At 43.1% G+C, this 72,089-nt stretch overlaps 2 long non-coding RNA genes across 2 annotated transcripts; both read left to right on the top strand.

Moving 5' to 3' along the window:
• The first annotated feature begins 3,265 nt into the window (after positions 1 to 3,265).
• Positions 3,266 to 4,195, top strand: LOC143413567 (uncharacterized). The gene is made up of 3 exons (XR_013094172.1): positions 3,266 to 3,582; positions 3,663 to 3,795; positions 3,878 to 4,195. It is a non-coding gene; the product is annotated as an uncharacterized LOC143413567 (long non-coding RNA).
• A 34,056-nt stretch (positions 4,196 to 38,251) lies between these two features.
• Positions 38,252 to 44,405, top strand: LOC143413566 (uncharacterized). The gene is made up of 3 exons (XR_013094171.1): positions 38,252 to 38,368; positions 40,472 to 40,577; positions 44,205 to 44,405. It is a non-coding gene; the product is annotated as an uncharacterized LOC143413566 (long non-coding RNA).
• Positions 44,406 to 72,089: the final 27,684 nt, after the last annotated feature.

Below are 72,089 nucleotides of genomic sequence, written 5' to 3'. Positions count from 1 at the left end.
GAGAGGGAACGCCGATTTCGGGCTGGAGAATGCCTGTACTGTGGGAGGCCCGGTCACCGCATCGCTGTTTGCCCGGTCCGCTCAAACGACCCGGCCCACCGGTAAGTCCGGGGATACGGGTGGGCAGCACTCTAAGTACTACTAGACCCCGATTGTTACTGTCCGTTACTATCGTGACTTCTAATCAGACTTTTACATGCCCCGCGTTGGTGGACTCCAGGGCGGAACAGAACCTTATGGATGAGAAGCTGGCTAAGAGGTTAGCTGTGTCTCTTACTCCACTCGAACCGCCCATCCCTGCGTCTACATTAAACAATCAAGTGTTTGCATACATAACTCACCAAACCGCGCCTGTACGGTTAATCACATCAGGTAACCACCAAGAGCAGCTGTCTTTTTTCACTTTTCCCGCTCCTGACACCCCGCTTATCCTAGGCTACCCCTGGTTACAGAGACATAACCCACACATAGATTGGGCCGGAAAGAGTATCGCGAGCTGGAGTGTGTTTTGTCTAGCGAACTGCCTGAGGTCAGCCGTTCCCTCCGCCTCAACGGAACGGAGGCCCGCCCCGCCACCCGCGCCGGATCTCTCTTCCGTGCCCCCCGACTATCACGATCTCTGGCAGGTGTTCAGTAAAGGCGCTCTCACTCCCGCCTCACCATCCATATGACTGTGCTATTGATCTGCTCCCGGGTGCTTCGCTGCCCTCTAGCAGATTATACAACCTGTCTCGCCCCGAAAGAGAAACCATGGAGAATTACATCCAGGAGTCGCTAACTGCAGGACGTATTAGGCCGTCGTCCTCCCCCGTGGCTGCGGGTTTTTTCTTCATGGGAAAGAAAGACGGGACGCTCCGCCCGTGCATTGATTACAGGGGGCTGAGCGACGTCACCGTCAAAAACAAATATCCCCTCCCACTCATTAGTTCTGTTTTTAACTCACTCCAGGGAGCTACTGTCTTCACCAAACTGGATCTGCGGAACGCCTACCACCTGGTACGGATACGTGAGGGCGACGAGTGGAAGACCGCCTTCAATACCCCACTAGGGCATTTCGAATATCTGGTGATGCCGTTCGGGTTAACGAACGCCCCAGCGGTTTTTCAAGCCCTAGTCAACGACGTGTTATGGGATTTCCTGAACGTGTTTGTTTTTGTTTACCTGGATGATATTCTGATTTTTTCCAAGACGCTCGAGGACCATCGCATCCATGTGAGGAGCGTGCTACAACGGCTGCTCGAAAATAGACTGTACGTAAAAGCGGAAAAATGTGAGTTCCACGCCTCATCCATTTCCTTCTTGGGCTACATCCTCGCTGGTGGGCAGGTGAAGACCGACCCGGTGAAGATCAAAGCGATATTGGAATGGCCGGTTCCGGAGACACGGAAGAAGCTTCAGAGCTTCCTGGGGTTTGCGAATTTTTATCGCCGTTTCATTCGAAACTACAGCCAGGTGGCCGCGCCTCTCACCCAACTCACCTCACCCAAGGTGTCTTTCACATGGTCCCCTGAGGCCCACGCAGCCTTCGCTAAGTTGAAGCAATTATTCACGTCCACACCCATTCTAACCCATCCTGACTCTTCTAAACAGTTTGTTGTTGAGGTTGACGCGTCTGATGCGGGAGTTGGGGCGGTTCTCTCCCAGCGGTCTGGGCCCCTGAATAAACTCCGGCCGTGCGCCTTTTTCTCACGCCGACTCACCCCCGCGGAGAGGAATTACGACATCGGCGACAGGGAACTCCTAGCGGTAAAACTCGCATTGGAGGAATGGCGTCACTGGCTGGAGGGGGCCGAACAGCCCTTCATTATATGGACAGATCATAAAAACCTACTGTACCTTAGAACCGCCAAGAGGTTGAATCCCCGTCAAGCTCGCTGGTCCCTATTCTTCGCCCGCTTCAACTTCACACTCTCCTATCGTCCCGGGTCACGAAACGTCAAACCCGATGCGCTCTCCCGTCTGTATTCCCCCGACAGTGAGGCGCCCCCCCCCCCCCCCGCCACCATCCTACCAGCCACCTGCGTGGTGGGTGCTCTCACCTGGGAAATTGAGGAGACCATTTGCCGAGCGCTCCCGGGGACCCTGACCCAGGGACTGGACCGCCAGGACGGCGCTTCGTTCCCGCCGCCGCCCGGGGAGCAGTCATCCGCTGGATTCGCGTGCCACCCGGGCGTGAGCAGAACGGCGCGCCTCCTCAGCAGACACTTCTGGTGGAAATCGCTACTACAGGACGTGAGGGACTACGTGTCTGCCTGTGCCGTCTGCGCTCGTAATAAGTCATCCACGAAGCATCCCGTAGGTCAGCTCCACCCACTCACTACTCCCCACCGGCCCTGGTCTCACATCTCCCTCGACTTTGTTACCGGTCTCCCCACCTCTTCTGGAAAATGTGTCATCCTCACCGTTGTGGATCGGTTTTCTAAGGCCGCTCACTTCATCCCGCTAGCCAAGCTGCCCTCGGCTGCTGAGACTGCCCAAGCATTGATCACTGATGTTTTCAGGCTCCACGGAATTCCCCTGGACATTGTCTCCGATCGAGGTCCCCAGTTCACCTCACAAGTGTGGAGGACCTTCTGCTCCATTCTCGGCGCCAAGGTCAGTTTGAGTTCCGGTTTCCACCCGCAATCCAATGGGCAAACTGAACGTCTTAATCAGGAGCTGGAGACTATGCTGAGGTGCGTAGCCAGTCAAAACCCCTCCTCCTGGGTTACTTACCTGCCCTGGGTGGAGTACGCCCACAATACTCTCACCTCGTCTTCCACCGGCTTGTCTCCTTTCGAAGCGTCCCTCGGGTATCAGCCTCCGCTCTTCCCGGAAGAGGACCTGTCCCTCTCCGTCCCGTCGGCCTCTCATCACCTCCGGCGCTGCCAACGTGTGTGGCGCTGCACTCACCGCGCCCTCCTGCGCGCGAAGGAACGACAGGCGCACTACGCCGTGCCCCAGCCCCTGACTACCAGCCGGGACAGAAGGTTTGGTTGGCTGCTGGGAATATCCCGCTCCGGGGCACGTCCCGCAAACTGGCTCCCCGTTTCATCGGGCCGTACGAAGTGGACCGGGTCATCAACCCGGTGGCGGTCAGGCTCCGGCTTCCGGCCTCTCGGCGTGTACATCCCACGTTCCATGTATCTCAACTTAAGCTGGTCCGCCTCAGCCCCCTGTGCCCTCCTTCCGAGCCCCCTCCTCCCGCCCGGCTCATCGGCGGCCATCCGGCCTATGCGGTCCGGCGGATCCTGGATGCGCGCCGGCGCGGGCGCGGCTGGCAGTATCTCGTGGATTGGGAGGGGTACGGCCCCGAGGACCGCCTCTGGGTCCCGCGCTCCTTCGTTCTGGACCCTCGTCTCATCTCTGCTTTCCGTGCTTCTCTCCGCAGGCGGGGTCCCGGCCAGTCGCCTGGGGGCGACCCTTGAGGGGGGGGTACTGTCATGGTCCGCAGCCCGGCGTCCGGGGTGCTGTTGGGATGCCCACGCCCACGGGCGTGGCTGCTAACCCCACACCTGCACCCCATCCCAGGCGATCACCAGGTGGACTATTTAATCCTGCCCTACCTGCTGCTCCACGCCAGTCCGTAGTCGCCTCTCAGCGGTAACGTACACCTGCGGGAAAAACTCTTATGACAAACTCTCCATCGGAACTAACACTGTTTTTTTGCCCTGTGTACCCAGATCACAACTCGGCATTTTTTACGAGCCACCTGCCTGTCCACCTGTCCGCCTGAGATTCAGATCACCATCAGCCTCGCCGTCTCGACCCCTTTGGAGCTCCCCCCCCTCTGGTTCACTCAGCCCGGCTATCACCGTGAGACGCATACTCCACCTTCCCTCGTATGCTGCCTTTTTTTTCCGCACCCCAGTAATCTGTTTCTCTTTTTGTTTTACAGCCTCTCACAGCCCCGCTCTCGGCGTTCCCTGCGCGGTTCACCTTCCCAGTCCCTCGGTTTCTTCTGGTTCCATACGTTGTTTTTCCGGCTACCCTCACGGGACACCTTTAGTTGTAATAAAATGTACTTTCTTTATTCTCTCCTACCCTGGTGTGTGTGTTCTGCTACTGGGTCCAGCCTGCGCTCGGAACTTCGGTTCATGACAGGTTAAAGTTTTCTCTTCAGTTATTGTTCTTTCTGCTGCTTGGTTTGATGGATCTGAGAGCTTTTGTTTTTATTATTGTTATTATAATTATCATTAATATTTTACTCTCTAGAAGCTTTAAAATAGTGTTTGTGTTTGAAAAAATTGATTTAAGAATTGAACAGAAACATCTGTCCTTCTGAAAATCGCCCAAAGGCACGGAGACAAAGTCAAAGGATGCAACCTGTAACTTTCTCTTCCTTCATGTCAGGACCATCATCCATGATTTATATAAAATGCATATAGCAACAGTAGCACTTTAGTTTGGACTTTATGATTTCTGTAACTGGAAAATATTATTTTGTTTAAAGACAGAAGTGACCGCATAGTTGCAACATCAAAGGGAAATATTAATTAATTAGCATCAAGTATATTTGTTGCTTAAGCGTTTGCACTATAACTTAAGTAGGATTATAACTTTTAAGGAAGGAAAGATTTCAGATATTTAGTTCACTGCTTCAGTTATTTTATATGAAATTAAAACATTTACGTTGGTCAAATATGATGCTCTAAATCAAACAAAAGTTTGAAAATAAATGATGTATTTTTAAATGCTGCAACAAATGTTCACAAAAAGTAACTATAATTAAAACCAGTTAAACAAAATCAAATGTTTGAATCATGCTTAACCAAATGCCAGGCTGGAGAGCTGAACCTAAAGTATACATAGAAAGATTTCAACATGTGAGCAGTTTTTAATGTTTTTATCACATATAAATGTCACAGCAGTGGGTCCTGGCCCAATGCTTTGTGTTTTTGGTTTTCTTTGACTCTTGTTTTTCTTGGTTTTTGTTCTTCTTATTTATCAGGCTCTCAGTAATCTTAGTTCTCCCTCCCTCAGTGTTCATTTCAGCCTGTGTTTAGTTTCTGTTCCCGTGTCCCACGTTTCATCGTTTCATGTCGAGTCAGCCCTGTCTCTCTGTTTCCTGTGTCTCCCCAGTCAGCCCCGCCTCCCTCGGGCACTCATGTGTGATACAGAGTAAGAAACCTGACTACATTTGCTACACTCTCTTTAATTATGTCTGCCCATCTCTCTAATGTGAAGGTCAAAGGTCAACATCCCAGTGACATAAGAATAATCCCAAAGGGGCAAAGGCAGCGGTTAATTTAGCATATTTAGCATTAAGGGTACAGCAAGGATATACTTTTACTTATTGTGGCAGGGGTGTGGTCTCTGGCCTGCTGCAGTGGAGGCTGGTGGCGGGACGTTGGACGGCACAGGTGATGGAGCTCATGACTCTCCCCTTTATAGTGACGGAGGAGACTGGCGTGGGGGAAGCGTGTAGTGGAGGAAGCCGAGGAGAGAGCTGGTTTCTGGCTACAAAGACGGCGTCAAACCAGAAAAGATTGCTCGTGGTCAAATAATGTGTCAATCACCTGTGAATCAAACTGTGTGTGGCTCAGTTCATGTCACAGTGTTGTTTAGTATATCTTCACTTGTCTCACTCTCCTTCTGTTCTGTCCATCAGGACGATCCTCAGCGCTTACACAGATCCTCCATCGATGTTTTGGATCCAATCAGTGATCAGTTCTACGAGGAGGCCTGGATGTTCACCAGCGCTCGCTACACCTCCATCTACCAGAAGGTGAGTGTACTCCTTTGTACTCAGATTAACATTTTACTTCTTAAAATACATTTTCATATATGAGCTTTCTATTATTTCATGGGCCATTTAATCAATATTAAAATTACAAGCATATCAACAAAGGTGAAGCTGGTTTTTTCCACTTGCTGTCACACAGTCATGGAGGAATACAATAAATACATAATCAGTCATAGATCCTGAACAATGACATTAAAAGAAAGTCTGTGGCTCTAAAAACTAAACAGTATAAAGACATGCTCCAAGCTGCTGTTTCTCTCCTACTCCTCTAGGTTTTCCACTGTTGGCCATCCAGCGATGCTGGAGGGCTACCTGGCCAATGCTGGCCTACACAAAGAGGTCCCGGCTCAGAGGAGCTGAAGAAGATCCTTGCCTTCCTCGTCAGTTTCCTCTTCAGTTCCTATCCCAACAAAACCTTCTTGCACCTATTAGCTCCAAAGAGGCTATGGTGCCCGTGGAGGTCTGGACCTGAGGCCTGTGCTCATCACGTGGATAGAAAACACTCTGACACCATTCTGGAGGTCTGATGGGACTCTGACCAAAACACAGATGAAATAAAACTTGTGGCTGGAGCTTTTAAAATGACTTTTTCACCTCATAGATTAATGCTCATGATTGCATGTTAGCAAGACAGCATCTCCCCAAGGTGAAACTCTCAGGAGACATTTACTCTTAAACTGTAATCTGGTTGAGACTACTTGAGGAGATCTTAGTAGCGAGTATGTGGATTTAGTCTCTTCACCAACAGCAGACAGACCCAAGAAAGCAGACATGTTCTCAAAGAAAGCCGAGAGCAGAGATTGGAAAAAGCTAAAAAGAAAAAGCTGCAGCTTCAGACGACTATCTGCCTGTAAGGCTGAAAAAGTCCAGTTACGCTCTATTTTGGAAAAGCTCCCAGTTTTGGTGACCTGGACTTTTATTTCCCCTCTTCTGCTACAGATGTTGACTGTGACCTCAGAGGCCAACTGGACCACACAGCTGCAGCAGGAGTGAGGGAGAGGAGTCTTCATCCAGCTTCAAAGAAAACATCCAGGTAAAGTGACGTGGATCAGCGGATAAAGCCGTATCCACTTTCAAAGGAGATCCTCTGAGAGAGAGACTCTCTGAGCCATTTTAGCCTCAAATTATAGGACTTTATAGTACAGCAACACTTTTAAAGGACAAAAATAAGATAAACTGTGACTGTAATACAAACAAAGTATTGCATGTGTTTTTAAAACTGTTCCTCCGATGGGCAGGATATCACTATTAGACTGTCCCACCAGCCAACTTCAACAAGAGACCACAGCAGCATTCAGTGATCAGCACAGATGTTCCTCTAACACTCAGCATCTGATCCCTGTTGGTCTGTGTGCTTCTGCTTTTGCTCAGTTAGAAACCCTGCAGCAACCCGACCCAAAACTGTGTCTTCTTGTTGGCCTCAACGTTGAAGTGTCAAACGTCCAACATCTGGAAAGGAAACCACGCCAGTGTACTGTGATGTTTCACCAACATGTGGCAGACGCTGGTCCTGCCTTTCATGCTGACATCAGCAGAGAGCCCCGCCTACCTCAAAGCCTCCCCTGTCATGTATTGATCAGGATGATTATGAAGATGAGCGAGTGCAAATAAGACTGTAAAAGTCCACGAGCAGAATGTTTGGATGCTTTCTAATGATTCATGAATATCATGAGAGTGTTTGTGTGTTTTGTCTTTTCTTTGCTGACGTTTGTTACTAACAAAGACAATTTACGCTCTGTGTGTGTTTTCATCCTTACCAGCCGCACTCTAACTGCAATGAAGGAAACAAACTGTAGAAATGGTCGACTCAGTGACTTCATAAAATATTGAAGTGGTTCAGGTAGAGCCAGTTTTTAAATGACCATGAACACTGAGCGTATTGTATCTGTACAGCATGTTTCTCTATTAGACAGATTTGTAACAGAGGCCTTGCTCTCAGTAAGTTTGAAATCCTTTTCTGATTTCTTTTGTAATCTCTGATCTTTGTGTATCCTGCTCAGTTTGCATGCTGCCTGTAGGAGTTTCTGTCTTTGTATTTGAAGATAATTCATTGAATATACTCAGCTGCTTCCCTTTGGTGCCTCACACATCACTGAAGTTTTTCAGTGTCCAGTTATTTGTTTTTAATAGCTGTTTGAATTCTCTGTATGTTTGACCCTGTAGACTGTTTAATGGACTGCTCGTCTTCCTGTTTGTAACCACTGCCTGTTTAGGACTAAAGATTTGGATTTTTGACTTTAACACAGCCTCTGCGTGTCGTCCCTTTGTGTCCTCGTCCTCTGTGTCACAGATGTTTCCATGATAATAACACAGCTTTCCCACAGTGGCTTGCAGCAGCATTTATTCACAGCACATTTGAGAAAGGTTCAGATTAACTCGATGAGTTTATATTCAGAATGATTCTGACAGTGGGCCACTGTGAATTGTGATCTTTCATCAGGTCAATGTTTAAGTTCAGTATTTCAAAGCAGGAGCTATGAACAGTCATCATGTTGGCATTATTGATTGCAGTTATGTTGTTTGCAGTTATTTACATCAGACTTCTTCTCTGAGATAAGAGCACCATTTGTGGGAAAGATGACAGTATTTCCAGGCTGGATGCTGTTTGCAGGGAGAACTGAATGAAACTCTCCTGCACCTCAGCGCTGAGGTCCACACCTGTGAACACAGATGAGGTCAATCTGCTGCAGCACGTAGAGCTTTACTGATCAGCAGGTTCAAAGGATTCAGCAGAGCGTAGAGTCAGAGCTAAATGCCACATCACCATAGAGTTTGTTAACAACAGCTTTCTTTGCCCTTTGTCTCGATGGACTGAATCAGGGATACTCGTCATACTTCACCTCAACCACGTCACTGAGAGACCCCAGCCTGACACAGCAGCAGAGATGATGAAAGCAGAAACAGCAAACAGATGCTTCAGTTGTGTTTCTCTCTGTGTGTGCGCTCACGCCCACTTGTGTGTGTGAACTTTCCACGTACCTCAGCTTGTTTCTCCAACATGAGCCATCAGGGCTGAAAAACATCACTAACACATGAATTCTTTCTCTTTTTGTTATCACCTGTGATCATGTGTCTTATGTTTCTGTCATTTACCAGTTCTTGTATAGTTACGTGTAACTAGACTTCTGTGGGACGTAAATGATTGTTTTGTATGCAGATCTGTACAAAGGATGTAAACACTTGATTACAAAGGAGATCTCAGCTGTGTTGTTGTGGATGGACTTCAACGTATTTGTTAAAAAAGAGAATAAAGCAAAGTGTTTTAGCTGTTTGGGAGTTTTTGTTTGATTCCATTCAGTTTTATTTCTATGGAGTCAAATAATAAGAAAGGCTCTAGAACAGCCCTGAGTTTGTCCAGGTGACACTCCTCTGAAGAACAAAGACAAAGAGGAAGAAGGGGATTCGTTTTCAAGTCTTGTTTCTTTCAAAATAAAAGCTGAAATGTTTTGGAAGCATGATAATATTTCAGCCAGGATGCCGTCTCCAAGGAGACCTGCACCTCAGCGCTGAGCTCCACATCACGCCCTGTGAAAGCACAGATATAAATCTGCTGCAGTGAGAAGAACTTTACCCAACACAAGTGTAGAAGTAGACATTTGACTTTACCTACAACCTGTTAACAACAAAGCTTTCATTGCCTCTGCTGTTGATGTCATGTAGGACTAATCATACTTCACATCAGCCATGCACACGTCAGAGGATCTCCAGGCTTTCAGTCGTCGTCTGTTAGTCGTAACGTATCTCCTGTTAAAGAGTTAAATGTGCGTTATCCATCTCTGTCCTCTCACAGCTCGCCGTATACCAACTTCAGCTGTGGTAACCGTGGCTGTGCCCATCAACACACTGAAGCTGAGACGCCACCCGTCAAAATAAAAGTCTTAGTTCTGATATTTTGTAATGAGTTTGTAGATTTCCCACAGCTGATCGTAACAGCAGGCTGCCGGTTTGGAGAAGCCAGTTCAGGAATACTGGAACAGAAGCTAAACAAAGTCCTGCTGTGAACAGCAGCAATATGGATTTTACACATCCATCCATCTTTTCAGCTCAGGGTCGTGTGTGTGTTTGCACCATGTTTACAGAAACTGGAACGTGACTCCACTTGTGGACAAAATGAGCGTCGCCAAGAGTTTGAAGGCGTTTTGGAGACTAAACATGGTGTTTTAGTGTCAGGGGTACGATTAGGTTGTTAGGTTGTTAACCTCTGCTGCCACGCTGACGGCGTATGCGGCCAAACGGAAGAAGACAGTCTATATTCTTAGCAGCATGCACAGCGTGGTTCAGACTGATAACACTACCAAAAGGAAGCCAAACACTGTCACCCTTTACAACAAAACAAAGTGTGGCGTGGATGTGATGGACCAGATGGTTCGGGAGTACACTGTCCGCAGAGGAACACGGCGCTGGCCAGTTGCCGTGTTTTATAACATGATTGACATGGCAGCACTGAATGCACATGTGCTGTATCAAGCATGCACCGGGACGAAGGAAAGACGGGTGGACTTCCTGGTGGAGCTTGCAAGGGAGTTAGCTCACTCTCATGTAGCTGCGAAGAAGGCAAGAAAAGAACAGTTGCTTCGGACACAACCCTCCACACCTAGCCCTGGAAAAAGAGCCACGTGTCAGGTCAAACACAAATGCAAGAACAATCATGCCACTGTGCGATGTGTTCACTGCAAAAGATACACATGTGGTCAATGCAGACTACAGATACCATGGCAGTGCCAGGATTGTGAGTGATTGCTGAAAATGTTGAAATGTACTCACTCACTTTTTATTATTATTTGTACATATGTGTACAAATGGTTGGTTTTTTGTACTGTTTTCATCAATAAATCTCAGCAACAAAGGACATACACCCATGTGTGTTGATTTCTCCCTAAGATGGCAAACTGAAACACTCCAAGTTGGTGACTTTTGGAGATTTATTTCCCTGGATGATTGAGAATGCATCAAGATGAAACACAAAAGGAAGTTCACAGCTTTTAGCAGCTCCAGCACCCCCTCATTCACACACCCCCAGAATTCCCAGGTAACAACCTAATTTACATATGAATGACTAGTGAATTTAGCTTCCACTTGGCTGAAGCTAAAGCTTAGCTAAAAGCCATTTGGCTGCTCTCCGGGTTTTAAAGGTAGAAAGGTAGAAGCCTGGGACTCCTAGTGTTAAGAGCGATGGTAATGCGTGAAAAAACCACCTGGTCTCCTTACATACACCTCCCTCAGCCAGTCTTTCATCATTTCCTCATCCATCCAGCCCTTTTCATTTGCCTTAATGATGATTCCTGCTGGAAACTTCTCTTTAGGCAAAGTCTTTCGCTTAAAAATCACCATAGGCGTCAGTTTCTGTCCATTAGCATGGCAGCGAAGCACAACAGTCAAAGAAGACTTTTCATACCCCGTTGTGCGTATCGCTACCGTGCTGGTCCCCTTCTTCTCCACAGTGTGACTCACTGGGATGTCAAAAGTGAGCGGGACCTCGTCCATGTTTGTGATGTGGCTGGGCTGGATGTGTTTGTCGCCGATGTGTTTGCTGCAGTAGGAGCGGAAGATGGCCAGCTTTTCCTTATAATCCGCTGGAAGTTGCTGCGCTACCGTAGTCCTGGTCCGGATGGAAAAATGGCACCGTTTCATAAAACGAAAGCACCAAGACGGGCCTCCTCGGAAATGTTCAATGTTCATCTCTTCAGCTAGTGAAACTGCTTTTAGCCGAATGGTGACCGTCGAAACGCTTCTCCCGCTCGTTCTTTGCTCGATGATCCACCGCTCGAGTCTTTCCTCCAACTCGGGCCACCTCGCCTTATGTCCGCGGAAACTCAGCTGCATTTTCTTGACCTGCCGGAGCTTGTTTTCTAGCTTCCTCCATTTGCGAACCATCGATTCGTTAATCTTAAATTCTCTCGCTGCTGCTCGATTTCCATGTTCCTCCGCGTAGCTGATGGCCTTCAGTTTAAACTGTGCTTCGTAAGCGTGTCTCTTTGCCATTTTCAGGGTTGTTAAAACAACGATGTCCTGCATACCTGTTCTTTTATACAGGTATGTGCCATAAAGTCAACGCGCACACTTCACTCTTTAGCGTTCTCATGGTGTTCTCTACTACGTCCTCATTACAACACACAGGGCGCACTGCGTTATAGGGCGCGCCGTACTTTTTGAAGAAAATCTAAGACTTTTAAGTGCGCCTTATGGTCGTGAAAATACGGTATACATTTACATACAGTGACTTGTCTTTGTAACCAAAGGGGGTTGCAAGGGGAGGTGTCTTGTAAACTATTGTTTGATGTTTGTCAATAAAAGGCAGCGAGAGGAGGCCATCATTGGGGTCATTGTCGTGCTAGACACAGATGAGAGGCCTCCCTTGCGCAAGTAATCGATCGATCGACTGTCTTGTTTTCTTCATGATGAATAAGTCTCTAGAATTAGCGGGGCTTGTGGAAGCACAGACCCAACAGAAAACTTTAACCTTGTAGACTTCATTATGTTCCAGCTGCTCTACAGACGCTGTGACCTCGAACTTAAGCAGGTCGTAAAGTATGTGCAGCTCAATAACTTCATAATCAGACCCTGTGGTATTTAGGCAGCAGAACAACTAAGAATAACAACTACAAATAATGTTTTTAGGTTTCTGTTGTACTGCAAGGTTCTGTACAGGAGAACCAAACCAAGAGCAAATATTACGTCTCATTTACACCTGAGCACGAAGAGCCATCAACATTTAGCAAATTGAATCATCTTTGTTTAGATGCAAGAAGAATCATATAGAAATGAAAAAGTAGAAATAGAAATCCAGAGCAAAGATATCCTCTAATTCAGCGTAGCACATGTGCAGCTGCTGCGATTCACGTAAGCATTCGGCTCGTCGCTGTTGCAGATTTTTCTCTCGCTGTTCTGGCTCACAGCGCTGCAAACACAAAAATAAATATCCCCAAAGGTGTGAAAGGGAGCTAATTAGTAAGAGTATTGTTACTCTCCGCAGGAGTAGTCCAGCAGTAGAAACCAGTCCAATAACAAGGTGTGTAACATCTAGCAGGGTGACAGAAAAACCCAGGGTAACTTCTAAGGACCTCAACGTCTCTCTCACATTGTGTTTTTTAAACATGCTTCCATTTGTCACTTCAGTCTTTACTCTGAAATACAGGAAGAGAAATCATGGCTGAAACAATTTCTCATGAAACCAGGGGTGTGGTCCAACAGTCAGTTTGGTGAGGAAGGTTCCTAACTGAGAGAAGTGACCCAGAAGTATCTGTGTAGCAGCCACAATGAATCCAGACCATGAGCTTTATTAATTGATCAAAGTCTCTTCTTTCATCTTCTGTATCATTCAGTTTGCATTGGTAATGCCCATTATTGTAATGCTTTTTTAAGACCAGCAAAACTTTATTTCACTTTGGGTTAGCTGGGATAAGTGATGGATGGAGGGAATTTTACTTCAGCCACAGAAATCCTAAACAGGAAGGAGAAGCAGAGTTACAGTGGATCACTATCCAGCAGGGAAACAAGGTTTATTTCAATTTCTTGGCCATGAGTGAGATTTACTGAGTGGGCAAATTAGGGAGACGACACCATCAGATCCCGAGCCCTCCATGTGTTAATCAAGAGACGGCTGCTGTGCTACATCCATAAATAATGAATAAATTAGGAGCTAAAGCTGAAAGGACAGTTTATTTAAACCATCAGTGAAGATATTTAACATTTGAATTTTTTATTTAACATTTGCAAGATTCAATAACATAAAGAACCTGAACAAGAAAACATTTATGTGCATCAAAATACATTAAAACAAAAACTTTATAATAGGAAACAGTTTTCAACCAACTGATGAAAAGAAATCTAACCACTTGACATGAACTCTACAGTAGGACAGTTTTGAAAGCTTAAAATGGAACTAGGGGAAGAGTTTGATTCACAGCTGCCTCATCAGATTTTTACAGGAGATTCTATCTGAACTCTGTGGAGCCTGATCTCAAGCTTTTTGAGTCTGACACAGAAACCAGAGGATCTTTCTGTGTCTTCAGATTCACTGTGATCCAGTGATGGGAGTGATTTCAGCCCTGAGTGATCGCGCTGATGTTTGCACAGAGCAGACAATGAGGTGAATGTTTGGGCACATTGGTAACAGTGAAACAGTTTATTAGTAACGTGGGATCGTTTGTGTGCAGAGTATGAACTGAGATTCCTGAAGCTCTTGTCACACTGGTCACAGCTGTAGTTTCCTTCCATGTGTGCACGTTCATGAATGTTACGACTACCTGATTGTGAGAAGCTTCTCTCACAGTGTCTGCACTTGTGTGGTTTCTCTCCTGTGTGGACTCGTTTGTGTGATTTAAGGTCCCTTGCAGTGGTGAAGGATGACCCACACTGATCACAGAGGTGCTTTTTAACCCCACTGTGAATCAGTTCATGTCGTTTTAACTCACTTGATGTGGTGAAGCTTCTCCCACATTCTTTGCAGTATTTCAGTTTGTCTCCAGTGTGTCTACGTTGATGTACTTTTAGGGTCTTTTGCCGACTGAAAGTTTTTCCACAGAGGTCACAATGAAAGTCTTTCCCACCACCACAGTGATGACAGGGTTGAGAACTGGATCCATCTGTGTCGCTCTGCTTCTAAACAAAGACACAAAGACAGTGTAAGTCAGTCCTTCAACATTTGTATCCTGAACGTCGCCTGAAATAAAGAGCATCTCTGCAGACGTCCAACTACATTTGACTGTTTCAGTTAACACACTCAGTTTACTGGGCTGCAATAACTACAATACTACCACCATAATACTACAGTAATACTAAAATCATAACTGAAAGGAAAATCTGAATAATCACTCAGAGCTGCTTTTCCATGCAGTAGAATTGCTAACATGCTAACACAGTTTAATGAGCAGAGTTGTTCCAAACAGTCAGGCTAAAATGACAAGATAACAATATAAATACATACCTCACAGTAGCTGCACTTGTAGAGTCTCTTTCTGGTGTGGATCTGTTGGTGTCGTCTCAGGTGATGTGGAGATTTAAAAGTCTTCTCACACAGGTCACATTGATAAGGTCTCTCCTCAGTGTGGGTAAACATGTGTCGTTGTAAGTCTGCGTCTGTTGTAAAGTATTTGCCACACTGTTCACAGCAGTACACATCATGTCTGGTGTGAATGCGTAGGTGTTCATTTCGGTGCCCTCTCTGGCTGAAAGTTTTTCCACAGATGTCACAGCTGTATGGCTTAATTCCAGAGTGGGTAACTAGATGCCTCTGTAAGCTGCTACTGTGAGGAAAAGCTCTGCCACACTGATCACAGCTGTATGCCTTAATTCCAGAGTGGGTAACTAGATGACTCTGTAAGTGGCTACTTTGAGTAAAAGCTCTGCCACACTGATCACAGCTGTACGCTTTAACTCCACTGTGGATGAGTTGGTGTTTTTTTAGGGAAACCTTGAAGGAAAAAGACTTTCCACACAAGTCACAGCTGAACGGTCTCTCTCCAGTGTGGATGACCTGATGCTGTTTTAGTGAAGCCTTCAGAGTAAACTCCATCCCACACTCGTCACAGCTGTATGCCTTAATTCCAGAGTGGGTAACTAGATGACTCTGTAAGCTGCTACTTTGAGTAAAAGCTCTGCCACACTGATCACAGCTGTATGGCTTAATTCCAGAGTGGGTAACTAGATGCCTCTGTAAGCTGCTACTTTGAGTAAAAGCTCTGCCACACTGATCACAGCTGTATGGCTTAATTCCAGAGTGGGTAACTAGATGACTCTGTAAGTGGCTACTGCGAGTAAAAGCTCTGCCACACTGATCACAGCTGTATGGCTTAATTCCAGAGTGGGTAACTAGATGCCTCTGTAAGTTGCTACTGTGAGTAAAAGCTCTGCCACACTGATAACAGCTGTACGCTTTAACTCCACTGTGGATGAGTTGGTGTTTTTTTAGGGAATCCTTCATGGAAAAAGACTTTCCACACAGGTCACAGCTGAACGGTCTCTCTCCAGTGTGGATGACCTGATGCTGTTTTAGTGAAGCCTTCACAGTAAACTCCATCCCACACTCGTCACAGCTGTATGCCTTAATTCCAGAGTGGGTAACTAGATGACTCTGTAAGTGGCTACTTTGAGTAAAAGCTCTGCCACACTGATCACAGCTGTACGCTTTAACTCCACTGTGGATGAGTTGGTGTATTTTTAGGGAACCCTTCAAGGAAAAAGACTTTCCACACAAGTCACAGCTGAACGGTCTCTCTCCAGTGTGGATGACCTGATGCTGTTTTAGTTTAGCCCTCACAGTAAAACCCTTCCCACACTCGTCACAGGTGTGTTTTTTCTCTCCCTTTCTTCTGTGAGGTTTGTCGGCCTCCTGAGAGCGCTGACTTCTGGCTCCATGTTGGTCCTGCAGTGACAGAGATACAAACAGAGGCAGTGAGTGAAATGCAGTCGTGGAACAAACTCAACCTTCAAACTCCATTAACACTAGTTTTAAACCTGAAGGTGGAGCGTGGCACCAAACACCTTAAAGGTCTCTTATCCCCACCTGCTGGTAGTTCTAACACATTACATCCAACCTGCTGTTAAAGATAATTCATGACTGTTCAAACACTAAAATCATGCACACACACACACACACACACACACACACACACACACACACACACACTTTTATAATTTAGATTATTTTGTTGTTTCCTATTACATATTTCTATAATTTGTATAGATTTATACAGAATTATTCAGTGATAATAAATCCTATGTTTGTTTATTCTAAAGGAACCCCGTTAGCTTCCACAACAGATGTTGCTCGTCTTCCGTCAACAGTGTTGGGGAGTAACGGAATACATGTACCGCCGTTACGTATTTAAAATACAAAATATGAGTAACTGTATTCCATTACAGTTACCGATTAAAAAGGTGGTATTCAGAATACAGTTACATGGTTGAAATAAATTGATTACACTGTGGTACTTTCCTGTTTCATTTTGTCGCGGGTCAGGACTGTTTGGGTTTTGTTTGACAGCTGTTGTTCCAGGCGGCAGCGTTACGGTTGCCATGGTTACAGGGCAACGCTCTCTCTCTTTGCGACTGTGTGTTTCCTGGGTGAGAGAGCGCCTTTTCGTTGTTGTTGTTGTTGTGCTAAGCTAACAGGCAGAATGCTACAAGCATAGCTCTAAAGAATGTAGCATCATGGGCAGTGTAGTCCGTGCTGCAGGGAGAATGGACTGCCATACACGTTATGGGTCTGTGAGCGAGGAGGGAGAAAAAGGGGAGTGGAAAGGTACGAGTTGTCATTGAGGAAAAACGGGAGCTGGAGGCATGTAAATATAATAATAACCACTGCAGCCAAGAAGAGTGCCTGACGAGCCCAGCTGTAAGTAAGCTATTAAGACTCGACTGTAAACCGTGTTCGTGTTTTCCTCCGAAACAATAAGTTCTGTTGGAGCAGCCTTTCAACGCCTCTCTCTGTCTCTCGCAAGAAAAGTTGACCCACACAACAAAGTAAAGCTATTTTTCGGCTACGAGCCGACAGGGACCCCGCCGTATTAGTCAGAGGTCCCTTTACTACAGTTCGGAGTCGCGGACCTTCAGTAATAGTAATAAATCACACAGCAATAGTACATTCACGTTGTTGTAAAAAGCATGATAATATATTAAGTAATCCAAAGTATTCAGAATACGTTACTGTCATTGAGTAACGTAACGGAATACATTTTGGGGCATGTAATCTGTATTCTGTAATGGAATACATTTTAAAAGTAACCTTCCCAACACTGTCCGTCAAATACTCACATAAAATATTACACAATAAAGTGGATTCAAGATATCCACATAATTTCACTCTTACATCCACAGTGAGGTTTCACAATTGTTCAAATATAAGCAATCAATAATAATAATAATAATAATAATAATAATAATAATAATAATAATATCAATAACATTGAGGCACATTACACAAATTTCAAAAACAAATCATGTCTTACAATATTTACAACAACTAAAAGCTCTGTAAATCGGCTTTTAAGTGTTCATTGAAGTTTTGAATAATTCTCTAATTTTTTAAGGCAACTTATTCCACTTAAAAGTTGCTCTAAATGTAACAGTTTTACAAAACGTTACTTTTAACTCGAGCATTTACTAAATTGCAGCTTGTTGAAAACTGTGTAATATGATGATGTATTTCATCTGGATACTGCAGCTGAGCAGAATAAATGTGGTGTGTTTAACAGAATTGCTTTCTTTAGAACTACAAGTAAGCCATAGAATATTTTAGCCTGTACAGGAAGCCAAGAAAGGTTATTATGCATTTTATCAATATTAGTATAGTATGAACATCTTCACACTAATCTGGACGCCTTATTCTGGACTAACTGAAGTCTGTTAAGATCTGTCTTATTAGCTGCTGACCAAATGATTGAACAATACTCCAGATGAGACATTACTAGTGCATTAATGACATCTTTCATAATGAAGAAGTGATACACAAAGAGCATTTCATAGCCATAGCTATGCCTTGTCGGCAGAGTTATGTGACATTAGTGATGTTTGTACTTTCAGCGTTAACTTGGTTTTAAAGCCTTTAAAATATACGCCGTTCAATAGTCGACCTTCATCTGACAGAGAATGTGATGATTTTGTGGATAATTAAAGTCAGTCATATATCCACAAACACAACAAGCTGAAAGTCAGTGATGCTGCTCGGTTTGCAGTCCTGAACATCACGGCACAAGCAGGATCCACTGCACTGTTAATGTTAGCTGTGTTATATTGCTGCCTCTGTTCGGCGCACTTTAACGTGTGTTTGAACGAGCTGACGGTTCACTCGTTAAGCTGAAAGAAAGATGCTTTAATCACAGCAGTCACACATGTGTCCACTGCACCATCTGGAACTCTTCTTGTTTACACTCGTAATAACACAAACACTAAATCCTGCTTCTCTGGTGCTGTTGTGTAGCAGTGTGTACACCTGAGACTGTCACCTGTCTGTCTGTCCTGCACTCTCTCTCTGTTTCTTTCTCTCTGATTGTGGAATAAAAGTATGAACATGTGTTTATAAGTTACACTTGTGTCTGAATCCTGCAGCTTATCACACATTTGATTTCCATGTGTGACGACTGCAAGTGTCCAGAGTGAGGACAGACTGAGGGACCCACTGCTGCACATCATCTGTGAGGCTTTGCAGCCCTGATGATCCACCAGGACAAACTCAGCAGTGTGTGAGGAAGAGGAGGAGGAAGAGCCAGCAGCAGCTGACAGATGGAGAGAATAGACAGACTGTTCCCTGTTTGTGAAGGACTGCTAGGAAAGTTTAACATAACTGTCTGTGCTGAATCAGTCTTATTAGGTAATGTTCAAATAATGTGATCATCCCAGTGTCTTCAGTGTGGGAGAAAGTACTCAGGGCCTTCAAGTTACACACTATGAAAGGCAGCAACAAGTTTAATGTTCAGAAACCTAAAGTCTGTATCAGCAGCAGGATGGAGCTAAAAATAAATGTTGGTTTCAGTTCTATGAAGCTTTGAGTATTTTGGATCAGTAGCTGCTGTGTTTGTTGCATCATATTGCTGTAACTGTTTATATGCTTTATATATTCTGAGCTAAGTTGATCTATAGTGTTACATCATATTCTATAAGGATGTTATGTGTTTGTAGACTTTCTGCCCAGTTTGACCCATTTAGCAGAAGTCAGCCTGTTTAAGGCTCTGATATCTATTCTGTGTGACTTACAGCAGTTATGACATGGTCTGATTTTCTCACCCAATAAAGGAATATTTCATATATCAGTCTACTCTTCATTCTATCAGACACAGTTATCACATGTTACGTTTCGGTGTTGTCAGTGTGTTGTTTTTGGCGTGACTGTTATGTGTTTCCTGCTTTACTTTGAAAGTCTGTGTTATCTTAGTGTGTTCAGTTTACTTTTCCTTGTCTCGTCAGGTCTAATTTGCCCCAGCTGTGTTTCCCTCCTGTGGTCCATCCCCTGATTGCTCCTTCTATGTATTTAAGCCTTGTGTTTCAGTGTGTCATGGTCGCGATCTTCCCCGTGTTGTAAATAGTTTGGTGTTTTGTTGTAAATAAATAGTTTGTTGTAAATAGATTTGTCGATACTTTCATTTCGGGATTTTGGTGGTGAGCTTTAGTGGGGTTTTTTTGTGTGTTTTTTTTTCTTCTTTATTTTTACTTTTTTCGTGTTGCACTCCGGTTGCCTAGGCCGGGGTGTAACATCACAGCTCGTACATTTGCTTTTTACACATGTATGTAAGCACTGAGCCAAATTTAGTAATGCCAACAATATAATAACTATAATATTGAACATATTATATTTACATTACCACAGTGAGATTACTTTAGTCTCATGAACAACATCAGCTAATTGTTATTTACAGCTAATCTTAAACGACTGTTCAGCACAGAAATGAAGCCCAACAATCATGTTTCACAGTCCTGTGGTCTCAGCCTCAGATACTCATCAAATCACACAGAGCTCATGTAGAAACAAATGAACTAAATATGTTCTCCTTCATTTCTGTCAAACAAAGCTGTATGAAACGTTTCCAGCTGTTAGTATCATGGTTGCTAGGCAACCTGGGCAGCGCGACGGAGGCTAGACGTCCCATTTCACGAGCCTACGAGCCTCGCACTTCGGCCTTAGCGGTCTTTGAGTACGCGGCCCTTGAGGACTTTAAAGCTGCAGAACCTGAATCGGGATACAGCCATGATGATCTCCAGCCTCGTGCTCGCCAACATTCTCACCTGAGTTAAGAAGACGATCACTGAAATGGTCTCAGCAGGTCCTTTGATGACAGCAATGAAATGCAGTGGTAAGGCTTTTTGGGGATTAAGTTCGTTTTCATGGCAAAGAAGGACGATGCAGTTCATCTGATCACTCCTCATAACATTGTGGAGTGCAGGCAAAATGCTATTATAAAAACGTAAGCAGCAACTTCTCCAGGTTCCAATATTTATGCAATTCTCAAACCTTTTGGCCACGACTGTATAACCTCTTCTGAAGTTTAGTGGATATTATACATGGTTATGCTCAGGATGTGTCGGCCAGTTTCCACTGGAAACGCCTTTTGGTTAAACTGTCAGCGAGGAATTTGCATTTGCACTGTTACATTTTTATATAACTTTAATGCACATAAACAACAGCTGCTTGTTTCAGTGAAAATACATTGATGGCTTTTTAATAAAGTTGTGCAGCTGTAAAGTATTTTGTCTGGTGTCAATTCTATCGTCAGCTACATCGTTATGGCAAATGTTCAAATGTATATGGTGATAAATATCTTTGGTCATATGGTCGTGCTCTGTCTGTCACCTTCTGTGTTGAGCTCATTGTTTCCTCTGTAGTGGCTGAGCTGAGTCCAAGTAGCTGAAAATGTTCCTCTGCTGCTCCGTCAGACTCTCCTCCTCCTGCTGATCAGCTGGGACACAAAACAGATCTTTGTTAGGCTCCACACTGCACTGAAGAGTCAAAGTGTCTCATATGTTCATCTGACAAGTAAAAGAACACATTTTTGTTTCCCGAGGTGGGCAACTTGTTGGAAACAAACACAAAAGGTTTGAGCACTGATACCTGCCATTGCTGGCATTGAAAGATGCAACGCCAGCAATGTGGATTGTCAAGACTCAAACCAATCATCAAGCAAAGACAACAGGGATCATTTGTTTCTGTTTATTTAGCATTCACAGCATTTGTAGTTGCCTTCTGTGCAGGGGAAGTCCACGCACACTGTGTGGTACCGCCATCCGCAGAAGGTGCATTCAACCTCTGTAAGAGAAACGAGATCGTCTGAGACTGAAATGATATTCACTAAAGAAGTGGTGATTTGTAAAACTTCACATTTTGATCCGGGACGTACTCTGCATGAAAACAAGCGCTCACTCTTCCTGCTCAACAAATGACAAGGGCGGAGCCTTATACCACGTGATACAGAAGCTGTGCCGTGTGATGCTAAAATTAGCAGGGAAACAACAACGGAGAGCACGTCAGGGATGACGAGAAAGTGACAGGAGAAAATCCGTCCCGGTCAACCACCCAAACATCAATAACGGGAACCTTATACAGCGCTTCCCTATACACGTCGAACTCCCGCAGGCACAAAGACATTACGGAGGCTATCACTTATCACCTGACCAAAGATATGGCTCCATTAACACTGTGCAAAACGAGGGATTTAGGAAAACGATCAACACCCTAGACAAACGCTACACAGTGCCGTCCTGCAAATATTTTTCTATTGTTGCACTACCTGCTCTGTACACGCAGCGTCGAGCAACGGTGGAGACGGAATTTCAAGCAGGACAACATTTTGCTGCAACAACAAAACATGAGACATTTGTTGTTTTATGTTTATTTATTGTTATGAGAGAATCATGATCTCAATTCTAAGCCAAAAAATCATGATTCTCATTTTATGCAAAATCGTGCAGCCCTAACATTAACACAAAACTATTGTTTCACCAGAGAAACACACATGAAGAGAGAGAGAGAGAGACAATAACAGCTACCAAACAGTCGTCATAATTCGTCACACAATGAGAAAAGGACAAATCAACAAGTAACAATGACTAATTAATATTAAAATCTGTAACATAATGTATTGTTTGGAGTTTAGTCTGATTGGTTCAGGATGAGCTGCCATTATCCAATCACACGTCTGCTTACCTGCATCTTTTCTCTTTTTTCTAACCTGAGCACCTGATGGCTTTGAACTTTTGTTGTCCATCTTCCATTGGTTTGAATTTTGCGCTCCAGTACAAACACAAATCCCCAACCCGAGGATCAGCACAATTAACCTAACAGACCTACACCTTAGTTCACAGATTCACTTTGTCTAAGGTTGATTTCTGGGATTTCACACAACCCAGGATTCAGATCGTGAATCCATGATGGGCTTGGATTTACATCATTATAAATGAAATGTGCTCTACTTGGAAGCAGCCGGCCCCGCCCCTTTTGACGGGTTGTGTGAGACTTTAAATCATCAAACTGTAAATTATAAATTTAAATTGTTATTGATCCTTTACCCCGAGTCCTAAAGTGTAGATTTATTTTCTTACTCTTCTTATATTTATTGTTTGTTTACTTGCACCGCTGTAACTGCAGCCTCGTCGTCTCGTCTCTCTATATGCTGGACTGTCTGTAGCGGAGATGACAATAAAGTTTACTTTGACTTCAGCAGCGCGCAGGCGCACCGAGGGCTCTCGCGCTCACTTTATAGAATTTAGAAAAAACATGGGTGCAGATTATAAGTCTGTATCATAATATCTGTTTGTTGTTTTTATTTTGTTTTGCGAGTTGGTTATTAGATGCCGCTCCAGCCAGCCAGAGACTCCCCGCCGCCCCGCCCTCTCCTCCCTGTGCCGCCAGCAGCAGGCGCACCTCGCAAACGGAGGGCGCCCTTACTCCCAGCAAATGGCTGATAGAAAACCGATCGGTGCCTACGAATTTCCCAATATGCGCTGGCATGACGTCGGGGAAGCATGGGTACGACCGATTCTTTTATTTTTTTCTTGCCCGTGATGCCCCCCCCACCACGATGCATTCTATTGGTTTGCACACTTACACACACCCAGCTGTGGTTTCCTGTTTTTCTGGACTCTGGAGAGCCCCGCCTTTAACGCTCTTCTCTCACAGAGAGCAACAGAAAACTTGGAAAAACTCCAGATTGACTGAACTCAGTTCAAAGTTACCTTGACACCTTTAGATGTGAGACGTAGTGATGGTCCGCTTGAAGCTGACGCTCCGGTGCGTGTGTCAGAAAGATCAACGCGCTGCTTCAGAAGCACCGTGTCGAGGCTTGATTCGTTTGGCCAGAGTCACGTGATCAGTGACGTCTGAAGCTTCGTTTAGAACGTACCTTTTTTAAAATCGAACTTTATTGAAACACAATGAGTGTACAACATACAAACAGATGAAGTTTACAAAAGAACAGAACATGAACATACAGAACCAGGAGTAAAAAAAAATATGATATGAGTAGGCGAAAAAAATCAACATATTGTAACGTGCAGTGGAGATGAAGCCAGCCGCGGAGGTGTGCAGGTGGATAGCAAATGAGCAACAGCTTCTGACTTTCCAAAAAGTACTCATTTATTTACAATATCAAAAATAAAAGTGCTACCTCTACCACACATTACTAAAGAGCACACTAGTCCGCGTACACACGGGAGCATCCATTACAGGAGGAGTGCGAAGAAGAACAAAAAGGGGGTGACACCAGTCGTGAGACAGGAGGCGCCGCCATGTGGTGATACACTGCATTACAATAGCAACTGTTACAATATAAATATTGTTCTGAGAGGCTTTTTGTTGGTTGAGTCTGAAATTGATTGTATGTACAATTCATATCCTTATAAAAAGGCAGAAATATGGTGTTTTATTAATAAACTTACATTTATGGATATAAAATAGCTAAAAGTATTAACATGCCTCAGAGAAATCACTAATAACACTAAGGGCTGGACGGATTTGATTTGCATTCTTCAAGAAGAGTGTGGTGTCATCAGCTAGCTGGCTGATGATGAGCTCCTTATCAGCTGTGCTGATTCCTTGTATAACAGGTCAAATCTCGGGGTGGAGTCTTAATCATTTTAATTGAGCTATTGCCATTCGTGTACAAGGTTTTGATAGCTTTACAGAAAAATGCCAAATTTTTCCAAAGAGTGGAAAATAAATTGATGTTCAATTGTATCAAAAGCCTTTAAAAAATCCAGGAGGAGAATGAAGCTATAGTCAGATACCAAATCAGAGTAATCAAGTAGATCTAAAACCAGTCTCATGTTCTTAGAAAGGTGTCTGTTTCTCATAAAGCCTGATTGTGTCTCATCGATAATTGTGTCCAAGAACTCTTTCATTCTGTTAGCAAGTACTAAAGCTATAATCTCATAGTCATCATTGAGCAGACAGATGGGTCTCCAATTATCAATAAGAAGTAAGTCTTTGTTTGGCTTTGGAATAAGTGTTATGAGACCCTGAGTAAGAGTAGGAGGGAGGATGTTATTCTCTACACTTCCTATGAAAAGCTGCAGTAAGAACGGAGCCAGGAGATTAGAAAATGATTCATAAAACTCTGCAGTCAAACCATCTGTGCCGGGAGATTTGTTGGCCTTAAGTGCAGAAATAGGATTACAAACGTCCTCCACAGTCAGAGGGCTGTCACAGTGACTTCTATCTTCCACAACAATAGTTTTTAGGTTTTTAATATTATTGAGAAACAGCGTTGAGACATATATATATATATATTCTACTTTTCTAAATGATTGACTATTTCAATGGAGAACCTAAATGACACGGACCCGTGTTTGTTATTACATATCTCTATTTTGAATGTGACAAGTCTATCATTGCCTGTTATTCATAGGTATTCACAGAGTTTTTGGCCTTTTTTTCCTCTATAACAGTTAATTGACTCTTTACAGTGGCCTGCTATGGTTCATAATAACATGTTCAGTCATGAGTGAAATCAAAGCTTTTCTTCACTTTAGCATTTAACATTCCCAACAATATAATGTGATACCTTAATTAAAACACAGCTAATAAAACACAATTTTCTTAATGCAAACATCAGTGACTCAACATTAGCAACCAAAGGGTTCAGTCTGCAGCTCACACTCATGTGAAGCTACAGCCTCCCCCTTTAGTCTCTGTCATTCTTCTGCTCCTGCAACAACAAAGCAAGACAAAACCTCCACCCTTCTTCTACAGGCTGGGTGAATTGTTGTGGACATTCACTAATCCTAAAGTCGGCACCGTTTTTGTCTCAGTATCAAGTCAGTTAAACTTTTAGTCGTCAGTCCGTCACAGTCCAGTCGCATGCATACATCCACACACATTCATACCAGATATTGCTGATAATGGAGTCTCACGCGCAGCCTATTCGAGCCTCCATCACCAGCAAGATGACGTCATCATTTTAAAGGAAAACAGCTCCTTGTTTTTGGACTGGATTGACTCGCTGCAATCCTTTTAGGCTCAGGACTTCTCATGTGATCAATGTCACATATAAGTGAATTTCTCCCAAGCCCATTATAATCATGGAGAAAAACACTTTGCCACTGTTTCCAGTAAGAATATTTTATAGCGCTTTAAAGTTCAATCTCTCAGGCCTGGATTAAAGAGCTGATTTGTTAAATCGGGAACTCACAAAATACCAAAATATCACCACCGGTGGATCACACCTCTCAGATGTTCTTATCTCAGTGCACTGTAACAAAAGCACAAACAAACGCAACCAATAAAATACTAATAAAGTAACAAATACTGGGGCCCATTGCAAACATGTCCAAGCATAAAACCATCTTTCTCTCTCTTAGAGAAAGAAAACAATCCAAACCTCACTGATAAAATCAACCTAGTGTCAAGCAAAACCCAAAAATCAACCAAAACTTCACCAGAAAGTTTTCCTCCCTCCCGGGACAATATTGTGCAGGAATACAGGCACCGTAACTCCTTTTGCACTGACAAAAACATGTTGGATTGACTTGATTCAATAGTGGACACTGGTTGCACACAAAGGTTTTGCTTTGGCAGAAACTTAAACAACTGAGTTAAATCAACACAACCTTTTCATATTCAGTAAACCTGCATGTTGTGTTCATAAAACACGATTGAAACATGTTCAGATGGAGTAAGTTGAGCTCCTGGAACATTTTAATCCTTCAACTGAAATTGAATGGGTCTACAACAACTACCATCCTCCTATCTCTATCCTGGTTGCAGCAGGGCTGGGAAATAACCCTGAAGTGATAGGTTACCAGGCAGGGTACACCCTGGACAGCTCACCAGTCTATCAGATAGAAACACACAGCCGTTTACATTCATGGATAATTTAGCCCAGGACCTTCTTACTGTGGAGCAACAGCACTAACCAGCATGCCAACAATGGAGGAAATACAGGAAAGCTATGATTTCCTGTATTTGAGGCAGAATTCTTTTGTTCTTGCCCTTGACAGGTTAATCCACAATAAATAGCAACAGCATGCATGTGGTGTGTGTGTGGTTGTATGCCTCTTATAACTCCAGTGATTTTCCTGTAGTTTGAAATCTTATGCGGTGTTGACACAATAATTTGTTGTAAACCAGGAAATTCCCAACTGTGGTAGAAAGCACAGCTTAGCCTTAGCAAATGTTCAAAGAAAAGTCGTCACTTCCTGATAAATATTGTCACACTGGGGTTTTTGCAAATGATATCAGTGAGCACTGTGTGGCAGCTGGAGTCAGACAACTGAAGCTCCCACAATCAAGACCACAAACAGCTTTCAAAGGAGATTTGAAGCTTTTCTGGCAGCAAGCTTCATGATTTATGGGACTGGAACTGGAACAGAAACTACCTGATCACCAATGGTGAGCTGGCATGGAATTATTTTTATGACATTTTATCAAAGTTATAAATAAGCATGCCCATTAACACATAGTGAGTGAGCATGTTGTCTTCCCACGCAGTGAACAGCGGATGCTAATGTTTTTGTCACTTTTTACAGAGTCAAACTCAAAGTAAGGTCAGTGCTTCCACGCTTTAAACGCTGCACGCTCACACTCTCTCCACACTCGATAGATTATCCATTGTTCATCTGCACACAGCTGCGGTTTTAGTAACGCAGTGTGCTTACGGGAAAGTAACAGTAATCTAATTACCTTTTTTGCAATAGTAATCCCTCACTTTACTCGTTTCTTGAAAAAAGTAATCGGATTACTGCCCATCTCTGGTTGGAGCTGTGCACTTGTGGGTTCCACCTTGTGTACACGTTTATCTTTGCTGTGTGTACTTGTACCTCTGAGTGGAAGCTGAACTCTTGAGTTCGAGTATCGAAGCATCAGCTGTGACGTTAAAGTCCAAACAGCTCGTTCATTTGACGTGCAAATGAACGAAGGTAACGCCGTTTTCATGTGGATGTGTCACTGAGACACTTTCCACATCCACAGCTCACAAAATGGGAAAACTATAGAAGTATAACAATGAAGAAGTTACTATGTTACGGGTCCCAAGGATGAAGACCTCGATGACAAATATGTTACCTGTAAAAGCAGGTGAAGAGCAGAGTAAGGAAGACACGATGCGTCTCTGCTTTCCTCCAGAACGTGTCTGAGTCTGATTTATTTCACACAAATAAATGCTATAAAACACTAAACATGAGCTTTCAATATACTGTTCAGCTGGTTCCTCATTCACATCAATGACATTTACTTATTTCACAACATCAGTGAAATATACTCTTTTTAACTGGTTCAGTTTCTCAAGTTCACACTTCTTTCCATAACAGCTACATCCTTTTATCATATCAATAAACACATCACATTGTCTTCTGCAGTGTCTTACTGGCTAAACAGTTCTATTCAATAACAGCATTGGTAAATACATTACATTTGTTCCCTCCAGTAATTTACTGGCAAAATCACTATTTAGTGCATCATGAAACACAGCTTGTTGAATCAACCCATGAATGCCTCTGTTAGCTACACAGAGTTGCTCAGAGTGCTTGTGTTACACTAGCTAATCTACTCAGTCACTTTAACAGAACTATTAACATTCACATCTCACAGAACTGATTTGATTGGAGCATTACAACACGTTTGCACAGAGCATAGGAGCGCACTGACTCTGCTTCACGAGCGCTCCACCTAACGAGCGGGCTCGCGGTGCGGTCGCGCGGGACACTCCTCTGGTTTTCTCCCGTGTTTACATATAAATAACTTTGGCGGACCGCCTTAACTCTCCCATTCACATTAACGTGGGTAACCATGGTGACAATAAACAACATTTTCGGTGCGAGCACCGTGTACCGACCTGTAAAAGCAGGTGAAGAGCAGAGTAAGGAAGACACGATGCGTCTCTGCTTTCCTCCAGAACGTGTCTGAGGAAGCAGCGGAAGGTGGGCTCCACTTACTGCTCCCCGAAACCCCGGAGCAAGCACCAAAGTTCCGCCCTCACTGCTTTCTAACATAAAATGAATCCCTGTTACATGGATTTTCTATCCTCTTAAAGAAACTGAAAATAAATACATATAGCAATGAAAAATGTCCCGTTACATGAGTGTTTTACACAAAATAATATTAATGTGGTCATTCCCTCACAGGGGTGCCACAACTACACTGCTGTTTTGACAGAGACACAGTGTGTTTATCTAACTTGGCTGAAGCCAAAGTTCTCCAGACAAATTCAGTCTGTTTCTGCCAAGTGTGAACTCACTGGATGAGCGCCAGATACACAGAATCAAAAAGGGATAAATTACTTTTCTTATGTCATGTTCCCGTCACAAACTGGCTCAAGGAGAGGGGAAGCAGGAGTCCACAGATGAAATGTTCCTATAAATAAAGTGGAATTTATTCAAACTTTACCAAAACTTCAACACATCAAATACAAGCAGTTCAGCAGGGAGTGGATGTGTGTTGCATGTGCCAGGTGGATGCAGAGAGAGGCCAGGGCCACGTTCAAACCTGAACACGCTGCACAGTGTTTTGTTCCATTTGTTAGGGATGAATGAAATGCTTCCTTGAAAGGATGTGTGCAGTCACCAGTGGGCGTGGAAGCATGTGCGCCCTCATTTGGTGGGTGTGCAAGAAAAGTCATCCTGTCACACAGCAATGCCTACATAAATCACACCACTCTGCTTAAAATAATAATGTTTAGTGAAGCAGGTGAAGCAAAGGGCTGCTTTTAATAGGCTGGGAGACCCAGGTGTGCTGCTTTAGCTGCTGAGCCTCTTATGACAGAACAGCGGAGAGTGGTAAGAAGGGAGGAGGGGGTCTGGCTGTGTTTGTGAACGATAGATGGTGTAACTCTGGGCATTTCTCTATCAAAGAGACGCTATGCTGTAAGGACATTGAGCTGCTAGCGGTTAGCATGAGACCGTACTATCTACCACGAGAGTTTACACACGTGATTATGATAGCTGTGTATGTCCCGCCCTCTGCTAACGCTGCAGCAGCCTGTGAGGTCCTGCACACTGTAACCAGCAGACTCCAAACACAGCACCCTCAGGCCCTTTTCCTGATCTCTGGGGACTTTAAAGATGATGTAACCATTTAATTATGGTTACATAATTAATTATGTAATTAATTATGCAAAATGCAAAACGCTCAGCTGTGTCTCCAATCAAAGCTCTGTAACTTCAGAGGTGATGTTCATATGTTGACTAATGGTTTTCTTTCATTTTTGATGTACTGCAGAATATTTGTATAAAATCCAGGCCAGGAAAATCTCCTTCATGTGTTTCTGTGTTTTGTCTTCAGCTACGTTGACACAAAGGCCTCTGCTGTGACGCTCACACCTTTGATAAAGTCTGGAGAGTGTCAGCTTCCTGTTTATAGATACAAAAATATGTAATGTTGTGAACTCTGGCCGCAGCGGCGCAAGAAAAAGGAGAATTACGGGAAGCACTCACAACAGGTAAAATCCAAATAACAAAGTAAAGTAGGATAAAATAAAAACAACAAAAGAACAACACAATATACTTCCCCGTACTGTTACTGCTAACCTCTGTTAACCTAGTAACTCTTACCTTCTAACTGACAGCTGGTCAATAAACGAGCTCCATAAATGCTCCATATTCACCTTTACATGGAATATAAAGGGAAAAGAAGAAACACAGTGCTGTGTCAGCGTTAGACATATAGATATATCCTTGCTTTTAATACATTTGAAGGTGGGTGGGAGAGGTGCTTCTCCGCGTAGTCTACGGTCTCTTTGGGATCGGTAAAGCTTTTCCTCACATCACCATGGGTCACTAACAGCTTTGCAGGGTATAGCAGTCTGTACCTGACGCCGGTCATCCCACGTAGTCTTCCTCTCATATTTGCAAATGCGGCTCTGCGTTTCCAACAGAGGGAGGGAAATCTGGGAGGATGTTTATTTTAAAAACCCTTATACATCAGGTTCTTGTTCTCTGCAGCTTTCAGCAGAATTTCCTCACCAATGTGGTAGTAGTGCAATCTCAAGATGATGGGCCGAGGAAGATGACTTTGTTTGGGACGCTGGCGATTCGCTCTATGTGCTCGATCGATGAGTGGCTTCTCCTCGAGAGATAGCGCCTCCGCCAACAGGTGTGAACCAACTCAGTCATCTTGGGTCCCTCTGTGCCTTCTGGTATTCCTGCAGTTCTTAAATGATTCCTCCTGGAGTGCCTCAAGAGCTCCACATCTCTCATCTAACTTCTTTACCTCCGCAGACAAACGCTCCACAGTGGCCTGGAGAGTGGCGATGGTGTCAGAGTGGTTCGAGGCACAGTCCTGCAGTTCAGTCAAAGTGTTATCATGCCTGGCCACGTCGCTTTTTATGTCCGAAATTGAGGGCTGGATGCTCTGGTTCAAGGATGATATCTCGCCTCCTATGGTGGTAGAAATCTCTAATATGCAAGTGTCCAGTGCTAGTTAGTTAGTTCTAGTGGTTAGTGGGGCTTTATTTGATGATTCTAGTGTGTGTTACATTGTTGTCATATTGTTGAGTCGCAGAGCTGTACAGTGTTACAGTTTCTGTAGAGTCTGGTATAAGGAACTCAGATCCCTCTGTGAATAATGTTCACTGAAACTGATCTGTAGTTAATGAACTAGTCAGGATTTACACTAGAGAATGTTTCTGCCATTACATGGCCTGTATTTGTAGAGCGCTTTACTCGTCCCTAAGGACCCCAAAGTGCTTTTTTGCCCAAGGACACAACATGTCCAAGCCGGGGCTCGAACCGGCAACCTTCCGATTACAAGACGAGCTGCCAACTCTTGAGCCACGATCGGCCCACATATTGTTGTCTTTTGTTGCAGACACCAAGTGTTGAGATCCTGTCTCAACCTCCTACATTCTTCCAGCAGGTTACACATTATTTTTTGTATTTGGAATCAAATATATGTGTCAGTTGGGCCTAGTGCAGGGGTCAGCAACCTTTAACACCCAAAGAGCCTTTTGGACCCGGTTTCCACGCAAAGGGTCAGGGTTCGGGAAAACACTGGGAGCCGCAAATACTTTGTGACATCTAAAATGAAGATAACACTGTGTATATTGTTTTTACCTTTATGCTTTGTGTGAACAACTACAGTGTGTTGCTTATGAAATCCATGAAGTGCTACAGAGAAAATTACATTTGATTTATGTAATGAACACATTTTGAGCTCTTAAAGAAATATAACAAAGGAAAGCTGAACTACAATGATCCATGTAGCAAACACAAACTGTTATATCGCCTTTGGGCTTTTGGAGCCTTGACCTGACTTTTAAAAAATAAGTGGAAAAAAGCTCTATGCTGCTACAAAATGAAAAATAGATATTTGCAAAATTCTGCCCAAGTATGTATTTTACCTGGTTACTGCGTGTGGTGGGCGTGGTCTGCAGCGCCGCTGCAGGGGAGGCGGGCGCACCTGAGCGGCACCCGCAATCACGCCTTAACGTCTGTGCTCTCTCTGCTGTTGTTGGTGTGTGTCGGGCTGTGAGCTGCAAAGCTACAGCCGGCTGTGTGCGCACAGCAACCGTGTGTGTAAAGTGGTCAATAAAGAGATGCTGAAAAGCGCGTTCATGCAAACATCGTCGGGTCTGCCGTGATATGTTTACAACGGGACTTCTGCTCCTGAACCTCTGCGCACAGCGTCTGCAGGTCGGGGCTGTACGAAGTCACTTTATCTCTACAGGACTGTAAGCTGTCGTCTGTGAGGCGTGAGCGTGTTTGTTTGAACACAGTTCACGGTGGAGAACAGCTGCTGACATAATGTGGATCCGAAGATCCATAACTGGCCTACCTGGGGCTGAAAGTCTCCATAAATGCAGGCGTTTCGGCGGCTACACCGGCTTCCACCAGTGTGACGCTTATTTTGAGAAAATAATAGAATATAAATGTATTTTTATATTTCAATATCACAATAATCTTCCAATGTAGAACTACAAGTTAAAAAAGAAGTAACATAAATCAAATCCACTTCAGCTAAATACTTCTCATTTATTTCCATCTTACATGCTGTGACTGCAGCCATTCCCACATCTCTGTGAATGGGACTCATGGACATGGATCAGTGGTTGTTGATCAATGGTCCTGAGAATCTGCATAATTAAGATGAAGGAACGGAGCTCCCAGCCCATCGTTCCTGCAGCTGCTTTCAGTCTTTATGCAAATGTCCTGTTTGTAAGACTGAAACCTGCAGCTGAGACTGAAGACGTCACCTGATGATGACGACACGTTTCTCCCACAAAACGCTGCGTCCAGATGAACAGAAGCAACAGACTCACTTTCCTGGATGATTGAGATGCATCAAGACTTCATTGTGTGTTACTTCTCATTCAGCACAGACACATTATTCCTGTTAGGTCATGTCAGCTGTCACTCAGTACAAGCACAACTGTGAACAACACAAACTTCTCTTCAATGTGTCACAGAAACACTAAGCGTGAGAGCCTGTATGACACACAGGACAGACTGTAAGCTCTGCTGGCTGCACAGCACTTTGTAGCAGTTTTCCAACATGTCCTCCACCCGTGATGTCAGTGGTGGGACCCCAGTCACAGCACTCAGCACCACCTCCTTTAAATGGATTTTATAGCAGTTCCTCCCGTTACTCGGTGCAACGCTTCTTAAATGTGTTTTTGCAGGATAAAACACAGCAGGTGGTGTAGAGAGGACGTCAGCTGACGGAGCAGAGGGAGGCAGACTGTGGATAAATGACAGAGTGAGAGGAGAGCAACCATGACAGAAGCACAGGTGTGGCAGATAGAAGTGGCTTTATAGACACTTATTGTCAGTCCTCGTGCATGCTGTGGAAATAAGTGTCTGTGTCATGAGGTGACATGTGAGCTTATCTTTGGTCAATAAAGCTGAACGACCAGTTTTCACTTTGCTTGTTACGCTTGTTTAGTGACGTCTGGGTTTCTGTGGAGCCCGAATTTTGATGAGTTCTGGTGAAATCATCTGAGATCATCTGAGCATCGGTGAAGAGTCAGCAGAGAAAGTGTGGGACAGAAGTTTGCTTTGGACACATGGACTGAAATCAAAAAGGAACAAACAGGATTTCCAATGGACAGTATGGAGAAGTGAAAGTACACAAAGGCTGTGCTGGAACACGTGTGTTACACTTTTTGACAGCTGAGAACAAAACACAATATTTTGCATCATCTCTGCAGTGTCTCTTCTTTCCTCTGCTGTTGTGCTTTTAGCTCCAAACTGTTTCAAATGGTTTGTCAGCAAGCTGACCTCTGACCTCTGCAGTACTAACTCCTGACCCGTACAAAGAGCGGGCGTTTCTGACCTTTGACCTGCAGCTGTATGTCTCTCAGTCTCAGTTCTTCTCTCCGTCACTGATGGAGCAGGTGTAGTTGCTGCTGACAGTCAGTCGTTTGTTTTCTCAGAGTGAGGCTGAAGTCTGAACTGTTCAGAGCATCAGGTCTCATCAACGTGCGCTGCTGTAACGCCACTTTGTCCTCTGAGATCACCAGGTATGAAACCTGAGTGCTGACAGAGCAGCATGTTCCCCCTCATTCACCTCCACCACCACAGCCAAGGCATGCTGGGAAACTGAGGACACACAGACGGAGAACTGAAGTGTCTGCTGTGTGTTCATCTCAGAGTCCTCACAGGTGACACATTAGCTCCAGAACACCAAGCCAGGTGTTTGAAGCCTGACAGGGATTCTTCCCATCCAGAGGGAGGATTTAGCTGCACAACAATGAACATTAGTGTGTAGTTTAGAAACACAGACTGTGCCTGCACTGCATCTAGTGAAGAAAAGTGTTACTGCCAGAGAACGAGGCTCCTTTAAAGCAGCTGATATTAAGGTTGAAAAATCAACAATAAGCTGATGTAATCAACGTTTCACAAAATGGTCAGCAGCTAAAATCTGGAGCCGTTCTTTGGTGGTAATTAACAGTTTGTTCTTGTTAGCTAATTATGTCATTAAAGGTAGCAGCAGAAGCCTTGTGTTGAAAGCCCATTCACTCACACATTCACACAGTATGTGTGTGTCTGTGTTACACTGTGGACATCCCTTCTGTTGGAGCGCCATCTTGTGGCAGGTTTAAGAAATGTTCTTCTTGTAAATCCAAACTGATGCACCTCCATAGCAGACTGTGGAGGCTTTCAGTGACATGAAGACTTGATTTATACTGTCATATTCTCCTGTTACACAAAGCACAGCACGCTGAACATGGATGAACTGAAACTCCCAGCATCTGACTGAGGAAAAGCACAAATCATTCTCACACTGACTCCTGCTTGATTTTAGATTTGCTTTCAAATCCTCACACTTTCATATGAAGCACTAAATGGGCTCCAGACTGTTTATCTCAGCTTCCTGTCAAACACACTGCTGCTCACACCGAGGCTCAGTTTACTCCTCCAGCCTGGCTTAACCTGCTGTCTGTTAAAAACAGTCCCACACTCCTCTGTTTAATCCTTCTGATCAGACTCTTTGATTTTGTATTGTTTTTACCTGAACTTGTGTTTTTGACATGGTTCTGTCTGTGAAATAAAGCTCACACACACACTGCTACAGTCCTTCATACACTTAGAAACGAAGCTGCTCCTTTCCTCAGTGCTGACACATAAAGAAGAGTTGCTTTTATATCCAACACGTCTCTGTTCCAGAAAACAGCTTCAGCAGCCTCTGAGTCTGAACTTGGAGTTGGTTATAAGCCACAGGCCTGTGTGCACAGCAATGAGGAAATATAATGCAGTAAGTGAAACATGGATGTGTGGAACAGATTATCCCAAAGGTTGATTCTGTTCATCTGGACGTTCTCAGTGAAACATTTGGTCTCTCGGTCAGGTGACTCCTTTAGTCTCAGCTGACTGCAGCTTTCCAAACCTTTGTCACTGGATCACTCACTTCATCTCCAACGTGTCCCTGACACAGACAGCTGGAGCCGTTACAGCAAAATCATTGATCATCGTTTTTAGAACATTAGCTGGTGTTGGTGGGCAGGCTAGCAGTGCTAATTGTTAGCACTAGTTCTGCTGCTCTCCCTTTGTCTCTGTTATTGTTGGTCTTTAGTGAACAATAGAAAGTGTCTTCATGAGACTGTTGCCTAATGTTCAAATGTAGATAACACCACCTGCACCAACCTGTTACACAGCACAACCCTCTGGTGTAGCTTTGGCTGGAGCACATATTGGCAGCTCCAGTGACATCACCACTCCATGGTGACATCATCTCTACAGACTGTGGCTGTTACATATCCTCACCTGGTAATAATAAGACTGTCCTCAGCTGCACACAGCTCCAAGATGAACAAACTGAAGTAAATACAAATTAGAGTTACGATAGATTGAAATCTTGTAATCAGAGCTAATTCTTAGTGAAACTCTCACAACATCATATCATGATCCTGGGTTAGTGTCTCGGTCTCAGATCACAACATCAGCACAGGCTTGGCTTGGGTGAGGTATTGAGTGGTTCTTGTCCATGACAGCTGCAGGTACAGTGCCATCAGCCATGCTGCACCACATGTCTGCCCAGGAACATTAGTGTGGCTGAGTCTCATGTAAACATTGTGCTAAAGTGGTGGGAAAGTGGCTGCAAGCTGGCTGCACTGTGTCCAATACTCTCAGTATGATATCCACAAACCTCTGAGTGTCACAGAGTGGGCCTGTGCTCAGCTCACTGTGCCCCATTCAATTCTACTTGCATAGTTTTACAAGTAAAATTAAAAGTTGCTCAATGATAAGTTATTGTAGTAACACTAAGTCCATGGTTATTATTTGTTAATAGTAGCTTAAAGCTTCTGCACCAATCATGGAGCAGCAGGTTTAGAGCATGTGGACCTACAAAAGTAAGTCCCAGTAAGATGGGCTGAGCCTTACATACTAGAAGAAACATGTCATTCCCAGCAGATGAAGCGCCCTTTAAAGCAGGATCTCACTTTAAACCTAAAGAACTTGCTATGAGCATGCAGTGCATTCATGGTTATTATTCATACGATTGTGGGGAGCTAATAAAGTGCAACTATCACATTACATTTTATTATTAAATTGTTGTTAACAATCCCTTCACTTCTGCTTATCTAATTCATGGTTGCAGGATGGCTGACAGCTTCCATTAGGCAGGAGGTAATGTCCATTCTGGCCACAGTGCAACCCACAATGTGTAACTGACACTATTATATTGCATTATGTCACATTGTTACATCTTTTTAATAAATGATGACAGTCAGCTGAATTTGCTGCCCCCTTGGTGGAGGACATCAGGATCAGCAGCTCCATCACAAACACCACAGAAGAAGAACAACACTGGATCAGATTATCTGGACGTGTTTGACAGGGACAGTGTTCATGTTCATGGACATCAGGACAAAAACAGACGATGGAAACCTGCCAGATTTGAGCTAAACTGCTCGTTTCCATGTGTAGTCCCTGGGAGGTCACATGACCAACAAAGACACACAAGCTGTGTCCCAAAACGTCGGCTGCATCCTCCGGAGGCCGCATTTGAAGGCCGATGACGTCACAGCCAGGCGACGAAGGCTGTCCCGATTCCTCGACTCCTTCAAATGCGTCCTTCCTTCCCCCGAGTTTGAAGGATGGGTCGGGTGTGTCCTTCGTGGCCCACCATATCCCAGAATTCATAGCGCGGCCCAGCCAAATTTCAGCTGCCAACAATGGCGGCCGCTACTAAGTTTTAAAATTTAACGAGGGAGTACTACTTACTTACAATGAATTCCTTACACTATATAATTTTCCCGTCAGTGTTGGGGAATTCTCAATGGTGCTTGGTGCCATACCCTCAGGGACTTTAATGTTATATAAAAACACTGACAGCTCAATATCTGCCTCAGTCACTCTCCCTGATCCAGCTGAGTCAGCAGTGGGAAAAATCTGCTTTTCACAGGAACTTGGTAACAGCAATAAGAGAATACGTAGTTTATTCCAAGAAGATATCATGTCTCTCCCATATATAGAATATCTTACTGGAACCGACATGTTCCAGATATCACCTGGAAGACAGTCTGGATGATCCCATAAATATCTAATTGTGAACAAGGTGAAGGAAATCTCATATAAAATTCTTCATAAATGTGACCCAGCCAGTCACTATATGGTAACATTTAAAAGAGACATAAATACTAATTGAACTTTCTGTGGGGATCATCCAGAAACTGTGGCACATCTCTTTTGGTTCCTCTACACAGAGATTCTGGAAGAATTTAGCAGTTTTGTTATTGTCCATATTTTAAGGGAGTTTTCTTTACGATGGGAAAATGTTTTATTCTGTTTCTTTAAGTTCCCCAGGAAGAATGATAAATGTTTTTTTTATAAAAAAATTGTTAATACTTTTAGCTATTTTATATCCATGAATGTAAGTTTATTAATAAAACACCATATTTCTGCCTTTTTATAAGGATATGAATTGTACATACAATCAATTTCAGACTCAACCAACAAAAAGCCTCTCAGAACAATATTTATATGTAGATTTTTTTCGCCTACTCATATCATCATTTTTTTACTCCTGGTTCTGTATGTTCATGTTCTGTTCTTTTGTAAACTTCATCTGTTTGTATGTTGTATACTCATTGTGTTTCAATAAAGTTCGATTTAAAAAAAGGTACGTTCTAAACGAAGCTTCAGACGTCACTGATCACGTGACTCTGGCCAAACGAATCAAGCCTCGACACGGTGCTTCTGAAGCAGCGCGTGGATCTTTCTGACACACGCACCGGAGCGTCAGCTTCAAGCGGACCATCACTACGTCTCACATCTAAAGGTGTCAAGGTAACTTTGAACTGAGTTCAGTCAATCTGGAGTTTTTCCAAGTTTTCTGTTGCTCTCTGTGAGAGAAGAGCGTTAAAGGCGGGGCTCTCCAGAGTCCAGCAAAACAGGAAACCACAGCTGGGTGTGTGTAAGTGTGCAAACCAATAGAATGCATCGTGGTGGGGGGGGCATCACGGGCAAGAAAAAAATAAAATAATCGGTCGTACCCATGCTTCCCCGACGTCATGCCAGCGCATATTGGGAAATTCGTAGGCACCGATCGGTTTTCTATCAGCCATTTGCTGGGAGTAAGGGCGCCCTCCGTTTGCGAGGTGCGCCTGCTGCTGGCGGCACAGGGAGGAGAGGGCGGGGCGGCGGGGAGTCTCTGGCTGGCTGGAGCGGCATCTAATAACCAACTCGCAAAACAAAATAAAAACAACAAACAGATATTATGATACAGACTTATAATCTGCACCCATGTTTTTTCTACATTCTATAAAGTGAGCGCGAGAGCCCTCGGTGCGCCTGCGCGCTGCTGAAGTCAAAGTAAACTTTATTGTCATCTCCGCTACAGACAGTCCAGCATATAGAGAGACGAGACGACGAGGCTGCAGTTACAGCGGTGCAAGTAAACAAACAATAAATATAAGAAGAGTAAGAAAATAAATCTACACTTTAGGACTCGGGGTAAAGGATCAATAACAATTTAAATTTATAATTTACAGTTTGATGATTTAAAGTCTCACACAACCCGTCAAAAGGGGCGGGGCCGGCTGCTTCCAAGTAGAGCACATTTCATTTATAATGATGTAAATCCAAGCCCATCATGGATTCACGATCTGAATCCTGGGTTGTGTGAAATCCCAGAAATCAACCTTAGACAAAGTGAATCTGTGAACTAAGGTGTAGGTCTGTTAGGTTAATTGTGCTGATCCTCGGGTTGGGGGATTTGTGTTTGTACTGGAGCGCAAAATTCAAACCAATGGAAGATGGACAACAAAAGTTCAAAGCCATCAGGTGCTCAGGTTAGAAAAAAGAGAAAAGATGCAGGTAAGCAGACGTGTGATTGGATAATGGCAGCTCATCCTGAACCAATCAGACTAAACTCCAAACAATACATTATGTTACAGATTTTAATATTAATTAGTCATTGTTACTTGTTGATTTGTCCTTTTCTCATTGTGTGACGAATTATGACGACTGTTTGGTAGCTGTTATTGTCTCTCTCTCTCTCTCTTCATGTGTGTTTCTCTGGTGAAACAATAGTTTTGTGTTAATGTTAGGGCTGCACGATTTTGCATAAAATGAGAATCACGATTTTTTGGCTTAGAATTGAGATCATGATTCTCTCATAACAATAAATAAACATAAAACAACAAATGTCTCACGTTTTGTTGTTGCAGCAAAATGTTGTCCTGCTTGAAATTCCGTCTCCACCGTTGCTCGACGCTGCGTGTACAGAGCAGGTAGTGCAACAATAGAAAAATAGTTGCGGGACGGCACTGTGTAGCGTTTGTCTAGGGAGTTGATCGTTTTCCTAAATCCCTCGTTTTTCACAGTGTTGATGGAGCCATATCTTTGGTCAGGTGATAAGTGATAGCCTCCATAATGTCTTTGTGCCTGCGGGAGTTCGACGTGTATAGGGAAGCGCTGTATAAGGTTCCCGTTATTGATGTTTGGGTGGTTGACCGGGACGGATTTTCTCCTGTCACTTTCTCGTCATCCCTGACGTGCTCTCCGTGGTTTTTTCCCTGCTAATTTTAGCATCACACGGCACAGCTTCTGTATCACGTGGTATTAGGCTCCGCCCTTGTCATTTGTTGAGCAGGAAGAGTGAGCGCTTGTTTTCATGCAGAGTACGTCCCGGATCAAAATGCGGTACATTTGATCCCTGTTGTCTTTGCTTGATGATTGGTTTGAGTCTTGACAATCCACATTGCTGGCGTTGCATCTTTCAATGGCAGCAATGGCAGGTATCAGTGCTCAAAGCTTTTGTGTTTGTTTCCAACAAGTTGCCCACCTCGGGAAACAAAAATGTGTTGTTTTACTTGTCAGATGAACATAGAGACACTTTGACTCTTCAGTGCAGTGTGGAGCCTAACAAAGATCTGTTTTGTGTCCCAGCTGATCAGCAGGAGGAGGAGAGTCTGACGGAGCAGCAGAGGAACATTTTCAGCTACTTGGACTCAGCTCAGCCACTACAGAGGAAACAATGAGCTCAACACAGAAGGTGACAGACAGAGCAGGACCATATGACCAAAGATATTTATCACCATATACATTTGAACATTTGCCATAACGATGTAGCTGATGATAGAATTGACACCAGACAAAATACTTTACAGCTGCACAACTTTATTAAAAAGCCATCAATGTATTTTCACTGAAACAAGCAGCTGTTGTTTATGTGCATTAAAGTTATATAAAAATGTAACAGTGCAAATGCAAATTCCTCGCTGACAGTTTAACCAAAAGGCGTTTCCAGTGGAAACTGGCCGACACATCCTGAGCATAACCATGTATAATATCCACTAAACTTCAGAAGAGGTTATACAGTCGTGGCCAAAAGGTTTGAGAATTGCATAAATATTGGAACCTGGAGAAGTTGCTGCTTAAGTTTTTATAATAGCATTTTGCCTGCACTCCAGAATGTTATGAGGAGTGATCAGATGAACTGCATCGTCCTTCTTTGCCATGAAAACGAACTTAATCCCCAAAAAGCCTTACCACTGCATTTCATTGCTGTCATCAAAGGAGCTGCTGAGACCATTTCAGTGATCGTCTTCTTAACTCAGGTGAGAATGTTGGCGAGCACGAGGCTGGAGATCATCATGGCTGTATCCCGATTCAGGTTCTGCAGCTTTAAAGTCCTCAAGGGCCGCAGACTCAAAGACCGCTAAGGCCGAAGTGCGAGGCTCGTAGGCTCGTGAAATGGGACGTCTAGCCTCCGTCGCGCTGCCCAGGTTGCCTAGCAACCATGATACTAACAGCTGGAAACGTTTCATACAGCTTTGTTTGTCAGAAATGAAGGAGAACATATTTAGTTCATTTGTTTCTACATGAGCTCTGTGTGATTTGATGAGTATCTGAGGCTGAGACCACAGGACTGTGAAACATGATTGTTGGGCTTCATTTCTGTGCTGAACAGTCGTTTAAGATTAGCTGTAAATAACAATTAGCTGATGTTGTTCATGAGACTAAAGTCATCTCACTGTGGTAATGTAAATATAATATGGCCAATATTATAGTTATTATATTAATCACTTCACTCACAGACAAGTATCTGTGACAGTGTGTATACAGATGTATCATATATAAGAGACAAATATTGTTCATTTAATATGTTGGTACTAAATGTGGCTCAATGCTTACATATATGTGTAAAAAGCAAATGTAGGAGCTGTGATAACTGTGTCTGATAGAATGAAGAGTAGACTGATATATGAAATATTCCTTTATTGGGTGAGAAAATCAGACCATGTCATAACTGCTGTAAGTCACACAGAATAGATATCAGAGCCTTAAACAGGCTGACTTCTGCTAAATGGGTCAAACTGGGCAGAAAGTCTACAAACACATAACATCCTTATAGAATATGATGTAACACTATAGATCAACTTAGCTCAGAATATATAAAGCATATAAACAGTTACAGCAATGTGATGCAACAAACACAGCAGCTACTGATCCAAAATACTCAAAGCTTCATAGAACTGAAACCAACATTTATTTTTAGCTCCATCCTGCTGCTGATACAGACTTTAGGTTTCTGAACATTAAACTTGTTGCTGCCTTTCATAGTGTGTAACTTGAAGGCCCTGAGTACTTTCTCCCACACTGAAAACACTGGGATGATCACATTATTTGAACATTACCTAATAAGACTGATTCAGCACAGACAGTTATGTTAAACTTTCCTAGCAGTCCTTCACAAACAGGGAACAGTCTGTCTATTCTCTCCATCTGTCAGCTGCTGCTGGCTCTTCCTCCTCCTCTTCCTCACACACTGCTGAGTTTGTCCTGGTGGATCATCAGGGCTGCAAAGCCTCACAGATGATGTGCAGCAGTGGCTCCCTCAGTCTGTCCTCACTCTGGACACTTGCAGTCGTCACACATGGAAATCAAATGTGTGATAAGCTGCAGGATTCAAACACAAGTGTAACTTATAAACACATGTTCATACTTTTATTCCACAATCAGAGAGAAAGAAACAGAGAGAGAGTGCAGGACAGACACAGGTGACAGTCTCAGGTGTACACACTGCTACACAACAGCACCAGAGAAGCAGGATTTAGTGTTTGTGTTATTACGAGTGTAAACAAGAAGAGTTCCAGATGGTGCAGTGGACACATGTGTGACTGCTGTGATTAAAGCATCTTTCTTTCAGCTTAACGAGTGAACCGTCAGCTCGTTCAAACACACGTTAAAGTGCGTTTGGCTCGACACCACCGAACAGAGGCAGCAATATAACATAGCTAACATTAACAGTGCAGTGGATCCTGCTTGTGCTGTGATGTTCAGGACTGCAAACCGAGCAGCATCACTGACTTTCAGCTTGTTGTGTTTGTGGATATATGACTGACTTTAATTATCCACAAAATCATCACATTCTCTGTAGGATTAAGGTCGACTATTGAACGGCGTATATTTTAAAGGCTTTAAAACCAAGTTAACGCTGAAAGTACAAACATCACTAATGTCACATAACTCTGCCGACAAGGCATAGCTATGGCTATGAAATGCTCTTTGTGTATCACTTCTTCATTATGAAAGATGTCATTAATGCACTAGTAATGTCTCATCTGGAGTATTGTTCAATTATTTGGTCAGCAGCTAATAAGACAGATCTTAACAGACTTCAGTTAGTCCAGAATAAGGCATCCAGATTAGTGTGAAGATGTTCATACTATACTAATATTGATAAAATGCATAATAACCTTTCTTGGCTTCCTGTACAGGCTAAAATATTCTATGGCTTACTTGTAGTTCTAAAGAAAGCAATTCTGTTAAACACACCACATTTATTCTGCTCAGCTGCAGTATCCAGATGAAATACATCATCATATTACACAGTTTTCAACAAGCTGCAATTTAGTAAATGCTCGAGTTAAAAGTAACGTTTTGTAAAACTGTTACATTTAGAGCAACTTTTAAGTGGAATAAGTTGCCTTAAAAAATTAGAGAATTATTCAAAACTTCAATGAACACTTAAAAGCCGATTTACAGAGCTTTTAGTTGTTGTAAATATTGTAAGACATGATTTGTTTTTGAAATTTGTGTAATGTGCCTCAATGTTATTGATATTATTATTATTATTATTGATTGCTTATATTTGAACAATTGTGAAACCTCACTGTGGATGTAAGAGTGAAATTATGTGGATATCTTGAATCCACTTTATTGTGTAATATTTTATGTGAGTATTTGACGGAAGACGAGCAACATCTGTTGTGGAAGCTAACAGGGTTCCTTTAGAATAAACAAACATAGGATTTATTATCACTGAATAATTCTGTATAAATCTATACAAATTATAGAAATATGTAATAGGAAACAACAAAATAATCTAAATTATAAAATAGTGTGTGTGTGTGTGTGTGTGTGTGTGTGTGTGTGTGTGTGTGTGTGTGTGTGTGTGTGCATGATTTTAGTGTTTGAACAGTCATGAATTATCTTTAACAGCAGGTTGGATGTAATGTGTTAGAACTACCAGCAGGTGGGGATAAGAGACCTTTAAGGTGTTTGGTGCCACGCTCCACCTTCAGGTTTAAAACTAGTGTTAATGGAGTTTGAAGGTTGAGTTTGTTCCACGACTGCATTTCACTCACTGCCTCTGTTTGTATCTCTGTCACTGCAGGACCAACATGGAGCCAGAAGTCAGCGCTCTCAGGAGGCCGACAAACCTCACAGAAGAAAGGGAGAGAAAAAACACACCTGTGACGAGTGTGGGAAGGGTTTTACTGTGAGGGCTAAACTAAAACAGCATCAGGTCATCCACACTGGAGAGAGACCGTTCAGCTGTGACGAGTGTGGAAAGTCTTTTTCCTTGAAGGGTTACCTAAAACAACACCAACTCATCCACAGTGGAGTTAAAGCATACAGCTGTGATCAGTGTGGCAGAGCTTTTACTCAAAGTAGCAGCTTACAGAAGCATCTAGTTACCCACTCTGGAATTAAGGCATACAGCTGTGACATCTGTGGAAAAACTTTCAGCCAGAGAAGGAGCCGAAATACACACCTACGCATTCACACCAGACATGATGTGTACTGCTGTGAACAGTGTGGCAAACAGTTTACAACAGACGCACAGTTACAACAACACATGTTTACCCACTGTTAAGATTCAGTATTGAGGAAGGGTACAAGAGGTGATCGAAGAATAACCACACCGATCCGGCCGGGTGAAGTCAAACGATGATTTTAATGAATACACGCGTGGGAAGAAAACTCTGTACGCAGACAGGAAGTAGTCTTCGACTTAATCAAAGCATGAACAGATATTTTATAGCATCAGGGTTTATTTACTGACGCCCCTTCATACGTCACAGATACATTTTATACATAGATCAGATCAACATCATGACTTTTCACCTAGAAAATCATCTTCTATTTTCATGGCTAGCCCTTCCTGTCTACCTTTCAGTTCTTGTCTTGTTCCTCTTTCTTGCCGAGACACCAAGAAACGGTTCCTCTTTTACCAAGACAATTTTGCAGTTACAGCCAAACATAACTAACCTCTTCCTCTAAATAAATCTAATTTAAAGTGTGTGTGTGTGTGTGTTGACCTCACATGCTCTTTGTGTCACCTCTTACACTTCTGACCTTTTACCAGACCAGAAGCTCACTGAGACTATGTGTATGTCTTCTACTAAATAAATGTTTTAATCAAGAACCTCTACTAAAACCTTAATATAAAATGATAAAGCTATCTGTTACATTGCTAAAGCCTCGTCTTAGCCTGCGGCTCAAAATAACTTCCTGCTTCTTTCTGCATACAACTTCCTGTCAGCCTGCAACTCAGTCTTTCTGAAAGAGACACTGTCTAAACCTTGGAATGCAATATCCATGCTGCAAATTATATTATTAATGCAATAACAATTATTTAACAATAGCAGTAAAATAATTTCCCTCCTCGACACTCCCCCTTTTGACCTCTGAAAACCAGAGGTCACAATACATTGTGTCCTCACGCAGACCCTTCTCTGGTGGTCTCGAACCTCGAGATCTCCAGGATCCTCGCCCCTCCTGTGGTCGCCGAGATCAGTCTTCTGCAAAGGAAACAAAACACCTTTTCTTGCATCTCCCTAACTTATCCTATCTGGGACTCTTTAATTAAAAGCCTGATCCTAATTATCTTCTTAACTTATGGACTTGTATTTATGTATACTCTTCAACGTTACTTATCACTTTAAAATTCTTTTAAGCGCTGGTTTCACGTCCAGTTGCTCGCTCTACTTTCCCTTATTTGATCATCAACATCCTATGCACAAGTTGTCGCTGCTGCAAGCTAATCTACTCCAAAAGAAAACAACCACTTCAATCAATTAAGTTTAAGCATATAAGCAATTACTCCTGTATACATTTCATCATAGCTAAATGCTGCCTTGAAACAACTCCTATGTGTTAACACTAACTTCATTTTAAAACCTCACATTTCCTATGTTATCACCTGTTTTGGTATAACCTTTTTATTTCATTTTGCTCCCTTAATGTAACAATACCTTCTAATTCTAATGTATCAGACTTAACCAAAATATATGCTTTCCTTCCTCTTTGGTCCTTCTTTAAGTTCAGTTAAAAGCTAAATGAATTTAGGGCCTTTTGCCTGGAATCAATACTGTCATGTGTGTTTCTTAACTCTGTGTCTGTAAGCGTGTGCAATCCTTCATGAACTCATATTATCCTCACAGTAGATTGGCTAATCATAGCGCTAGCCAAAGGCTCGTGACCCTCCAGAGACAAATTTGAGCCACAACTCCTTTAAAAGCACAAAATGCAATATGTATAAAATAGTTATAACTGCACCTGAAATACAAAGTTAACATCATCATAAACATCTTATGGTCATCAAAGCAATGGGCAGGGCTGCGACCCAATTTAGCCCTGTCTGCACAAATTTTAGCCAACTTGTTTTTCAAATTTAGGTTCATCCTCCCTACCTCTTGCAAATCTTTATTCTTGAAGTGAGTACCATTGTCTGATCTAATTCTCTTGGGAAACCCATGCCTTGGAATGTAATGATTAAGCACTTAATCACGCTTTTCGCGTCTTCACATTCGGTCGCCCATGCTTCGGGCCATCCAGTCAAAACATCCACACACACCAACAAATACCTCACCCCACCTGGGCCTGTATCAATCATGTCGGTATAATCAATCACGACCTCTTCTCCTGGCCTTCCTGGCATGAAAAACTTACCAGCTTCAGGTTTTACTGCTGGCTTTGGGTTGTGTGCCCCACAAATTAGGCACGTTCTGGCCTTTTCCAGTATCATCCTTCTAAAATCAGGATGCCACCATCGGCACAAATTTCTCTCCATCTGTTTCACTCCCACGTGACCAAGCCCGTGAGCCTCATTCACCTTTTGTTCCGCCATTTTGGCCGTTAAAGCGGGACGCCCATCTGGCCCCCTCCACAAACCGCCATCTTGCCAGGCTCCTTTGTTTTCCCACACCCCCTTTTCCTCTGGGGATGTCTCCTCCTGAGCCTGTCTAACTTCTCCCATGCTATTAGTGCTACCCTCCTCTTCTGGGGTTACCTGCACCAGTTGTCTCTGTCCTTTGTAGCCCGCTGCTTCCTTTGCGGCTTCGTCAGCTTTCTGATTTCCTCTTGCCACCATACTGTCTGCTTGTGAGTGGCCTTTGCATTTTATAATACTTACCTCGTCTGGGTCCTCCAGGGCCTTTTCCAGTTCCTCCATTTCCTTTTTGTGACAGATGGGTGCATTAGTGGCCGTCCTGAACCCGGCTCTCTTCCACTGAGCCAGTTCCACATGAGCTGCTCCAAACGCATATGCTGAGTCAGTGTAGATGTTCACTCTCATGTTTTTAGCCAACCTCAGGGCTCGAGTTAGGGCTATCACTTCAGCTCTCTGGGCCGACTGTTGTCCCTCGATTTTTCCTTCAACCTGGGCTTTCTTAATACAGTCATGTGGTTCTCCTGACCCCATTAGGTCTGCCATATTTATTCCTTCATGTGTGAATACCAGATTTGGCGCCTCTAAAATTTTTCTGAACCTTTGTTGCGTCAGTGGAGTCATTGTGAATGCCTGTGAGTTCACATAGGCCACTACACTGTGTGTAGTAAGCACTTTCAGTGGGTGTTCCCTCACTATATGTGCTGTTTTCTGAATTATCTTTGCTACTCCTGCTGCGTGTTGTGTGCATGTGGGATGCCTTGCTTCTGTTGAATTTAATCTTATGCTGACATACATAAGTACATCCCTACCTCCCCCTTTTTTCTGAAACAACACACCATTCACAACTCCCTTTGTTTCTGAAACATCAAGATAAAATGCCTCATCATAGTTAGGTGTGGCCAGATCTGTGGCTCTTGACAAATCCTATTTTAGTGAAATGAACGCTGTCTCTGTGTCCGGCGTCCAAGGCAATTCAGCCTTCAGATTTCGAACACCAACTTTCTTGATCAGATCCCTTAAAGGGGCCGTTTTACCCGCATAGTTCGGAATGAACTGCCTGCTCTAACCTGTCAAGCCAAGAAAGGAAAGCAACTCCTTCACAGTTCTTGGTTTTGGATGTGTCAGAATTTGGTCTCTGTGTGTGTTCATTAGCCCCACTGATCTGTGTGCGATCACCCGGCCCAGGAATGTTACCTCTGGCCGGACCAACTGCAGTTTTTCTTTGCTCACTTTGAAGCCACACTCCGCCAATCTGTTCAACACCACGAGCAATGCTGCCGTACAGGCTGCTGCTGACGGGGCTGCAATAAGAAGATCATCAACATACTGTATTAATTTACAGCCCCCTGGCAGTTGACATGGGGACAATGCCTCTTTCAACACCTGATTAAAAATTCCTGGTGAGAGTGCAAAGCCTTGTGGTAGGCGTGTGTACCTAAATTTGCGGCCTCTGTATGTGAATGAGAAAATGTCTCTGAGTGACTCGTGCAGTGGGAGACAAAAGAATGCATTTGCTAGGTCAATACATGTGAACCACTTTTGGTCTTCAGTTTTGTGCTTCTATTATGGTCTGTTAAATGGTATGTCATACTTCAGCCGGAACAGGACAGGCGAACAGTTAGCTAGACCCACATCTGTGGGCCCTGCGGACCACAAAGTACCAGGCAATTTTGAGAGCTCAGCTACTGCATCAGGATGATCCATTATTTCCCTGCCATGTATTCTGGAGATTTCTTTATGTTCTAAGATCACTGCATCGTTGGACAAACAAGTTATGCGATATATTTTACATTTTGGTGCATACCAGACATTTGGAATTTGGGTGCCTTGCCAGCATGCGTTGTCCAGCGCCCGCTTGACCATTGGTCCCAGATCTCTTGGCCCATGACCCTCGTGGACCGCCAATGTAATGTGAGGGGCTGAATCCTCTCCCACATTGTACCAAGGCAGTTGTTCATCAGTAAATTTCACAGCCGCGGCCACACCTTCTGGTCCAACATAAATGTTATGTGTTTGCACATTCCACGTCTGTCCCTCAAGATCAGACTGGAACTGTTCCCGATAGATATCATTATCTTCCCTATCATAAAAGAGTGTAACGTGGAAAGGATCTCGCGGTGGGGAATAGACGGCCAGGCTCATTATCCAGGGTTTCCACAGCTGATAATGTCTCAGAATACCTTCTTCCACTAGCCTCCCCCAGTAGATTTCGGCAGTGGGTTGTTCAGAGTTCTGGACTTAAATATTGAGTCTTTGAAGGTGATCCCAGTTTCACAAGCAGGTCCCTGCCCATGAGATTTTCCAGGCACCTGTGAGGACACCACATATTGGTGCTTCAAAGTCTGTTTTCCCAGCTGTGTCAATGCTGGATCATCATCATTGACAGCATAGGTTCTGCCGTCCCCACGCTGTTCAGTTTCTCCGGGCTCCATCAGTATTGCTCCCCCTCCCAGCCCCAGTCGGCTACTGGGTAGTGGGGGGCTGGTGCTGCATTCGGGTTTGGAGCCTGATGTGCTCCCCTGTAAGCAACTCTTTGTCTTGGGCCTCCTTGTGCCTGGGGTTGATAGCCTCGCCTCTGATAATTTCGCTGCGATTCAGGGCATTCTCGGGACCAGTGTCCTTCTGCTCCACAGCTGTAACAGGCAGTCCAAGACACACTGCCAGGATTCCCCGGATTCCGAGCCCTTTGTCCTCCCCTCACGGATCCACCACGCCCTCTCTGCGGTCCACCGGTCCCCCAATTCCCTACGGGTTGACGCTGCCTTGGTGCATTGGCGGGCCAACGGTCATCAGGGTAGAGACCCGGATCCTGATCTGGCCGGTCAGGCACAGGATCGGGCTGAGGCCTTGCCACCATTATAGTCTTATTTAGTTCTTCCGGTTCTTTTTTCTTCGCATTATATTTTTCGCGAGCCTCACCCAGCTGCAGCCTAAGCAGCTGCGCCTGTGCTTCATCTAACTCTTTCTTTTGTTTGTTCGTCAAATCCTGTTCCTGCTGAAGTCTGTGGGTCACATGTCTCTCCCACTGCACCGAGTCTGCAACGGCAAAATCTGGGTTCTTTTCCAAGTCAACTGCAACCTGATTGGGCAGCCCTGCCAGCACTGCCGAACGACACCACGCTCTACTTTCACCCTCCTTCCCCGGATGTATTCCTATTCCTAACAACCATTGTTCCTTTGCTTTAGCTAAACACTCTCTGGGTGTGTTTTTGGGATCCCAAATAATTTTTGGAATGGCTCCAAAGTTAGGAGTTGGGTCCTTCTCCCGAACTGCATCTGCTAAGTCACTCTTCACCTCATGATATTTCAGGTCATTTGCATATCTGGTTGTTTGAGCTATCTGCTCTACATCTGCTAACCCACCACCCAGCATACAACGTCCGGCCAAAGTGCGAAAGTCGCCCAGCGCTAATTCTTCTCCTTCCCAATGTTCTCCCTTGGTTATTGGTGGAAGTTGTTTAACCAATGCTTCCAAATCTCTCACCTTATAGGCGCGATAAACTGGTTCGTTCTTTGGACCTGCTATTAGAGGCAGACTTAAACCAGGGTCAGGAGCTCCTTGTTCAAAACTCACTCTTCTACTCTTCCTCAACTTTCCTTTCCCCTTTGAGCTCTTAAATATGGGCTGTCTCTGTGCTTGGTCTCTCTTCACACTTCTTTTCCTCAAAATTAGGCTTGTACTTGGTTGGGGTTCAGCTCCTCCATCTTCGTCCTCCTCATCGTCTTCTTCTGATGACGTCGCACGGTCTTCATTCTCCTCTTCTGGCCCTCCCTGCATTACTCTCTGTTTTATAACCTCCAATGCCGTTAATGCCTCTATGGACGCACGTAGGGCCGCATGCATTTGTCCATACACTTCTCCTTCAGTTTTTAACACCAAGCTCAGAGGTATTTTATCACCCAGCCCTTTCTGTTGGGATATAATAGGTTTACTTACCTCAACCTCCATCGCTTGGCACTCTTTCTCTGCTGATTTTGATACTCCAGGGGAAGCCAAGCGAACAGCTTTCTTAAGCTGTTCGAGCTGATCCTTCAGAGGTTTGCATCCCCTTTTCCTACTAGGTGTCGCACCCGATCTGTCAGCCATTCTCTGAAACACAGACTTACCTCTTCCAATGGCGTTGGTCGACTCCACCTTCTTGGTCTAGGTCACCCAGACACGCCTAACTTTCGGTTTCAATCTTCGTCTCGCTGTTCTCGCAACCACTGGCTCCTCTTCCCCTGCTCGGTGATACACAAAGTTTAACCCAGCACTTTAGACGCTGTCCTCGCGTTCTCAAGCGTTGACACTCAATCAAAATTATTCGCCCTCAAAGTGTTAATATATGACACCAGCAACCCTTATGCGCAACGCGCTCACCTCCGTATACTTACCTCTCCAATAGTTCCTCGGATTAGTGTTTTCTCATTTATTTTAAACCCATTAACGGCGCTGCGCGTCCCTTATATACTTTACAGCAACACACCCTCAAGCATCCCGTACTAATAAATCTAAAACCAAAAAATCACCTTTATGACATTATGTCAAAGCTTTCTCCATGTTGCACAGCCTGCCACAGGTTTAACAAAAAATCGCTGCCCGAGAAGGCTCCCACATATCAAACGCACACGCACACATACAATTTCAACCACGCACTCTCAAGCACATTTGTCTCCTTTAAATCTACTAATCGCTTGGAGACATCTCCACAGATAATTACATTATTTCCCAAGCAAGCATATCAGAATCAAAACCGTCTAGTACCGACTCTACCATAACCTGAGCAAAGTGGGCGGCCTCTGTGGGCTCCCAATTTGGATCATTTTCATGCTCAGTCATCTCCTTTAAGCCTTGAAATAGAAATAGACAACGTTGTATATAGGCATTTAGCTCATGCAGCTCAATCTCGGACCACACTGTCATCTCATAAGGTGAAACACCTTCCTCAGTCACTATGTGACATTTACAGGTCACCTCTAGTCGACCCTCTTCCTCTGCAATTTGTATGTTACAGGTTGCAAAATAAATCACAAGCATGTTTGCTTATTCTATTTAAACAACGATTTTACAGTATTAAATGGGACTGTTTAGTGCATGGGACACAACACAATCATTTACTGTTAAAGCGACAAATGTCAAACAGGTTCTAACAGGTCCACTTTATTGCGTGCTCATTGAGTTACTCCTATCAAAGCTATTTAACAAGTTCAATTTACACATACTCATTAATCTGTCACGCTTATTAGTGGCTCATGGTTGCTTAAAGCCTATGTCTGACTTGACCACAGAGTTAGAGCATCATTCAATCCTCTCAGGATGACCACTCCACTTACTCTGCATCCAGTCAGCTCATAAATTAACAACCCTTGCAGACTGTAACCCTTTTATTTTTTGTTTATGCCTTCAAATCCACCTTAAATCTTCTTTACCTAACCGTTGGTTTTAAACACAAACAATTCTTATATTCTATTTTGGAACGCTGTCACCATTCATATATTTACAATGTTATTATTTACTAAGCCAGCATTTTAATTGCAGACATTTATCCACATTTGCAAACAATAGTTATAGAGCTGAATGACACACAAAACCGAAAGCATAGTCCTCTCATACGCTCTGCATCAGCTGCCTCATTTGCATGCACACACACTCTTCATCTAAGAATAGCAGCAGGCAGTCAGTGCATTGCTGACTCGACCCACAGAGATCTTTTTTTTTTTTTTAATACAGAGACGTCTTATATTTACAACTGCACAGATTTTAAACCTTTTAACACCTATCAAATTTCGACAAATTTAACATAACCGTTTTTGCAATCAATTAACCAGTATCAAGACTTTAACTGTTTCTGGCCTCATTTCTAAAATCCCTAACTCAATTTAAAAGCGTCAACCAACCCAAACTTTTTGAAGTTTTAGGTTAAAGTTACACGCCCGAAATCCACTTCTGCTGGCCAAAAAAGCGCAGATACCGTTTCAAACGGTAAGGAGATTCTAACTCCTAGTTATTCTGGAGTGCCCCAAGCTCCACAGTGACCAACTGACTATCCCTCTTCGAGGACAATGCATAAGCGTCCTTTGCATTGGCAAGCGTTACCTCTGAGCACTGCGCTTCCTAGCAGACTCTAACTGCCGTTCTAGAATAATTTATAATACTTTGAAACAACAATCAACACCCAAAACAAGTGTATAACTGAGGCAGGTGCAACCTAGTGGTCAAATGGAGACTCCAACTCACAAAATGACCGCTCAGGTCCACTCTTATGACCAAATTTGGACTCTAACCAACACAATAACCAATTCCCTACCAACTACTTGAGACTCTAACTCAATTTCTTTGGGACTTCAACCCAGTATTTAAACTTTTCTTATCAGACTCTTAACTACTTTCATTTCTTCTTAGCAGAACTCTAACTGCTTCAACTCATGAGATTTTCATCAAAATCAAAACAGACATCCACCAGTAACTTCAGTGAGTAGACTTAAATTTTATCATATCCAATTTGGCACACTTTGGAAATAATTCAACAGGTAGTGCCTTACCTTTTGGATAAGCCGGCTTATGCCCACTCACTTAGACCACTGGAATTCACGTCTGCCCGTCAGACCACCCAAGACCCCGGATTTCTCCGTCCAAACCTCCAACTCTCCCCCCTCAATAACCGGACGAAGCCCCCAAATGTTAAGATTCAGTATTGAGGAAGGGTACAAGAGGTGATCGAAGAATAACCACACCGATCCGGCCGGGTGAAGTCAAACGATGATTTTAATGAATACACGCGTGGGAAGAAAACTCTGTACGCAGACAGGAAGTAGTCTTCGACTTAATCAAAGCATGAACAGATATTTTATAGCATCAGGGTTTATTTACTGACGCCCCTTCATACGTCACAGATACATTTTATACATAGATCAGATCAACATCATGACTTTTCACCTAGAAAATCATCTTCTATTTTCATGGCTAGCCCTTCCTGTCTACCTTTCAGTTCTTGTCTTGTTCCTCTTTCTTGCCGAGACACCAAGAAACGGTTCCTCTTTTACCAAGACAATTTTGCAGTTACAGCCAAACATAACTAACCTCTTCCTCTAAATAAATCTAATTTAAAGTGTGTGTGTGTGTGTGTTGACCTCACATGCTCTTTGTGTCACCTCTTACACTTCTGACCTTTTACCAGACCAGAAGCTCACTGAGACTATGTGTATGTCTTCTACTAAATAAATGTTTTAATCAAGAACCTCTACTAAAACCTTAATATAAAATGATAAAGCTATCTGTTACATTGCTAAAGCCTCGTCTTAGCCTGCGGCTCAAAATAACTTCCTGCTTCTTTCTGCATACAACTTCCTGTCAGCCTGCAACTCAGTCTTTCTGAAAGAGACACTGTCTAAACCTTGGAATGCAATATCCATGCTGCAAATTATATTATTAATGCAATAACAATTATTTAACAATAGCAGTAAAATAATTTCCCTCCTCGACACCACACTGAGGAGAGACCTTATCAATGTGACCTGTGTGAGAAGACTTTTAAAACTCCACAGCACCTGAGACGACACCAACAGATCCACACCAGAAAGAGACTCTACAAGTGCAGCTACTGTGAGGTATGTATTTATATTGTTATCTTGTCATTTTAGCCTGACTGTTTGGAACAACTCTGCTCATTAAACTGTGTTAGCATGTTAGCAATTCTACTGCATGGAAAAGCAGCTCTGAGTGATTATTCAGATTTTCCTTTCAGTTATGATTTTAGTATTACTGTAGTATTATGGTGGTAGTATTGTAGTTATTGCAGCCCAGTAAACTGAGTGTGTTAACTGAAACAGTCAAATGTAGTTGGACGTCTGCAGAGATGCTCTTTATTTCAGGCGACGTTCAGGATACAAATGTTGAAGGACTGACTTACACTGTCTTTGTGTCTTTGTTTAGAAGCAGAGCGACACGGATCCAGTTCTCAACCCTGTCATCACTGTGGTGGTGGGAAAGACTTTCATTGTGACCTCTGTGGAAAAACTTTCAGTCGGCAAAAGACCCTAAAAGTACATCAACGTAGACACACTGGAGACAAACTGAAATACTGCAAAGAATGTGGGAGAAGCTTCACCACACCAAGTGATTTAAAACAACATGACCTGATTCACAGTGGGGTTAAAAAGCACCTCTGTGATCAGTGTGGGTCATCCTTCACCACTGCAAGGGACCTTAAATCACACAAACGAGTCCACACAGGAGAGAAACCACACAAGTTCAGACACTGTGAGAGAAGCTTCTCGCATTCAGGTCATCGTAACATTCATGAACGAACACACATAGAAGGAAACTACAGCTGTGACCAGTGTGACAAGAGCTTCAGGAATCTCAGTTCATACTCTGCACACAAACGATCCCACGTTACTAATAAACTGTTTCACTGTTACCAATGTGCCCAACCATTCACCTCATTGTCTGCTCTGTGCAAACATCAGCGCGATCACTCAGGGCTGAAATCACTCCCATGACTGGATCACAGTGAATCTGAAGACACAGAAAGATCCTCTGGTTTCTGTGTCAGACTCAAAAAGCTTGAGATCAGGCTCCACAGAGTTCAGATAGAATCATTTAAAGTTGTGTTGAACTGAACTGGTTGCTGGGCTGAACTTCTACATAATACAGATCTACATGGGATCTTCTTTTCTGTTGTTTTACTGAGTCAGTTTTGTCCTTTTTTCTCTGTCCTGGTTTTGCTCGTCTGTAAATGATTGAAACTCAGTCAAATAGTTCATTGTTCTCCAGCAAAACGTTTTGGAAACTCATGTTTAACCTTTAAAACTCTGACATGTTTTAGCACACAAGGCTTCATCGGGGAGTTCACTCATGATTGGACCATGAGAACAAAGGTTTTTAGTTCTTTCAAAGAGAGTCTTGGAGATGTTTGATGTTTCTGTTTTTTCTACATAAAGGAATAAACTATTTTTCTTGCTTCATGTAGTGTGGAAGTTTTTAATGTTTCTTCATCTGTTATGTTCTTGAATGTGTTCACGTGAAGATGATATAAATAAACTCTTGTCAGAGATTTACAGTTATCAAACAGGTGAATAAACAACACTGAGACACTTGGAGACGGTTAACGTGCTGCACGGGTGAGGGCTCAGAGAGGACTCACACCGAGCTGCAGTAGTCGTTTATTATTTATAGCAGGGTGAAACAAGCATAGCAGTTTCCTCTAATTTTGAATATATGTGTGTGTGTCTAAGTTCATATAAATGTCATAGGGTGAACTTCCTCTTTCTATAAACAGAGCGAGTAGTACATTTTGTTCTTTTCCTATTAAGAGTAAAATATGAACATGTACTTTAATGCAACATAAAACTCATTAAAGCGTTTCTTCTTTAACATCCCCTCCTGATGTTAATATTTTTCACTTAATCATACTTTATTATCAGCCAACAATCACTTGCTTATAACATTTTCAATTGTAGCATCATTCAGTATGTGTGTGTGTGTTTCTATACTAAATCTTCTTCATCCGATTCATCTTCTAGTGGCAGTCCAACATAGGTAATTACTGTGGCCTGTACCATTTTGTCAATCATGGATCTTATGCATGGTAGGATACATGTAGAAAACAAGCACAATAATAGAAGCAGAACTCCTATCAGTACGAGTCCTTTTATCACGAGGGTCTTCCAGCTGCCACTCAGCAGCCAGGTCAGCCAGTCCTCATTGTTCGTGACATAGTCTTGTTGCTGCGCATTACTCAGTTGTCGCAACTTGTCTAGGGCGGTGGTCATGGTCAAGGAGTGCACGTTGTCCGGGATATAGGTGCAACAAGTGGTGTTGAATAAGACACAGAGGCCCCCTCTCTCAGCGAGAATCATGTCCAGGGCGACCCTGTGTTGCATGACCACTATTCTGATCGCGTTGATTTCCTCATTCTGAGCCTTATTTATCTTTGTTGAGCTGTTCAGGAAAAGTCCAAATCGGTAGTCAAGAGTCTCAATTCTTAACGTGTTTCTTCCAGTTCCGACCCATGGGAACAGTGAGTGCAGGACCTTCTGTCTGGTGGTCCACAACTTGAACTCCGCTGGTACATCACTGCCCCAGATTGGGTCATAGGGTTGCACGTCATCAGTGTTCCTCTTGCGTCGTGGTTGGTTCTGATGGAATACTCTGAATGTGTGGTCTGACACTAAAATTAGGGCGCAGAGTCCGGTACAAGAAAAGCTCACAACTAAGACAAAACTGCTCCTGCAAGGAAAGCTCACTGTTATGCATGCAAGTCATCAAGATGACATCATCAAGATGGCGCTGGAGTGACGGCAGCCTTTCCAAGTAGCTCTGCAACACCGCACCTTTTTGTTAACTTTAACTTTTTAGACTAGGCTTTTCAAACTTTTTTTTTCACCTTCCTCTACTTATACCTCTTAGATATAGCGATACAAGATGGATAATGCACTTTTTAAAACTTCTGGAACCAGTTCCTTCATCTATTCGAGAGCGGAGCTGCTGGCACTAAAAACAAAGGGACAGACCGGCATGCGACACAACATCCCGGCCGAGCTAAAGAGGAGCTACAGAGGCTGCAAAGCTGGAGCGAGGAGAGCGGATCACCGGAGGCGATTCAAACCATCAATCCCGACAGTGATCATGGGCAACGTGAACTCGTTACAGAATAAGATTGATGAACTGTGCGCTCTGAACAACCACAGACTATACCGTGAGTGCAGCTTGTTTATCTTCACGGAGACGTGGCTAACCGAGCTAACGCCGCAGGCTAACGTAGACCTATGCGGTTTCACACCCGTGAGAGCCGATAGGGACACGCAGGCCAGCGGAAAAAGCAGAGGTGGGGGACTCATTGTCTACGTTAACAACAGATACTGTAACCCTGGACACGTCTCCGTTAAAGTTTCGGTATGCCGTCCGGACCTGGAGCTGCTAGCTGTTAGCTTGCGGCCATATTATCTACCTCGGGAGTTCAGTCATGTGATCTGTGTGTGTGTTTACATCCCTCCGAGGGCCGACGCAACAGCTGCCTGTGAGAAAATACACACAGTCACAGCAAGACTTCAGACACAAAACCCCGAGGCTTTCATTATTATATCTGGAGACTTTAACCATGCCACACTGGACTCTACTCTGGCTGCTTTTCACCAGTTTGTGAATTGTCCCACAAGGAGCAACAGGACAATTGACCTACTGTATGCTAATGTGAGAGATGCATACAGAGCCACCCCCCTCCCCCCACTAGGGAAGTCAGACCACAACCTGGTTTACCTACAGCCACAATACACACCCCTCGTCCAAAGGCAGCCTGTCACAACGCGCTCCATCCGGAGATGGACCCCAGAAAAGGAGGATGCTCTGAGAGACTGCTATGACACCACAGACTGGGATGTGCTCCTGAGCCCACATGGTGAGGACATAGAGGGGGCGACACACTGTCTTACAGACTACCTCAACTTTTGTGTGGACACGGTCGCCCCTGCTAAGACGGTACGGTGTTATCCTAATAACAAACCGTGGGTAACACAGGAAGTCAAAGCTGTCCTCAACATGAAGAAGAAGGCTTTCAGGAGCAAAGTGAAGGAGGAGATGAAGGCAGCACAACGGGAGGTGAAACGCTGCCTGAGGGAAGCAAAGGACACCTACAGGAGGAAGGTGGAGCAGAAGTTGGAGAGGAACAATATGAGGGAGGTCTGGAATGGTGTGAAAACCATCACAGGCCACAACACCAAGAAAAGCACAGTGGGGGGGACTGTGGAGAAGGCAAACGAACTCAACAACTTCTTCAACAGGTTTGACCAGCCCACAACCCCCCCACCCTCACCTTCACTACAGAGTCCAATCCCCACTCTCCTACCTCCCTCGCTTCCCCCCCTTCCTGACACCATGACACCCCCCTCCTCCAATCCCTCTCTCAGCAGCAAGACATCTCCCCCCCTCCCAAACATCTCCCAGTGTCACAGTGGATCAGGTCAGGAGACAACTGAGGAAGCTTCGCCCCAGAAAGGCAGCAGGCCCAGACAAGGTGTGTCCTAGGATGCTAAAGGCGTGTGCTGCTGAACTTGGGGAGCCGCTACAACGAGTCTTCAACCTCAGTCTGCGACTGGGGAGAGTGCCCGCCCTATGGAAGACATCCTGCATCGTCCCGGTCCCCAAAAAGAACCGGCCCAATGAGCTGAATGACTTCCGACCGGTGGCACTGACGTCACATCTTATGAAGACTCTAGAGCGGCTCTTCCTCAACCTCCTCCGACCACAGGTACAACATGCCCAGGACCCACTACAGTTTGCATACAAGGCGGGTGTCGGAGTGGAGGATGCCATCTTGTACCTCCTACACAGAGCCCACTCACACCTGGATGGGGGAAAAGGCACGGTCAGGATCCTGTTTCTTGACTTTTCCAGTGCCTTTAATACCATCCGGCCCTGTATGCTTCAGGAAAAACTGAACAGGATGGAGGTGGACCCCTGCCTGGTGGCTTGGATCTCCGACTACCTCACCGACAGACCACAGTACGTCAGGCTGAAGGACATCACGTCTGACACAGTGGTCAGCAGCACAGGAGCACCACAGGGAACTGTGCTGTCCCCTCTTCTCTTCACCCTGTACACCTCTGACTTCTGCTACAACTCTGAATTATGCCACATTCAGAAGTTTGCAGACGACACAGCCATCATGGGGTGTATCTGGGATGATCAGGAAGAGGAGTACAGAAGTCTGGTGAGGAACTTTGTCGCATGGAGTCACACAAACCACCTGCAACTCAACACCTCAAAGACTAAGGAACTGGTTGTGGACTTCGGGAGGTCTAGAGCAGGTCCACTGCCGGTTCAGATAGAGGGGGAGGAGGTGGAGGTGGTCAACAAGTACAAGTACCTCGGGCTGTGGGTGGACAATAAACTGGACTGGTCATGCAACACAGAGCACCTGTATAAAAAAGCCCAAAGCCGACTGTACTTCCTCAGGAGGCTGAGGTCTTTTAACATCTGCAGGAAGCTCCTGAGGATGTTTTACCAGTCGGTGGTTGCTGGAGTACTTTTCTATGCTGTGGTGTGCTGGGGGAGCAGCACAGCAAAGAAGGACTCATCCAGGCAGGAGAAACTGATCAGGAGGGCTAGCTCTGTGGTCGGCATGAAGCTGGACACTCTGGTGACAGTGGCAGAGAAAAGGACATTAAAGAAACTGATGGACATTATGAACAATGCCAGGCATCCTCTGCACACGGCCATTAACAACCAGAAGAGTCTGTTCAGTGACAGGTTGCTTCTCCCAAAGACAAGAACTAACAGACTTAAAAACTCCTTTGTCCCACACGCCATCAGACTGTTTAACTCCTCTCTGGAGGGGAGAGGGAGGGGAGACAGGAGGACAAAGGAGGGGGGAACAACTAAGCTGTAGTGCCTCTTCACCTCACTGTGCAATACCTTGTGCAATACTTTTGTAAATAGTCAACGGTGCAATAGACTCAATACTTGAAATGTGCAATTCACTTGTATTTTTATTTTTTATTCCTATTTATTCTATTTATCCCCTTCGTATATTTTATTTATATTGTCTCTGTATTTATATATATGTGTGTGTGTATAACTCTGTAACTTCTGTCGGTGCTGTGCTTTTTTGGAAATCGAATTTCCCAGAGGAACCCACCCGAGGGATTAATAAAGTTCTATCTTATCTTATCTTATCTTATCTTATCTTATCTTATCTTATCTTATCTTATCTTATCTTATCTTATCTTAAGTTGATCAGCTCTAGGTGAGAAGACATTTAAATCTCACACTTGTTCTGCTGCATTTTTGAAGCTGGAGGAACAGATCGCAGGGTTCATTTTTATATACACTGCAACTGCCATGAGGACAGGGCCATTTTTTTGTTGTTGTTTGTTTTTCCTTTTGCTCTGTGCAGCACTTTGGCAGCATTTTTAAATTTCTCTTTGTATTTTTTCTTTCTTTTACTAGTGAAGAGATGTAGAGTGAACAGTTATACAGTCTAAATATCCCATATGGGTCGTGTGAAATGGTGTTTTCAGTTTCATTCAGTTGAAGTAAAGAACGTTGAATATTTCTAAGTGTGCTGTTTTGAACCAACATGTCACAGTATGATCAGTGCTGTAATTTTTGACAGTCACTGTATCAATGTTATTTTTGCATCTCTTGAATAAAGGTTTTGACCTGCAAGTGCTAATTTCTTTAGTTATTGGGGTAAAATGGGTAATGTTAATAGGAAGGTGTTTGCCAATTCAGTAACCTAATTTAATGTTAATGGGAACTAACATTATCTCAAATTGTTTAGTTATAATTGTTGTTTAACTGAATCTTGATTTTTGATCTTGATTTGTTCTTTCCCAACATTTTTCAAAAGAAACAGTCTAATTTCTTTGCTGTGATTGATTCCAGAGAACACGGAAGAACTGACATTATTTAACTGTTGATTTATGTAGATTCAGTGGAGGAGTAATGTCAGTTTAATTCTTTACCTACTGTCAATGCAGTGAAATTAGACATTTTGTTTTGAAAGGTTACTGGTGGATGCCAGCAACCATCTTGGAAGAGAACAATATAATCTGTTATTAGGCCTCCATTTGAAAATTGTGTATTTGATACTAGAATATAATAGGTATATAATAAGCTGAGGCCTTGACTAGTAGAACGTCATGTTGGTGTTTAACAACACATGAGCCAACATCAGACTCCGAGCGCTACGATGCTAAAGATCAGAAGATCCAGTGTGACATCATCGTTACCTGGCAACAGCAGCCCTCATCTGACTTTATTGGAGGATATTTACACCAGCAACACGGTTTAGTTTGATATGACGGATTAACAACATGCGCTGTGATATCCAGTTCATCTGTAATAGATACAGGATCTAATCAGTCAGCAGATATCTGATCAGCTTATTTATAATTATACTAGAAACAAACACAACTGTGTTGGTGATTCATGCAAACTTGCATATCAGCCTTTGAAGGTTTTGTAGTATTGAGAACAAAGAGGTTGTGTTAGGGCTGAAAAGCCCGACTTGTTCTCCTCTGCAGGTCATCAAATGCACCACAGAAGTTTGTATTTGCACAGCCTGTATATGTTTGATGGCTTTATTATTCTCTGTTCAAAGACAGTAAATATGGAAAATGTCTCATGTAGTATCAGCTTCATTTAAAATGACTGCAAACATTTAGAGAACATGTGCTGCTGTTTGTCCTACATTTCAACACTGAATGAACCCTGAAAACATGGCAGCTGGCAGGTTGGAGTTCACATGAAATATCGGCTGTATGAAGACTGGAAATATAGATGATACAAACATGCAGCCAAACATTTGTGGACATGAATAAACTATCTGATCCAAAAAGCAGGAAGTGACACAGCTAGAAAGTGTGTAACAGCTGAAGTCAAATGTAATGCAGAGTTGAATCTGCACTTGGATCCATCTGTGAAAGGTCCACATGTAGGGATCACATGAGTCCTGATGTTTGTCAGTCAGCTTGATAACTCCATCTACTGTGGCTACATATACTGGGCTGGTAGCTCCACAGTGTTGGAAAGAAACTATTAAATGTGCAAAGTTTAAAATCAGAGGCTCTTCTAACACAGGAGCCATGTTGAGTTTAGATCACAGCCGACCACCGGCAGTCTGAAATGGAATGAAGCCCATTGACAGCCAGCAGGTCTAAACAGGAACGCACCCATTTGTATGTGTGGCAATGATGTGGCTGCGGCTGACACAGGATTGGTTCAAACTAAACATCAGACACATTTCACAGAGTTCACAAATAAACTCACGTTTTTATTTTTGAAGATGATCATAAAGTAGAATTTATGGTCCAGTAGAAACAGCAGGAGGTTTGAGCCCTTCTGATGGCAAGGCAAGTTTATTTGTATAGCACAATTCAACAACAAGGTGATTCAAAGTGCTTTACAGAGACATTAGAAACAAGAACAAATAAAAAGCATGATTTAAAATTGATTAAAACAAGCAAACAAACTAACTAACTAATTAACAAACAAACAAACAAAACAGTATATAAAATCAAAACAGATCAGAACAGTAGATAAAATCAGTAGTTAAATGTAAGTTTTGAAATTTAAGCTTAAAGTGTGGATTTGGTGCTTTATTCAAATGCAGCTGAGAACAGGTGAGTCTTCAACCTGGATTTAAATAAACTGAGTGTTTCAGCGAATCTGAGGCTTTCTGGGAGTTTGTTCCAGATATAAGGAGCATAAAAGCTGAATGCAGCTTCTCCGTGTCTGGTTCTGACTCTGGGAACTGATAAAAGACCGGATCCAGATGACCTGAGGGATCTGGAAGGTTCATACTGGGTCAGGAGGTCATTGATGTATTTTGGTCCTAAACCATTCAGAGCTTTATAGACCAGCATCAGAACTTTAAAGTCTATCCTCTGACGGACAGGCAGCCAGTGTAAGGACCTCAGAGCTGGACTGATGTGGTCCACTTTTTTGGTCTTAGTGAGGACTCGAGCAGCAGAGTTCTGAATAAGCTGTAGTTGTCTGACTGATGTTTTAGGTAGACCTGTAAAGATGCTGTTACAGTAATCAAGCCTACTAAAGATGAATGCATGGACTAGTTTTTCCAGGTCCTGTTGAGACATCAGATCTTTTATCCTTGAAATATTCTTGAGGCGATAGTAAGCTGACTTTGTTATTGTCTTAATGTGTTTTTCTAAGTTTAGGTCTGCATCCATCACTACACCCACATGTCTCGCCTGGTTTGTGGTTTTTAGATGTATAGATTGAAGTTCTCTGGTGACCTGTAATCGTTTTTCTTTGGCGCCAAAGACTATTACCTCAGTTTTGTTTTGTTTAGCTGGAGAAAATTGTACGGGGCCTTGGTCTCCTGGTGACATTGTGATATATATTTGTGTGTCATCTGCATAGCTATGACAGTTTATTTTGTTGTTCTTTATAATCTGTGCCAGTGGGAGCTGTTAAGGTTCAATATTGAGGAAGGGTACAAGAGGTGATCGAAGAATAACCACACCGATCCGGCCGGGTGAAGTCAAACGATGATTTTAATGAACACACGTGTGGGAAGACACTCTGTACGCAGACAGCCAGTAGTCCTCGACTTAATCAAAGCATGAACAGATATTTTATAGCATCAGGGTTTGTTTACTGACGCCCCTTCATACGTCACAGATACATTTTATACATAGATCAAATCAAAACCACAATGACCTTTTAACACAGTTTAAAAGAACATCGTCTTCCATCTTCATAACAGGTGCATCCTGTCACTGCCGGATGCTCGCAGCAGTTCTGCGACAAACTGCTCTTGTTGCAACCCCAGCAAAACATGATTAAACTTTCCCCCATAAATGAATCTAACTAAAAGTGTGTGTGTGTCTGCGTCTGTGTGCTAACCACAATTGCACCCTGTTTCACCTCGCGACTAGCTCCTGACCCCTCACCAGACAGAGAGACAGAAACCACTCTCGTATATGTAATAATCGAACTGAAACTATGGATATGACTTTTACTAAATAAATGTTTTAATCTGCAAGCCTGTTTCCTGTCAGCCTGTGACTTTTAGCCTTTCTGAAAGACACACACTGTTCAACCCCTGAATGCAATATAAACTCCAGATTATATTATTAATGCAATGGTAATAATGACAATTATTTAACAATAGCAGTAAAATAATTTCCCTTCTCCACACTCCCTCTCTTGACCTCTGGAACACCAGAGGTCACAATACATTGTGTCCTCACTCAGACCCCCTCCTGTGGTCGCCGAGATCTTCTGCAAAGGAAACAAAACACCTTTTCCTGCATCTCCCTAACTTATCCTATTTGGGACTCTTTAATCAAAAGCCTGATCCTAATTATCTTCTTAACTTATTGACTTGTATTTATGTATACTCTTCAACGTTACTCATCCCTTTAAAACTCTTTAAGCGCTGCTTTCACGTCCGGTTGCTCGCTCTATTTTCCCTTATCTGATCATCAACATCCTGTGCACAAATTGTCGCTGCTGCAAGTTCCTCTACTCTAAAAGATCCAAAAGAAAACAACCATTCTAATCAATTAAGTTTAAGCATATAAGCAATTACTCCTGTATACATTTCATCATAGCTAAATGCTGCCTTGAAACAATTCCTATGTGTTAACTTCATTTTAACCTCACATTTCCTATGTTATAACCTGTTTTTGGTATAGCCTCTTTATTTCATTTTGCTCCTTTTAATGTAACAATACCCTCTAATTCTAATTTATCAGACTTAACCAAAATATATGCTTTCCTTCCTCTTTGGTCCTTCTTTAAGTTCAGTCAAAAAGCTAAATCAATTTTAGGCCTTATGCCTGGAATCAATACTGTCATGTGTGTTTCTTAACTCTGTGTCTGTAAGCGTGTGCAATCCTTCATGAACTCATATTATCCTCACAGTAGATTGGCTAATCATAGCGCTAGCCAAAGGCTCGTGACCCTCCAGAGACAAATTTGAGCCACAACTCCTTTAAAAGCACAAAATGCAATATGTATAAAAATCATTTCTATTTATAAGCTCCCCCTTTATCCTAAAAATACCTCCTATGTAATATCTGTATGTATAAGCCTACATTATAACCACTTCTTCTAAAGATCAAAAAAAATCAAAGCTGTTCTACCCCTTCAACCCTCACTAATTTTCCCTCTAAGATTTATTCACAGCTTTGAAAAACCGGCATTGTATCTTCTAAACAGGATTCAGTTCTGTCATGGTCCTGGGCCATGTTGGCCCAGTATTCTTGGTTCCTTGTATTTTCGCTCCTTATTTAGGCCAGGTTTTCTCAGGTGTCCTATTGTGGTGTTCCCTAAGTGTTTTTTCCCTTTGTGACTCTTACCCCCTTGTGCCCCTCTGTGTATTTATGAGCTCTCGTCTCTCTTTGTGTTTATTCCATGTTTCCCCCAGCCTGTTATGTCTGTGTTCTCCCCGTGCTCTCTCTCCTCCTGTCTGAACCTCTGTGTACTTCCTGTTTTACTTTGACAGTCTCTCGTCCGTATGCGTAATGTTGTGTTCACTCCTGCCCTGTCTCGTTATGTTTATCAGTGTCACCTGTGTTCCCCACCTGTGTGTAATCTCCCTGTGTTCTCTGGGTGTATTTAAGTTGTGTCTTCTGTTATGGTAATTGCTGGTTCGTCTGTGTTGTTTCCCCTCGGTCTCCCTGCGTCTCGTTTCTGGTTTGTGTTATTAGCTTACCCAGTTTAGGTTTCCGGTTTCTTGTTTTTCCACCAGTGCTGTTTTGTGCCCACCGTTGTAAATAAATATTCACCTGCACCAGAGCTGCCGCCTTTTGGGTCCTTTTCTACAACTCCACACGGCTTGCCTCGCAAACCGTGACAAGTTCACTTTTAATCCTTTAACCTTAACTTAAAAATAACAGTTTCAGTTTTACCATATCCAAATGATCAAAAACCCAAAAGGTCCTAAAATGATCCTAAATTATTAAACAATTAAATTATTAAACCCTAAACCCCCCTTTATCTTGATACATTTCATGTGTCAAGATACTATACAAAACTTAAAAATGCTCAGTTTCCCCACTCATGATCCAATCTATGTCATAAAAATAAACTTAAAACAGTCATGTGTTTCTTCAATTAATGATAACTGAGTTACATCAAAAAATATTTCCCCTTTAGCATTTGGCCTTCTCCCAACAATATACTATAATCCCATAATCTAACCCCAGTCAACAAAACAAAACAGAAATTTTCTCTGGTAAAAACAAATTGTTTGTCCACATTAATTCATCCTCACTCACATGCAGTCTCACATTCACTCACATGCAGTCACACCATGTATTTGCTGATAGTGGAGCTTCCCGCACGATCAGATACTCCACCCTCAGCAAAATGAGCTCCGTCATTTTTTATTTTCCATAGGAAAATATTTCTTTATGCTTTTGGACTGGATTGACTCGCATAAAATCCTTTTTACAGGGACTTACGACCTTGATCAGTCCCCACAGGTAGCTCTCCTCAGCCAATTGTAATCTGGAAAGCCCCCCTTGTATTTGCTCTTCCCGATAATTTTCAGCGCCGTTATTCACTGTTGCAGGCCTGCTTAAAACAGAAATGAAAAAATAGAACTGATTGTTAGCTCATAAAAACAAAATCACCTGACAGGTTTTCTTTAAGTGCACTGTTACAAAATAATGGGCCCAATTTTAGACATGTCCATGTTTCCTAAAACTCCCTCTATTAAAAACAAAAATAACAACAACAACCTACCTGACAGAATCAACCCATCACCACAACAACCTTAAACACACAAGTCTTGCCACCACATAATTTCACCTCCTCAATACACCAAAAGTCTCATTAAAACCACTCAATTTGCACACAAAAATCACCCCCTTATGCTCTTAAATTCAGCATAAGACCCCTTACGACATCATATAATCACTAAACTATAAATTCCCCACCCCAATCTGCACTTCTCGTCTCTGCTATGCTTCCTCTTCCTGAAAGTCACAGTCACACACACACTCAGGAAGTTCCTTCGTCATATGGCTTCTTCTATTCCTCAATTACAAACTCAAATGTATTTTATTAAACATTCACACCATTGTATCATTCATACAAAATAGCAAGCTGTTCTTCATTGCATATGTTTGTGTTCTTAGCCAGGTTTAATCTCTATCTCTGCATTAAACTCCATGAGCTTGTCTTGTCTTTATAAGTTTAATGCATTTTCTGTTTGTGTGTGTGAATTTGCATATGGTGCTTTTGCAGTGTGTCAGACTCCTTCATAATTTTGCCTTTAAACAGTCAATTTTCTCCTCCCCAAATTTACTAACCCAAATTCTGATTTCCTACCTTAAATAGCAGCATTCCTTGTCCTCAGCCAGAAGGTAGGGCTCCACTTGCCACTTTCCACCTCCACCTTAGCCCAGCGGCTTTACCCTTGAGGTCCCATCCTCTTCACTTCATCTCACCAGTGAGTCGGAGCTCACCGGGACTGAGTGAGGCGAATAATCGTGACTGTGCCTGCCTTAGGTTGTCCCAGGGTTTCGAGGTGGGATCTTACCCGTCATGGGCTATCCAGCCTTCCATACTCGCCTGATACGGGGCCCAAGTGGGCAGGGGAGGGAACACACTGGCTCTGGGAATTAAAGGAGTGTAAGCTGCTTCCTTCATTGCATCTTATATTAAACTATCCCACTTCTGATTCTTTCCTCGAATAATTTCACATATGGCACTTTGTGTATGTGTGTTTTCTATTCATTAATGTAATTGTCAGTTATTTTCTCTCTTCATTTTACTTTTTATCTGTTTGTTTGTGACGTTCTACTTTAGTTCTACTAAACCTTGATGTAAAAACAATACTCCCTTATTTCACGCACACACTCTGCATTTTGCCTACGCACACACTTCTCTCTCAGACTTCCTCTGTTCACACATCACCTTGCACTCACTCTACTATCAACTTTCATAGTGTTATTATTATTTAGTATTTTGTACACCTCACACAGAATCATTCAAATCGAGTACTCACAGCATTCACATCACAACCTTCAACTTTCACTTTCAATCCTGCAAGACGCAGAGATGGACATCTCCTTCACCTAACATAAAACTAAATTACCATATCAACATACAATTACTGAAATTCAAACTCAAATACACCGTCTGTTTTAATAAAGTCAAAGAGTAAACAGGTGTACCAAGTGTATGTACTTATGTGTTTTAAACTGAAAGAAAAAGAAACTCAAACTCTTATAACATCACTCATGCATCTCTTAAATTAAAAACACTTTCAAACTTTAAAACATCCTACTTTACATCACCAAAGAAATACCTCTCACACCTTTATTCATCATTCAAAACCTTCTAGTCACCGCATTCACACAAGAAATTGAAAAAATAAAACACACCAGCAACTATTGCTGGAGAGAAGTTACTACTGAAAGTAATGTGTTAATCTTAAGTATACACAGTGCACTCAATATATTTATATATCTACATCCAACTTCAGTCAATTACTATACATCCACTACGGCAACTCAAAACTTTATTTATAGTCCTCTAATAAACATAAATGGCATTTTAAACACACACTCAACAATGTTTGCAGCAGTATTTGTAAAACCAACTGTGGCTTAAACAGTTCACTGCTTACTCATTTGCATTTTCACTCACACACACACCGTCTAAAAATAGCAGCAGCATTGCCTCAGACTCCTTTCACACAGATCTTTTTATATTACAAAGACGTCTTATATTTACAACCACTGTCAGATCTGTCAACTTTAGCGCCTACACAATTTAGACAAATTTAAAATAACCGCCCAGCGGATAAACTCCCTGAGTTTTTTGCGACCCATTAACCAGTATCAAGACTTTAACTGTTTCTGGCCTCATTTCTAAAATCCCTAACTCAATTTAAAAGTGTCCAACACCCAAGGTCCAACCTTTGCTGCCCAAAAAAGCGCAGATACCGTTCCAAACGGTAAGGAGACTCTAACTCCTAGCTATTTTGGAGGTTCCCAAGTTCTCCCCGGTTGCCGACCGTACTAACCCTATTCGCCGATAGGTCAGGGCCAAGCGTCCTTGGCCGGGAGGGAGCATTACCTCCGAGAACTGCGCTTCCTAGCAGACTCTAACTGCCGTTCTAGAATAATTTATAATACTTTGGAACAACAGTAAAACACCCAACAAAGTGTAAGACTGAAGCAGGTCCAACCTTATAACCAAAAAATAACCAAATTCCCTAACATACTAAAATCATTTCCAGCAGTCCAACTGCTTCCCGCGGTCCAACCGCATTAAATCCTTTCCAGCAGTCCAACTGCTTTAAATCCTCAGTACTGTCATGACATTCTCATCAAAATCAAAACAGACATCCACCAGTAACTTCAGTGAGTAGACTTAAATTTTATCATATCCAATTTGGCACACTTTGGAAATAATTCAACAGGTAGTGCCTTACCTTTTGGATAAGCCGGCTTATGCCCACTCACTTAGACCACTGGAATTCATGTCTGCCCGTCAGACCACCTAAGACCCCGGATTTCTCCGTCTAAACCTCCAACTCTCCCTCCTCAATAACCGGACGAAGCCCCCAAATGTTAAGGTTCAATATTGAGGAAGGGTACAAGAGGTGATCGAAGAATAACCACACCGATCCGGCCGGGTGAAGTCAAACGATGATTTTAATGAACACACGTGTGGGAAGACACTCTGTACGCAGACAGCCAGTAGTCCTCGACTTAATCAAAGCATGAACAGATATTTTATAGCATCAGGGTTTGTTTACTGACGCCCCTTCATACGTCACAGATACATTTTATACATAGATCAAATCAAAACCACAATGACCTTTTAACACAGTTTAAAAGAACATCGTCTTCCATCTTCATAACAGGTGCATCCTGTCACTGCCGGATGCTCGCAGCAGTTCTGCGACAAACTGCTCTTGTTGCAACCCCAGCAAAACATGATTAAACTTTCCCCCATAAATGAATCTAACTAAAAGTGTGTGTGTGTCTGCGTCTGTGTGCTAACCACAATTGCACCCTGTTTCACCTCGCGACTAGCTCCTGACCCCTCACCAGACAGAGAGACAGAAACCACTCTCGTATATGTAATAATCGAACTGAAACTATGGATATGACTTTTACTAAATAAATGTTTTAATCTGCAAGCCTGTTTCCTGTCAGCCTGTGACTTTTAGCCTGTCTGAAAGACACACACTGTTCAACCCCTGAATGCAATATAAACTCCAGATTATATTATTAATGCAATGGTAATAATGACAATTATTTAACAATAGCAGTAAAATAATTTCCCTTCTCCACAGAGCATGTAAATGTTAAACAGAAAGGGTCCCAAGATGGAACCTTGGGGAACTCCACATGTGATACTTGTCTGCTCAGATGTGAAGTTACCTATTGATACAAAGTATTTCCTGTTTTCTACGTATGTTTTGAACCAGTTTAGTACAGTTCCTGAAAGACCTGTCCAGTTCTCCAGTCGTTTGAGTAATATGTTGTGGTCAACTGTATCAAATGCTGCACTGAGATCCAGTAAGACTAGGACTGACATTTTTCCACTGTCTGTATTCAGACATATGTCATTAAACAGCAGAAACAGGATTTGGAGGAAGATGTTAATAGATTAGAAAGAATTGTACACTGTGAATCAATGCAAGTCTTTCTATATAGACAGATCTGTAATAATCCCCCAGGTAGGTTCCTCTGGGACAGTCACAGATAGAGACACCAATTCTGACATCCTCTGAAAGCCTGACTTTGAATTTTCATCACTCGTCATGCACACAGATGTTAATTCTACATATTCCTGGTACTGAACTCTAAATCAATATGAAGAAAATGCTCCTGCTAATCTGCATCTATGTTGATATCAAATCCTTTTCCAGCACATGGATAAATCTCTATAAATCTTTCAGTCTGATCAGAATGGGCACAGTGTTGTTATTGCAGCTCCCTGATGTTTGAAAAGCTAAATGTCCATTTTAAAGTGCTCGTGTGTAGGATTGTGTTTCCTTCCTTTGTGCAGTTCTTACAGTAAACATGTTTGAATGTTTCCTGTTCCCCTGATGCTTCTTCCTGTTGGATAAAATTGGTTTGAATAACATGTTCTTATAGGTTTCAATGAACTTCAAACTGTGATCCACTTACAAAACTGTCTCATTTTATTGGAACGATCCACATTTGCATCCATTCACGGTACATTTGACATCTGAACACGTTTGTACACATGATGAAAGGACAGATGGTGTTTGTGTGTCCTTCTTAAACTTAGTGTGGATGTTTCATCATGTAGAACTACTTAGAACTGTCAGGGTTCCTGGGTCGGTGACCCAGTATTTTCAGTTCACGTTCACTGTTTATCTACTGCCTGTTCCACTTCCTGTTTTATTGTGTTAGCCTTGGTCTGTGTGCATTATGTTCAGTCCTCTTCCCATTATCATTAGTTCATTATGTTCAGCTGTGTACTCACCGTTCTCTCATTATCATCATTATCACCAGTCTGTGTATTTAAGCCCTCTGTTCTACCCATTCAGTGTCGGGTCATTGATGATGTACGTCTGATGTCTATGTCGTCTGTATGTTCAGTCAGTCAGTCCTTTGGTCATTCATTCATTCATTCATTCAGTCAGCCAGCCATTT

Source organism: Maylandia zebra, linkage group LG2, assembly GCF_041146795.1.
Source record: "Maylandia zebra isolate NMK-2024a linkage group LG2, Mzebra_GT3a, whole genome shotgun sequence".
Taxonomy (NCBI): Eukaryota; Metazoa; Chordata; class Actinopteri; order Cichliformes; family Cichlidae; genus Maylandia; species Maylandia zebra.
The sequence above is the reverse complement of the archived record's forward strand: the minus strand, read 5'-3'. Positions and strand labels throughout refer to the sequence as shown.